This window comes from Elephas maximus, chromosome 27 (genome assembly GCF_024166365.1).
Source record: "Elephas maximus indicus isolate mEleMax1 chromosome 27, mEleMax1 primary haplotype, whole genome shotgun sequence".
Lineage (NCBI taxonomy): Eukaryota > Metazoa > Chordata > Mammalia > Proboscidea > Elephantidae > Elephas > Elephas maximus.
The window spans coordinates 23,915,950-23,988,038 of NC_064845.1; the positions used below are offsets into that span (position 1 = coordinate 23,915,950).

The 72,089-nt window shown below is 42.5% G+C and overlaps 2 protein-coding genes across 3 annotated transcripts; one reads left to right on the forward strand and one right to left on the reverse strand.

Moving 5' to 3' along the window:
- Positions 1-265: 265 nt before the first annotated feature.
- Positions 266-42,000, reverse strand: OXNAD1 (oxidoreductase NAD binding domain containing 1). Its single transcript, XM_049870695.1, has 9 exons — positions 41,930-42,000; positions 41,628-41,851; positions 33,380-33,506; positions 33,026-33,089; positions 19,862-19,968; positions 7,817-7,958; positions 2,606-2,848; positions 1,713-1,821; positions 266-829 (listed from the first exon to the last, which is right to left on the reverse strand). The coding sequence occupies exons 1-9, from the start codon at positions 41,998-42,000 to the stop codon at positions 675-677; spliced, it is 1,242 nt and encodes a 413-aa protein (XP_049726652.1). The 3' UTR covers positions 266-674.
- Positions 42,001-42,057: 57 nt separating this feature from the next.
- Positions 42,058-57,401, forward strand: DPH3 (diphthamide biosynthesis 3). 2 transcript variants are annotated; one of them, XM_049870776.1, is made up of 3 exons: positions 42,069-42,399; positions 42,854-42,928; positions 54,874-57,400. In XM_049870776.1, exons 1-3 carry the CDS (start codon positions 42,292-42,294, stop codon positions 54,937-54,939), a joined length of 249 nt encoding a protein of 82 aa, XP_049726733.1. In that variant the 5' UTR covers positions 42,069-42,291; the 3' UTR covers positions 54,940-57,400. The 2 variants fall into 2 exon arrangements, with proteins under 2 accessions (XP_049726734.1, XP_049726733.1); XM_049870777.1 differs by lacking the exon at positions 42,854-42,928 and having other exon boundaries at positions 42,058-42,399; positions 54,874-57,401.
- Positions 57,402-72,089: the final 14,688 nt, after the last annotated feature.

Consider the following 72,089-nt stretch of genomic DNA (forward strand, 5'->3'; position numbering starts at 1 on the left):
CAGGAACCCGTCTCCTATAGCGTTAAGGCAGGCAGCCACGACACAGGAAGGGTTTCCTTTGAGAAGAAATTATTCGGAATACATACCAACGATATTCATTATTAAGAAAGCAAATATGGTGGCTATTCAATTCCCGAAACCAGTTTTCCTAATTTTCCATTTTGAAGCCTAACTTGGACGGTCCAAAGGAGTAAGGCTACAAGCCATGCTAAGGTAAACTAAGACATTGAATTATAAAGAATTTTCAAAGTAAAACTATTGAGAATGTGTTTAAAAGATTTTATTGAACATAAGATATACAAGTTGCTGTCAAATAATTTAAAGAGAGCCTATATTTCACATACAAACCACATTTTCACATGATTTTTCCCCCTCAGGGCAAGAAAAATCTATATTGACCAATTCATGGTATATCATGAGATAATGGAAGTTATTAATAAAAGAAAGTGAATACAGTAAAAAATAGTTTAATCAATTCAGTCTTTATAAAAGGTTGATCTTTCAAGTCTGTCGGCTAACTTTTTCTTTTATTCTTCATTTGGTCACTTGGTTCACAGCCTTAAAAAATAAGACAACTCAAATACAGGTAAATTTTTCTTGCCCCAAATAGTTTAATATCTGTTACTGTCCTAAGTAGATCACACATCTTTCTCTTTTCTGCCTCTTCCCATTCGCTACCACCACTTCTCAAAGCAGATGTGTTCTTTGGGAACATGGCTGTTTTCTAGTTGCCTGGAGAAACAGTCCGTCATTGGAGGTGGGCCACATATATAGAACAAAGTCTCTTTTGAAATATGATCTCTTATCTCCTTCTCCATTATTCTTCCTTCTACCAAAAAACAGAATAAACACCAAATTAAGCCAGACATGTTTGTATTCTGACAGGAGGGAGAACTAACCACAACTCAGCAACAGTATATATTTTTATAAGTAACTCAAACTGAGTGAGTCTAGTTTTGAACCGTTCACAGGATGGCTCCTGTTGGCACCCGTGTTAGCGCACGGAGCCAAGACCCAGGTGGAGAGTTCATTCCCAGGTTTCCTAAACCTACGGCAAGAAAGTGGGAAGCTAATCCCAATATACTCTTCAGAAGGCCAGAGAGCATGCTGATCTTTGGTGGAGATTCAAAACTGCCTTCAACAAAGTAAACAAACAGTTTTGTAAAATTGGAAGCAGGGGAAACCACGAGCAATTTAAATTATCATCAATGGTAAATGGAATCGATTCAGCTAAGGTGAAACCACACATTCTCTGTACACACACTACAGTGATGACACAACCAGCCAAAACCCAAACCCAGTGTCGTCGAGTCAATTCTGACTCATAGCGACCCTATAGGACAGAGTAGAACTGCCCCATAGAGTTTCCAAGGAGCACCTGGCAGATTCGAACTGCCAGCCCTTTGGTTAGCAGCCGTAGGATTTAACCACTATGCCACCAGGGTTTCCGTGATGACACAAAGGCCCCTTAAAAAATGAGAAAAATAAAATCTTAATATAAGCAGAGAAAATGTGTATATAATAAGTAAATCCCACTAAACCTCTATTTTTCCATGATGAATCATCTCTCAATTTCCCAGGTAGTAACATTCCCAGCCAGCAACTCCCAACAATAAAAAAAATAAAATAAAATAAACCATCTAAACTCAACCAACTGGCATGTCCACCAAATAACTGCATGGAGATGGATAAAGTATCTGTAGGGGACTCACCCGTGATGTATGGCTGGAGTTCTGCGCTGATTTGTGTAGTCTGTTTCGTAACATGCAAACTGCATGCGATCTTCTCAGGAAATTCATTTACTAAATCGAGAATATTTTTCTGGAATGTCAAACATATTTGGTCACACTACAATTTAAAAGAATCAAAACAGATGTGCACAACCACTGACGCCGAACCTCAACTCCCATTCAGCATCCGTCTGCCACTCTTGCTCTCTACTTAGAGACCGTCTGCAGCTTCGCAGGCCACAGCATTCAGAGCACTGAGGGCTATTTGGTTTTAATTGAAATCTGAATATGCTAACAAGCATATTACTAACTCTCCGGGAGATTTTTCTTTTTTCCTTTTTCTTAAGCGTTAGCAATTCAGCAGCGGTTTCACTGACCACAGTGGTCTTTTTACTGTTTCTGTTCTTTTGTTCCTGTTCTTGCAGCTGCAAAGCAATCCAGAGTGAAAACCTTCTCCATCAAAAGTACTTAGTTTCAGCAGATGCAGCTGAGGGGGGTTTCATTTACCCAGCTGGGTCCAAACTCTCCACATCTCACCTACTCCTGGGACAAAGGAGCCCACCAGTAGTTGTCCTGAGTCTTCAGGGAATCTCAGGGCCACGGTGAGTTTTCTGTTCCTACACCTCCAGGTTCAAGCCCACCGAGTCCACCCTATCCTGTCACTTGGCTGCAAGCCTCCTCACCACGAGCTCTTTTAATTGTCCTATGTAAGATGTGATGGGTAATTCTTATTTGAACATGATTAAGCACCGTTAAGAGAAACAACGCTTGATTAAAAAGAAAACAGAGCTGACATGAAAAAGTTTTGTGGACAGTTAATACCGTTATACAAGTCTGCTTACAGCAAGCTATGAAACATACATTCCCCTCCTTACCTTAAACAGGAGTTCGCTGGTGTTTCTGGCACTGTAGAATAGTTTTATTGTTCCTATCTCGTATCCACTTCCTTTGTTAGCCCGCTCTCTGAGGAGATCTGCTGCGTGCCGCAGGATGGAAAGCAGGGGGTTAATTCCTACACCTCCTGCAATCAACACGAGGTTTCTAGAAGCATCTGTGGGCTGAGGGTCAAAGAAGAACTCTCCACCCACTCTCAGGGCCACTTCAGAGTCAAGTGCACACTAAGGCAGGAAAGAAAAGATCCCTTAGTCTTTTCTCCACAGTGCATATCATCAACCAAATATGATTCTTTAATAATGGGTCTACCTCCTGCATTTTTATCAGTATTTAGGCTTTAGGGCTGTTTTTACACCCTGCTCCCCATTGTCCCTGGGCCCGGTGAATTGATTCTACTTGTCTACTATACAGGCCATTTGCTTCCCCACCTTCCTGATCCACACTGCACTGCCACCACAGTACTGACAGAAGGAGACGCGCTTCAGTGATTCCGCCGTTCGTTAACTCCTTGGGTAATGAACTGGGTTGCTGAAAGAAGCAACAGACTCTGGCAGGGGACGGCTCTGAAGTATGGCTTTCCTTTATCTGAGTGGTGCTCCTGTGTTCTGATAAAAGCCACGGATGCTGTGGGAGCTGAGAGGCAGCGTGGGCAAGTGTCCTACACTGTGGCTGCCTGGGCTCCTTAAGGCTGAGGAGTGTGAGCACCTGAACCCCTCCTGATCCCCCGCCGCAACCTCACAGCAGACCTGTTCTCAGGCTGAGATAAGCACTACAACGCCGCGAGCCACCCCGGGGCAGCAACAACAGGCCACGGGAGCTCCATGCTAGGGTGCAAGTATTGTGTCTATCTCCCAGGGAAAAAGCATTTACGGTTTTGGTATTTGTTACGTTAACTATGAATTTCATTTCAGGATAGTTCTAAAGAGGAGCACTGGATCTAACAGAGTTAAGAACCCCTAGTTTGGAGGAAAAGGCACTACTAATCCAGGAGCCAAAAGACAATTTTAATCATAGCTCCATTACTAATTATCCCTATGAAATCCAGCAAGTTCCTTAATTTCTCGGAACCTCTGCTGCCACGTCTGTAAAATGAGTAACAGCACCTGTCCTGCTTACCTCAGAGTGCTGTTGCGGGCATCAAATGGCACACTGTGGGGGAGAAGGGGAAGCTCTTGCCAACAGAAAGCTCTATACAACAGAGTATTTTGGTCACTGCAACTGTCATGGAAGAAAAAGCACTGAGGGTGCCTGCTTCCTTCTTCCCTGTCACTAAAAACGGAATCCAGGAATATTAAGGATGTAAGTTTGATTCCATTGTTCCTGACACAAATCAACTCAATAAACTCCTTCCTAGGAAGTTACAATGTATCACAGGCTTTTGTGGGCCAAGGCCTTAACCTCTGCACCTTGGCACCCCACATGACAAGTGAACAGGAAGTACTTTTTGACATGAATTTCATCTGGGGCTCTACAACTTGAAAGAAGAGTTATACTGAGAGAAAATCTAAGAAAGAAAGAAAAGTTACACGAATTCACAAAACAAGCCTCTTTTGTTAAAGAACTGCTAATAAGTAAATGAAAATCCTTTTTCTGAGGGAAAAATACATAGGAGATTTTTACAATGAAGGATGGGTAACTGGTTTTTCATTTTTGACAAAAGAAATTAGCAGCAGGGGCATTCTGTTAGGAATAACTAAAATCTAGGAATTGCTACACTGGCTACCAAAGTGTCTTAAAACGTTCCTTCCTTTCAAGTCTCTGAAATAGAATCTAAGATACAAGAAGCTCTGCCTAACCCTGACAATGGATTTAACCTCCCTGTATCCTCTCCTGCCCTCTCTCGTTTGCCTACACTTCTCCATCTATAAGAATCTAAGAGACTGAGAAATGAGAGAGAAATAATTTTCTCCAGTGGTCATCTCTGGCATGCTCAGGAATGACAACAATGGAGGCCTTAAGGTTATTGTTTTTAGAAACCAGAGTATTTTCAACCCTAAAGTTGGCAAGAAAATGTGCCTCAGGGAAAGATAATACTCAAGAAGCCTGTCGTTTCCTTAGCGACAAAATAATCTTCCGTAGATCTATCTTCAAATTCGCTAGCATCTGGAAAGAATCAAAAGCCACCTTTGTCTTTTGTTGATCAATAAAACTACCAGGGCAGCATGAAGACACAGCTCAAACTACTGCACAGTATAATGTATAAGTGACTAGAAGGACATTACCTCCAATTACACAGCAATGTATCTAATCTGAGTATAGATTTTCTACTTGTGAAACAAACAACCTTTCCACAGTGACTGCAGGCCAGCACACAATAGCTGTCTACAACCCTTTACCCTGGCAGGAGCTTGAGCCAAAGCAGATAAAGTAAAGGAAGAAGTTTATGGCATTTTATTCCGTGAACCAACAGAGCAGCCTGCTGCCACCCGGCTGCTCACGTGTCTCCTTTGTCCACTCTAATAGCTTAATAAGACAAATCCTCAGGAGGAAAATAGCCACCTGAGAATGGTTCCAAGAAAAATCTGACTTCATAAAGGCTGTTGGCAACTCCCACTGGGCAGTGTAGCGCAGGCACTACAATTAGTATGTGCATTCAAGCAACGCCACTTTGAGATTTTCTACAGCTTTTAAGAATAATTCCTTCATTGAAATGCCAATGAGGCATGAAACCAAGCAGGGAGCTGTGGACCAGGACCAGGTCAGGTCATGTGGGAGGCTGAGGGCAGCTGAAGAGGGCTCGTGGCAGTAGAGATGTGATGGCTAGGCTCACTTGAACCTGTGCTGAAGGCTGAGCGCGGGGCATGTGGACACCTCACTGTCCCAGCCCAAACCGCATGTTTTAGAGACTCAGAAAACAGTCTAGAGACAGTAATGGGTAGAAAATCCACATAGAGTCTAAAAAGGAATGAGGCAGCTGAGGTCATACCTAAGGAGAGACTCAGAAGGTTGGAGGGTAAAAATGTGACAGGCTATATTTAAAATGGAGATGCCAAGGTAACCACCCAGGGGTTATCCTGAACAAATACACCTTGACAAGTACAGTACAAGAAGAATTTTTTTTTATATATACTCCTACAGATTTTTAAAATTTTTATTAAAATACAGTAAAATTGACTTTTTTCCTTTGGTGTACAATTTCACTAATTTTTAAAACATACATGGATCCATGTAACTACAGCTGTCTTAGGCTGGGTTAACAGTGTCTTCTGGAGAGCAAAAGTTTTTAACTTTGATGAAGTCCTATGTATCAATTTTTCTTTTATGGCTCTTGCTTCTGGTGTCGTGTATAAGAACTCTTTGTCTAGCCCCAGTTGTGAAGATTTTCTGTCTTCTTTTAAACATTTCTAGTTTCACACTTTACATTTAGATCTGTGGTCCATTTTGAGTTAGTTTTTGTATACAGCATGAGATTTAGGTCTAAGTTCTTTATTTTGCTTTTGGATGTACAATTGTTCCAATATTATCTGTTAAAATGGCTATTTTTTTTCCATTAATTTTCTTTAGCACCTCTGTCAAAAATCAAACTGCCATATTTTTGTTGATTTATTTCTGAACTCTTACTCTGTTCCACTGATCCAGGTGTCTATCCCTTCACCAGTACCACGGTTTTGATTACTGTAGCTTTGTTTTAAGGTCTTAAAATTGAGTAATGTGAGTCCTCCCAATTTTTCAAATTGTTTTAGCTTTTCAGTTCCTTTACCTTTCCACATAAATTTTAGAATCATCTTATCTACATGGTTTTTGTACATGTACAAAGACTACTGCTGAGATTTTGATTAGTGTTATGTTAAATCCATCAATCAACTTGAGGATAACTCACTTCTTTACTATGAGACTTTCAATCTATGAACACAGGCAAGATCCATTTATTTGAGTCTTCTTTCATGAGATTGAGATAAGTTTTGTTTTTTTTTTGGACCAACTATTTGCAAGAAGATTCCATATGAAGGGAGGGGGGCGGGGGCGGGGACGGGTCAGAATAGTGTCCTGAGCTTGCTGGTTTTCGTAACACAAAAGTTCTCTTCAGCCACTATGAAGACATATTGCTTCCCACAAGCACGGCCTGTCTGTGTGATTCTTCGTGGACACTGTCTCCTGAGGGAACCTAACCACGCTGAGGTGGGACATCTGTGGCCACTCATTCAGCCCTGTTTCCACACCCTCTTTTGCGGATCAGCGCTACAGTTTTTGTCCCCCAGCCGCCAGGATGTATTCTCACCTGTGCTGAGATCTGCTACTACTGGGCTTTCTCCCGTACTTATTACCAAGTGGCTCCTACATAAGCACAACTATTCCCTGGAACACTGGCATCTGTTTCCGAGTTCTGCCTAAAATAAAAACTGAAGTTTCTGTTTTCTGTTTTCTTTTGTTGATTTGGTATGATTTCCAGGAAAAGAACAGAAAAATGCTGAGTTCACGAAGCCATATTGGTAATGGTTCATGCCTTCTTGGTAAAGACGATAAGAAATGCCTGGGATGGAGCGGAGGTCACTGGTAGATACAGAAGACATACTCCAGAAGTGAAAGGGATGGCGGTAAAAAGGAAGGAAAGGTCTCCAAGCAGAATGTTCTGAGCCCATTCTTTGTTATTCTAGTTCTGGTGGGTGATGACAGGCTGCCTGTCTACAGTTGTGCTGTGATCTGAGGTGAAGCGTGAGTTATGAGCAGCAGTAAATGCGGATTCCCTCTCAGAATCCCTCACAGAGTGCTCTCCAGGGACTAAAATGGACAGGCAACGACATCACAGATTTAGCAGTGCTTAGCTCCAGGCTCCAGTAGTACTATGGAATCAGAGATACTCCCATGCAAAATAATGACAGAATGGTAATTTAATTCCCTTCACTTAGGATTGCTAGGATGAAATAATCTGATTTATAGATTTACCATTTACATGACCTACAAAGGGCCAATTTTTAAAAACTCGCATATAACATAAAATGCTTTAATTCTATTTAATTCTGGTGATCCAGAAGACAGTTCCAGATCCCACATTACCTATAAGTCATCCTTAATATATCAAAAAGATTCTGCTTCTTTGACTCTTCTGGAATCTGGATGTAGGGAGCGATTTGTGAACACGTAGCCTTTTCACTCAAGCCTAGGTTTCTCAGGTGGATCAAGTGAGCTGAGCACAGATTTTGTGGGACGCAGAGATGGCCAGATCTCCGAGTCTAAGCAGGCAGTTTGCTCACCTGATTGTGAATCCAGAGGGCAGGAGGGTGGTTTGTGTATTTCACTGCCAATTCTATTATTCTCTCTTGTTCTAGCAGTCTGGGGCTAGAGCATATTGAGAACCCACCAACCACAGAGACTCCTGGGATAAAGAAATCAACCCTAAAAGAAAAGGCAAATAAATGATTACTGGTGAAGCAATTTTAAAAACAGGCAACTTGTTAAACAAAATTGACAAACCTTTTTTTTTTTTTTTTTAGTTAGGCTCATCAAGAAAAAAAGACAGACAAATTACTAAAATCAGGAATGAAAGAACAGCCATCACTATCAAATTTAAAAAATAAAAAAGATTTTAAGGGACTTCTATAAACAACTGTATGTCAACACAGTAGATAACTTAGATAAAATGGACACATTCCAAGAAAGACACAAACTAGCAACATTAACTCAAGATGAAAGAGAAAACTTGAATAGACCTATAGGTGGTAAAAGGATTGAATTCATAATTTTAAAACTTCCCATAAAAAAAAGCACAGGCCTAAATGAGTTCACTGGTGAATTCTACCAAATATTTAAGAAATTAATATTAATCCTTCCCAAGCTCTTCCAAAAAACAGAAGAGGAAGTAATGCTTCCTAACTCATTCTATGAGGCAGTATTACCCTGATACCAAAACCAGGCAAAGGCTTCCCAAAAGAGAAGACTACAGACCAATATTCCTTATGGATAGAGACATAAAAGGCTCAGGAACGCCAAGGTCGGCTTCCCATCTGAAAACCAATCCACGTAAACACTGTATTAATTGCATAAAGGCCAAACCACATGATCCTCTCAATAGATGCAAAAAAAGCATTTGACAAAATTCAACACCAGTAAGGAACAGGAACTTCCTCAACCTGATAAAAGGCACCTATGAAAAACCCACTGCTGACATACTTCATGGTAAAAAATCGAATGCTTTCTTCCTATGAACAGGAACAAGACAAGAATGTCTGTTTTTGCCACTTCTATTCGACAATGTACTGGAGGTTCTAGCCATGGCAATTAGGTGAGAAGAAGAAATAAAAGGTATCCACATTGGAAAGGAAGAAGTAAACAATCTGTATATGCAGATCACATAATCTTACACAGCGAAAAATCTAAGGAATATGCTAAAAAACTATTAGAACTAATAAACTAGTTCAGCAAGGTTGCAGGACACAAGATCAATACACAAAATTAATTGCACTTCTACAAACTATCAATGCACAATTCAAAAATGAAATTAAGAAAGCAATTCTACTTCAAATAGCCTAAAAAAAGAATTAAATACTTAGGCATAAATTTGACAAAAGAAGCATAAGACTTATAAACTGAAAACTATGAAACATTGGTGAAAAAAATTACAGGTGATATAAATAAATGGAAAAACATCCCATGTTCCTGGATTGGAAGACAGTATTGGAAGATGGCAATATTTCCCAAAGGGATCTATAGATTCAGTCAATACCTATCAAAATCCCAGTTGCCTTCTTTACAGAAACTGACAAATTGATCCTAAAATTCATATGGAAATTTAAGGGACTCGATGGCACGCGTTTAGAACTGTCAAAATAACCCTGAAGAAGAACAAGCTTAGAGGACTCACGCTTCCTGACTTCAAAACTTACTGAAGAGCTACAGTAATCAAAACACTGTGATACCGGCATAAGGGCAGACACACAGACCAATGGAATAGAACTGAGAGTTCAGAAATAAACCCTGACACATTTATGGTCAATTGATTTTCAACAAAGATGCAAAGTTAATTCAATGAGAGAAGAACAATCTTTTCAACAAACGGTGCTGGGATAACTGAATATCCATGTGCGTAAGAATGAAGATGGACCCGTACCTCATTATCACATAAAAAAGTAACTCAAAGTAGATCATACACTTAAATACAAGAGCTAAAACTACTATAAACTAAGAAAAAAACAGGAGTAAATCTTCCTGACTTTGTGTTATCAATAGTTTCTTAGATATGACACCAAAAGGATAAGTGACACAAAAAAAAAAAATAGAGAAACCAGATTTCATCAATATTAAAAACTTTGTGCTGCAAATGACACCACCAAGAAAGTGAAAAGACACCCACAGAACGGTAAAATATTTGCAAACCATGTATTTGGTGAGGGACTTATACCTACACTATATAAAAAACTCTTTTATCTTCAATAATAAAAAGGCAATGGATGTGAACAGACATTTCTCAAAAGAAGATAGATATATAAATGGCCAATAAGCAGAAGAGATGTTCAACATCATTAATTATTATGGAAATGCAAATCGAAACCACAACAAGCTACTATTTCATACCCACTAGAATGGTAGAAACAACAGCAAGTGTTGGCGAAGATGTGAAGGAATTAAAACCTTCATACACTGCTGGTGGGAACGTAAAATGGTGCAGGCAGTTTGGAAAACAGTTTGGCAATATCTGAGAAGGTTAAAGATAGTTACCAGAACAACTAGATAGTGCCTGGCTACCACCACTGACTGCTCTGATAGGGATCACAATCGAGGGTCCCAGACAGAGCTGGAGAAAAATGTAGAACAAAATTCCAACTCAAAAAGAAAGACCAGACTTGCTGGCCTGACAGATACTGGAGAGACCCTGAGAGTAGGGCTCCCGGACACCCTTTCAGCTCAGTAATGAGGGCACTCTTGAGGTTCACCCTTCAGCCAAAGATTGAACAGTCCCATGGAACAAAACAAGACTAAAGGGGTGCACCTGGACTGGAAGGTAGGAGGGAATAGGATAGCTGGTAATAGGGAACCCAGGGTTGAGAAGGGAGAGTGTTGAAATGTCGTGGGGTTGTTAACCAATGTCATACAATGTGTGTACTGTTTGATGAGAAACTAGTTTGTTCTATAAACCTTCATGTAAAGTTCTATTAAAAAAAAAAAAAACATAGTTACCAGAAATTCCACACCTAGGTATACACTCAAGAAAAATGAAAACCTATGTGTACTCAAAGACGTGTATGCAAATGTTCACAGCAGCATTACTGATATAAGAATCAAAAAGTGGAAGCAGCCTAAATGTCCATCAGCTGAAGAACGGATAAACAAATGAGGTATATACACACAATGGAATGAAATACTGATACATGCTACAACACAGATGAACCTTTAAAACACTGTATTAAGTAAAACAAGCCAGTTGCAAAAAAGGGCACGTATTGTATGATTTCATTTATATGAAATTTCCAGAACAGGCAAATCTATAGAGACATAAAGTAGACTAGTTGCCTAAAGGTGAGGAGGTAAGGAGTTACCGATAATGGGTACAGGGTTTCTTTACAGAATGATGAAAATGCTCCAAAATTTGATTGTACTGAATTGTACACCTTAAATATGTCAATTTTATGATATGTGCATTATATCTTAATCTCATAACCCATTGCCTTCGAGTCATTTCCGACTCATAGCAACCCTTCAGGACAGAGCAGAACTGTTCCATAGGGTTTCCAAGGCTGTAATCTTTATGGAAGCAGACTGCCACATATTTCTCCTGAAGAGTGATCGGTGGGTTAGAACCACCAACCTTTCAGTTAGCAGCTGAGCACTTTAAAACTATTTAAAAGAAAGAAGTGCAAATAAGGGAGTCGGGGGAGAGGAAGGACAACAATACTCTGTCACTGGCAGTCACCAAATTGAACAGGCTGATGTGGCCTTCTAGGTTCCTAAAGTCTCATCCTGTTTCCTTCTTTCTTTTAACCACACTCCTGTAGTGTAGAATGTTTGGTTTCAAAACCAAAAAAAAAAAAAACAGTTGCTATCGAGTTGATTCCAACTCATAACTCATAGCAACCCTATAATTTCAAGTCTTCATCAATCCTTGATGGCGATTCTAGGAATTGCAACAAACCCAGTCACATACCAAGGAAAGAAAAATTATTAGACTCTAGGACCACAAAAAATTCTCATCTTCATATCTAGGAAACTCAAATATCCACTCCAGGTGTGTGTCTGCCATCAAAGCGCAAAAAAGGATCATTTTCTCCAGTTGTTTTCCTACCCACAGTCTTACAGGAAAAGCACAAGATGTTCTCTACTGATTTGAACTATCTAATCTATGGCCTGAAGTAGCCAACCCTTTTTTTAACAGTGTTTAAAAAAAAGGCCAGTTACGGATTGCAGCACTCCAGAAGAGTCCTGTGACAGTTAAGGTTATGTGTCAACTTGGCTACGCCATGAATTCTCAGTGGTTTGGCAGACATTATATAATCATCCTCCATTTTGTGATCTGATGTGAGCAGCCAATCAGTTGAAAGAGGAGTTTCCTTGGGGGTGTGGCCTAATTCAAAATACATGGATGTTCTGGCAAAGCTCGCCCTCTCTGGATCCTGCATCCAACTCGTCATCCTCTGACCTCCGTTCTTGGGATATGAGCCAGCAGTCTGTTGTCCAACCTACCGATTTTGGGTTCGTCAGCCCCTATAACCATGTGAGTCAGAAGAAACCTCCACCCTGATGTTCCACGGATTTGGGACTTGCCAGCCTCTACAAATGTGTGAGCCATTTCCTTGAATAAATCTCTCTCTATATATATACTCACCACTAGTTTTGCTCTTCTATAGAACCCAGCCTAAGACAGGTCCCTAGCCTATTTCTGACTATTTTTCACTTGACACTTTTCCATGAATACTTTAATTGCCCTTTAATTTCAGACAAGATAAAATTTTAAAACAGACTATTAACATTAACACTGTCACTCTCTGATAAAACAGGAGGTACAGAGCACCTCCACTGTTTCCATGTTTAAAAAATAAATCAATCAATGAACTACTATATTTCTGCTTCATCCCCTGAACTCTAGCACCCTCTGCTGATACAATGCCGAGAAAGAACATTCTTTCAGGCAAGCGTACAGATCTTTCCTTTACTAAGTGTAAAGCTACCTTTGGAATAAGGGAATCCCTCACTAAGAGAAACAGCACGATTCAAATAACATAAATACCCTATCTGAATGAATTTAAGAAAATATGCATGATACATATTTAATAAAACAGCTCTCCAAGAAGGAGTTAAGGTTAAACACATACACACACACAACTTTAAAAAGGCCCTTTGCAGCATTAGTGTTCTTGGAGCCCTGAGCTGAGGCACCTACTATACCCCAGATGAAGTGAGAATATGCAGAACTGTGAGTAGGAGCCTAGGTCCATAGTGAAGCAGACACATCCATACAAAACATCTCTGTCCCATCTACAGATGTAGCCCCAGTGCCCCAGCACGTGGCAGACATGCAAACTGAGGTTGAATGATGATGCTATACCATGAGATCCCACATGCTTTAATCCTTGGCTACAGTACTCAGAGTCCCTCAGTCATTCACTTGTGCAAACTCTATACAGAGCACATGCCTACCATGTACAGGCACTGTGGAAGTAGTGAGAGGTACAAAGATGCAAGTGTGTCTTGGTTCCTGCTCTCAATAAGCTCAGTCTAATGCGAGGGAAATTAACAGATAAATACAATTTGACGATCTATATAAAATCTACAACTTCTTGCAGTCTGAAATTGATCAAATGTGCAATCAGGATGTATTGATAAGTACTGGTGACTGGAATGCAAAAGTTGGAAACAAAGAAGGATCGGTAGTTGGAAAATATGGCCTTGGTGATAGAAATGATGCCGGAGATCGCATGACGGAATTGTGCAAGACCAACGACTTCTTCATTGCAAACACCTCTGCAACATAAACAGCGACTATACACGTGGACCTCGCCAGATGGAATACACAGGAATCAAATCAACTACATTTGTACAAAGAGACCATGGAAAACCTCAACATCATCAGTCAGAACAAGGCCAGGGGCCAAGTGTGGAACAGGCCATCAACTGCTCACATGCAAGTCCAAGCTGATGCTGAAGAAAATTAGAACAAGTCCACGAGAGCAAAAGAATGACCTTGAGTATATCCTACCTGAATTTAGAGACCATCTCAAGAATAGATTTGGCACGCTGAACACTAATGACTGAAGACCAGATGAGTTGTGGAATGACATCAAGGGCATCATACATGAAGCAAGCAAGAGGTCATTAAAAAGACAGGAAAGAAAGAAAAATGGATGTCAAAAGAGACTCTGAAACTTACTCTTAAATGTCAAGTAGCTAAAGTAACAGAAGAAATGATGAAGTAAAACATTTGAACAGAAGATTTCAAAGGGGGGGCTCAAGAAGACAAAGGGAAGTATTATCATGATGTGTGCAAAGACCTGGAGTTAGAAAACCAAAAGGGAAGAACACGCTCGGCACTTCTCAAGCCAAAAGAGCTGAAGGAAAATTCAAGCCTTGAGTTGCAATACTGAAAGATCCTACAGTGAAAATATTAAAACGACACAGTTAGCAACAAAAGAAGATGGAAGGAATACACAGAGTCGCTATGCCAAAAAAACTGGCCAATGTTCAACCATTTCAGAAGGCAGCATATGATCAGGAACCCACGGTACTGAAGAAAGAGGCTCTGGTGAAATACAAGGCTCCAGGGAATTGATGCAATGCCAACTGAGATGTGTCAACACACGGGTGCCGCACTGGAAGTACTCACTCGTCTATGCCAAGAAATTCTGAAGACAGCTACCTGGCCAACCAACTAGAAGAGATCCATACTTACTATTTCAAAGAAAGGTGATCCAATAAAAGTGTGAATCATTCAACAATGTCATTAATATCACATGCAAGTAAAATTTTGCTGAAGATCATTCCAAAGCAGCTGCGGCAGTACATCAACAGGGAACTGCCAGGAATTCAGGCCGGATTCAGAAGAGGACGTGGAACCAGGGATATCATTGCTGATGGCAGACGGATCCTGGCTGAAAGCAGAGAATACCAGAAAGATGTCTACCTGTGTTTTATTGGCTATGCAAAGGCAATGTTATGGATAACATCGCAAAGAATGGGAATTCCAGAAAACTTAATTGTGCTCATGGGGAACCTGTACATAGATCCATAGGCAGTTGTTCAAACAGAACAAGGGGATCCTGCAGGGTTTAAAGTCAGGAAAGGTGTGCGTCCGGGTTGTATCTTTTTACCATACTTATTCAATCTGTATGCGGAGCAAATAATCTGAGGATCTGGACTATGTAAAGAAAAACGGGGCATCAGGATTGGAGGAAGACTCAGTAACAACCAGTGTTATGCAAACGACACAACCTTGCTTGCTGAAAATGAGGAAGACTTGAAGCATGTATTGGTGAAGATCAAAGACTACAGCCTGCAGTATGGGCTACATCTCAATATAAACTAAAAAACATCTCAATATAAGGAAAACAAAAATCCTCACAACTGGACCAATAAACAATATCATGATAAATGGAGAAAAGACTGACGTTGTCAAGGATTTCATTTTACTTGGATCCACAATCAACACCCAGGGAAGCAGCAGTCAAGAAATCAAAGGACACACTGCATTGAACAAATCTGCTGCAAAAGACTTCTTTAAAGTGCTGAAAAGCAAAGAAGTCACTTTAAAGACTAAGGTCCACCTGACCCAAGCCATGGTGTTTCCAACTGCCTCATATGCATACAAAAGATGGACAATGAATAAGGAAGACTGATGAAGAATTGATGCCTTTGAACTACAGTGTTGGCAAAAAATACTGAACATACCATGGACTGCCAAAAGAATGAACAAATCTATCTTGGAAGAAGTACAGGCAGAATGCTCCCTAGAAGCAAGGACTTATCTCACATACTTTGGACATGTTATCAGCAGGGATCAGTGCCTGGAGAAGGACATTACGCTTGGTAAAGTAGAGGGTCAGTGGAAAAGAGGAAGACCCTCAAAGAGATGGACTGACACAGTGGCTGCAACAATGGGCTCAGGTATAACGATTGTGAAGATGGCGCAGGACTGGGCAATGTTTCCTTCTGTTGTACACAGGGTCACTATGAGTTAGAACTGACTCAATGGCACCTAACAGCAACAACATGATAAAATCTGCTGAGAGTAGGGAGGGTGGGGCAGGGGAAAAACCAACCGGTTGCTGTCGAGTCGATTCTCATTCATGGGGACTCCATGTGTGTCAGAGTAGAATTGTGCTCCATGGGCTTTTCAGTGACTGATATTTCAGACTTAGGTTACCAGGCCTTTCTTCCGAGGCACCTCTGGGCAGCCTCAAACCTCCAATCTCTTGGTTAGCAGCTGAATACATTAACTGTTTGCACCACCCAGGAACTCCTTCTACCAGAGTTTGAGGAATTGAGAAAGACTTCAGAGGACTTCATACTGCTTAAACTGAGTCTAAAAAGACATATAATACTCCCCAGGTAAGCTGAGGCTGAGGATACAGCCTGAAGAATGACACAAAGGAATTCCAAAGCTTTCTATATTAGTGAGTCAGGGCCACAGCCCCCAGCCCTGTAGGCTATTTACTGCTTACAATGCACCACCCTGCTAGAGGGTATAAACCCAAAAAACCAAACCCAGTGCCGTGGAGTAGATTCTGATTCATAGCGACCCTATAGGACAGAGTAGAACTGTCCCATAGAGTTTCCAAGGAGCACCTGGTGGATCTGAAGTACAGACCCTTTGGTTAGCAGCCGTAGCACTTAACCACTACACCACCAAGGTTTCCGCTAGAGGGTATAAAAAAAAAAAAAAAAAAAAATTTTTTTTTTTTTTTGGTCTTATTTCTCTAATCTTGTTCCTCTATCCAGAAACCCTGGTGGCGTAGTGGTTAACAGCTATGGCTGCTAACCTAAAGGTTGGCAGTTTGAATCTATCAGCTGCTCCTTGGAAACTATGGGGCAGTTCTACTCTGTCCTTTGGGGTTGCTATGAGTTGGAATAGATGCAACGGTTTTTTTTTTTTTTTTTTGGTCCCTCTAACCTGTTTCTTTTCGATGTCCTCCTCTGAGGAGTACAAGCCCGGTAGGTTCCGAAGTCACTTTCTAGCATAAAAGCCTATGTTATCTGGCATACAGTCCTTAAAACCAAGGATTAGAACAAAGGATTCCTTTTCTCTGCAAAAAATGCTTTGGCCTTGCTTGCCCTCAGGGCAGCACATGGTGCACAGCCCAAGAGTGGACACGGTACTGACTCCAGCATCAGCAGAGTCATGGTGGAGATGTGTGCTCACCCACTCCTCCGTGGCCCACCTCTCTTTAAACTAACAGCTTACATCACATGGGAACTGGCCAAGGAATGAAAGAGAGGAATCTGTCCATGGGCCTCACCAGCACAGATAACCTAACTGAGTGAAATACCTATTAACAATAACAAAAAACAAAAACTAATGTTAACACTAGGCACTGTGCTAAAATTTTACACATCCCAAGACATACCAATATTACTATTCTCATGTTAAAGGTATGAAAACTGAAGCCCAGAGAAAAAAGGAAATTGCCCACATCAGAGAGCTAGCAAACAGAAAAGCAAGCACCCTGGTGGCGTAGGGGTTAAGTGCTATGGCTGCTAACCAAAAGGTCAGCAGTTCAAATCCACCATGCGTTCCCTGGAAACTCTACGGGCCAGTTCTACTCTGTCCTATATGGTCGCTGTGAGTTAGAATCGACTTGATGGCAACAGGTTTGGTTTTAAAGCCCGGGAAGTCTACCTCCAGAGTGCTGGGCTACAGCCTCTCTCGGGATGGGCTCCCCCAACAGCAGCCGCGGCCATCACGGGAAGTAGGCAGGTGAGTTCCACGCTGACCACTGAATCTGGAAACTCAGGGTGGTCACCTACTGCGTAAAGACTGGTGGTGAAACCTTCCAGGCCTGAGGGGATGCCAATCTTTCCACCCCGAGGGAGGAGGAATTCTGGTTTGGTCCAGAGCAGGACTTACCAAGGAGCCAGGAACGAGGTGTGGACCTACTGGCGAGAGGAGCCCAAGAGGGTTAGACCCGCTCATGTGAGAACTGTTCTTGAAGGGGTCTCCTCTTTTGGCCTTTCTTTCTGGATTGTATTGCTTGATTTCTCGGAAGGAGTTTTCTAGTACAGGAGACAGTTCCCTCTGCAAGCCCACGGAGAACACAGGGTCTATGTGGTCTATGGCAAAGGTGTCTACATGGGGGATCTGTGGCCACAGCTCCAGCTAGTGACAGACAGCATTCATTTATTTATTTGGAGTTGGACCTGGAGCTTCACCCTCAAAGTTCTGCAGATGTCAGAGGGAGCTACTCATCAAGAATTCAGAGACATGGGATCCTGGCCCAATCCCTCAGCCCAAAGATAAGTCCAACAGCAATCCTCACTCCTTTGTCCCTAGCAGCGCTCCACGCCAGCAATCCTACCTAACTGCACACACTGAGCAGCAGCCACTTGCCTTTTTTCCCCAGAGTGCCACAAGGAGGTCACCACCAAGCTGATGATCTGAGATAGCCTAGAACTCAAGCCATCCTAGCCAACAGCACCGAAGGAGTGACACTTCCAACCTAAGAAAAACGGCCATTCTGTAACCATAAGATCATATCCAAAGGAACTCACAACCCCATACGATAAGCCAAGGGGAGGGCCGTGGTGCCAGGGCTGAGTGCTGACCAGCATCTGACAGGGACAGTTTAAGACTAACCGCCTAGTGACTCCCCAACCTCCACCCCGAGTCTGCCCTCTGAAGCAGGAGTCTGTGAGGCTCATACGAAAACCAGGCCTAATATCAGTGAAATTACCAAATCCATTTTCTGTTATGGGAATCGTAATACCAACTCTGTTTAATTTTGCCTTCAGAATCACAGTGGGACCTTGTTTCTATATAATAACATTTTTCTATCAGATAATCGCAGATACACCACGGCAGCAGTGCTATAATCAATGCACAGGCTTTTTCTAATCAGGAAAGCAGGATCAGAGTCTTGGCACAATTATCAGTTAAAGACACAGAGACAATAATGTGTGCAGGACATAAACACTTCCACAGAAGGGAAATATGGAGAAACAGATCATTACAATTAAAGTTTCCATTTTTAAGTGTAAAAACTGCTCAACATTTTTGAAGGGTAACTATAATGCCAACCCCCTAAGGTCCCCCTAGCCAACATGCATTTAATATGTATCACCGCACATGTGCAAAGATTGCAGTAAATTGCTCCAGAAACACAAATTATTGCAATCAGCATCTTCTTTTCTAGTTCTAAATTCAAAGGCAAACTATTAACACAAGACTGCTAACTCTTGCTATTATCACACATCCTCCTTCTAACAAAACCACATTTCCAGATGGACTGCCAAAATTAGGCAAGTGACTCCTAAGAAATACTATTGAGATTGACATGCCAGAAATTCATTTAGAAATGAATGCTTTATTTACATAAGGGACACGCACACCCAAACACACCTTTCCTAAGGAAACACAAGTTGCTTTGTTTACAATTCAACTTGAATTGCAGCTCAGCGAGGCCCTTGGGAGGAACAGTGGGACAGCTGGGCTGTTATCCTGTCAGCATACTGATTAGTTCTCAGACTCTTGGATGGGACAGGCTTATGATTCATGTGTGTGTTCTGGGCCTGGTTAGGGCATCTTAATAACAAATTAAGCAAAATATTTAAACTCAGCCCAGACAGGGTATGGGGATGCAGGGAAGCTAGAAATTATGGTAAATGAAACGGGAATTCAGTCGAAAGCATGGTCAGCTCTGTAAGGACACAACTGGTCATTCTCTGCAGACTGCTTTGTTTGCTGTTTGACATAAAGAAGGCTAACTTTCAAAAACGTATGAATCTGCAGCAACACATAACTCTTACGTTTATCACATTCTATTAGCAACCATCCCTGCAGAATCTAATTATTAGAGCTGTCAGCTCCATGGACCAGAATTCGCTGCTTTGTTTGAATCTGAAAAACTCAAGGCAGCAATTTTCATATCTGACTGAGAGGACCAAGGGCTCAAACCCAAGGTGAGGTGGGCTCTGAGGCCAGGGAAGGAACTGTAGTCTCCATGGCAAGAGAGGCTCACCCTGAATGGAAATGGACTGGAATTCCTACACCTCAGTACCAACAGCTGGCCACAGAAGTCCTTTCCAGAAGAAAAAAATAGTCCCTTCTATCTGATGACACCTTCTTTGATCAGACATACTTGGGAAACAGAAAAGCCACTTACCACTGGCCAGCTTTAAAGGAAAAATCCTTTTCAGCAACAAGCAGGCGGAGCCTCTTCACTGAGGGTGACTCATGGGCAGCTCCACACACCTTAGCTGTCGACACAACCTGAAGTCAAAAAAAAAAAGTTGCAAAACAAGGTAAACTTGCCTACCACCAGGTGAAAAAAAATTTTTAATTTTCTTATTTTTGAGAGACTTGCTATCATACTAAAAAAAAAAAAGTTTCACTTTATTCTGCAAAGAAAAAAAAAATCATCTCTTAAAGGGACTGCGTAAAGTGTTTATTTGTTGAGTGTCTATTATGTGCCATGCCCTGGGCTGGGTACTCTGGGAAGAGCTCAGGGAACTTGCAGTCCTGTACTTCAAAGTGAGGTCCACTGTCTGTTCCAAGTCTATGACAAGTCCACAAGGAGGCTAAGTACAAAACTTGGAAGTAAGCACTTTTTTCTAGCAATTTCACAGAGCAATTGCGTGCCTATGAAAATTAATAATAAAAAACCAACTGGGTTTGTGTTTTTTATATGTTTTTAGGATCTACTTTTTCTAGTAATTCATTTTTTGCTAGATTTTACAAAATTATCGCAGTCCGCAACATTAAAACAGTAACCAGAGCCCTTCCCTACAGATAGTTTGAGAAGCACTATTCATAATGACATATCTGATTTCTGGGAAGTCCTAAATATGGACACATAGACTTTCCTCAATTAAGCGCCACCTACTATCCCTCAGCACCTCTCAAATTCAAAACGTGTCTGCTTCCTTCATTCTCTCTTCCACCTTTAGGTTTCTCTTCCTTTCCTAAGCCTGGGACATCTTCAAAAGAGGAAAAAAAGACAAAATGACTGCTCTTTCAACTTCCTACTTCATTCTGGTAGCAATTCAAATCAGTAGCAGCTGACCGAAGTATAGCCACTCCCCTTGGAGGGTGTAACCTTCAAGGCTCCACCAAAGGGTGCCCTGGGAATCTGTCAAGGTCAATACCTCCCACTCTAATGCCAACTCATTCAGGCCCTTTTCTCTGATAGGGCTAGGTCAAATCAAACTATCAGTGGAAGATATTTAAAAAAAAAAAAAAAAACCCACTGGAAAATTCTCATCATGGATGGCAGTCTCCCTCCTTCAAAATATTTCCTAAAATTTTCTGCCTCTCTCTCCTGCAAAATTCTGTCTCTCTCTTCTGTATTTCTGCCAATCCTCTCTTCCTCATCTGCTGAGAGCAAGTGGGGTTATTTTCCAATACTGACTCTCTACTGGCACTCTTGGTCCCATTCCTAGCCACCCTCTCTGAAACGCTGCTCTGCCAGCTCTCACCAGCCCTTTTTTTCATGTTCAACTGTCCCCTCTCTAGTACCTCCTGTTTCATCAGGCGTGATACTGAATGACATTTGCTCGTCCTTATGTAATTCAGAAGCAAAATAAATGGAAGCGGTGTAGTGTAGCTGTTAATAGCACATGCTCTGTTGCCAAACTGTGTTTCATCCTGGCTCCACCACTTACCAGCTGGCTGTGTGACTCTGGGCAAGTTACCTAGCCTCCTTCAGCTATAAAATGAGACTAACACCTACGCTTCACAGGTTGTTGGGAAGATTGAGATAATATACGCAAAACACTTATAACAGTGTTGGTTCATAATACTCATTAAGTGTCGTTATAATTGATTTTATTTTATTAATTATAGTTGGTATTTATTACATGTCACACCTTATTCACTGATTACTACACGTGCTACTGCACCAGCGCTGCTGCTGCACCAGGGACTGTTCATGGGATTATAAAATGGAACTATGCAGTGGCGGTCTTCTACTACATGTACATCCTATCAATTATTTTGCTAGTACAAACTCTAAAACGATACTATTTTTTAAGATATTTCAGAAATGCCGCTCTTCCTCAGTTGAGGCATTTAGCTCTGCCTTATCCTACAGAATCTTCCCTTTTTCCTTTGATGCTCTCCTTAACCACAGGTAACACAGCTTTCGGCTCTACTGGAACTTCTGCCAGGGTCAGTCAGTGTCTTCCTGAACAACCAAACTCAATGTCCAGTCTTAGTCCTCACCCTCTCTAACCTCCCTGCATTTGATCCTTTTTACTTCCTTTTCTACCCTGAAGCATTCTCCTTTCCTGGGATAGCCAGCATCGATCAGAGGGTCCTCTCCTGCCTCTCCAACCTGGCCTCTCTTCTCCTTTACCATTTCCACCTTCCTCGTCTCACTTCCTTACTGAGAGCTTTCCCTAAACTGCCTCACTCCCTACTTCCTTCCTAGCCTCTCCACTCCTAGGCTGAGGATCTCAAGCACTCCCAAGGCTAGGCTATCACCCCCCATGCTGACGACTCATCATTACTCTTCTGCCAATCACAGGCTCACATCTACATGCCACGGCAGCCGATGTCTGAAGAGCAGTTACTTCAGATATATACTGGGTGCTGTGATAAACATTTTCTGTGCATTAATTCATTCAGCTGATGTAATAGCCATATCACCGCCCAAGAGAGAGCGTTATTATCCTTCCTTTTGCAGATGAGGATCATCCAGCTAGTGATGGCTGCATTAGGATTCAAACCCAGGTCAGGGGGCCCTTAACCTCCTCACAGTGCTTCATGGTGACTGCTGTCAGTTGTAAGTTGCCATCGAGTCAGCTCTGACTCATGGTGAACCTCCGTATAACAGAACAAAACGTTGCCCAGTCCTGCGCCATCTTCCCGATTGTTGGTATGCTGGGGTCCGTTTTTGCGATTGTGTCAATCCATCTCATTGAGGGTTTCCCTCGTTGTTCTTGGCCCTCTACTTTATCAAACAGTATGTCCTTTCATAGCGATTTGTCTTTCCTGATGACATGTCCAAAGTAGGCAAGTCCAAGTCTCTCCATCTTGCTTCTAAGGAACATTCTGGTTGTATTTCTTCTAAGACAGACTTGTTCATTCTTTTGGCAGTCCATGGTTATGTTCGATATTCTTCACCAACACCACAGTTCTAACCTATCAATTAATTCTTTTTCTGTCTTTCTTTTTCATTATCCAACTTTCACACACATATAAAACAACTGAAAAGATCATGGCTTGGGTCAGACACATCTTAGTTATCAAAGTGCATCTTTGCTTTTTAAAACGTTAAAGAGGTCTTTTGCAGTAGATCTGCCCAATGCAATATGTCATTTGATTACTTAACTGCTGTCTCCATGGACCTTGATTGTTGACCCAAGTAGAATCAAATTACTGGCAACTTTAATTTCTTCTCCATTTATCATGTTGTTGTTTACCAGTCCAGTTGTGAGGATCTTTGTTTTCTTCACATTCAGATGTAATCAGTATTGAAGGCTGTAGTTCTGACCTTCACCAGTACATGCTCCAACTAAATCCACTACGTTCATTCCTTCCCCAAACATTTCTTGAGCACGGTGCCTGGCACTGGGGACACAAGATGGACAAGGCGGCCCTGCCTCACAGAGCTCTGCAAAAGCAGCTTCTTTCCATCAACGGGACTTCAATTATGGATCATTGAGGGGTCAATAAAGTCAAATCTGCTTTCAGTTAATACACACACACAATCTTTGACTTCTAGGCATTTGTTCCTAACACAGCCAAGTCCCAGAAATTAGTTCCTGTCTTTTCCTTTCCTTGCCCACCCTACTGTCCTGGTGACTTCTTTCTTCTCACTTGGACTGTTGCCTCAGCCTCCTTCTTGTTTCTCTCAAAGCAGCCAGCAGATGACTATTCCTAACATCCCAGCCTCACTGAGTTACTTCCCCGCTCAAACACCTTCAAGGGCTCTCCACTACTCAGTGAAAATATAATGCTAAAAGGCAGTTTAAGCTCCTAGTAGACCTTGCGCTAGTAGTTTTCAAGCCAACTGGACAAGCTGCTAGTCCTTGAAGGCGCCTGATCCCTGCTCAACTCCCACCTCTGTGTAGGTCATTCTGCACAAACTGCATTCCCTCTGCTGTCCATCAACCTCCCATTCACCCCTCCAGGCCCTGCTCATGTACCACCTCCTCCCTGAGGTCTTCCTCTTTTCTCTTTCCTCTCACCTCTACCCATAAAATGTTTTTCTGCCTTTCTCATCATACTTATCATGTATTAGTGTGAATTACAAATACTCGTGAACATGTCTTTGCCACCACACAGACCATATGCCTCTAGAGGTCAGGCATTAGGAGGAATTTGTATCTATATCAGCTCCTAGATGAAGCACAAGGCCCAACATACACAAAGGCTCAGTAAATATTCGCAGAATGAATGAAAATTCTTAAAGTCACTTAAAATTGGTTTCCAGAATAAAGATTAATAGAAGTTCGAGAGCCTTTTGTTGTTTAAAAAGAGAAGGGGGGGAACACTCAAGAAAATCTAGATTTCTGCTCAAAAATGTCGGAGAGATCAGTGAGAGCAGAGCCCTCCTCAGTAGGACAGGTATCTTCCTCTGTGTGCCACTCATCCTATTTTAGATATCTAATTACAAAGGCAGGTAATGAGACTCATCAGGACTCTCTTCTATATTATTACTCCCATTTTTTCATGTTTCCAAAAAAGAAAGGCTTATTTTATAAACCTTATTTTCTTTCAGTATAATAATCTGTAAAAACATAGCCAAGAGCTAGATTATTTCATTTATAGCAGCTTAACCTGCATCTGTCAGATTCCTTAATAAAATCAGATTACGTATAAGTCTTAAGCACATCCAGAAAAGTTGCCTGGTAGCAGGGAAATCAACATTTATAATCACTGTTGAGGGAACAGAATTTTAGCTCAAACACATGCAAATACTTCACAGTCAAATGCTAGACTCTGTGAAAAGAAATGACTCACTGTTAGCCAAATCCCAACATAAAATTCAATGAAGAAGAAAACAAGATACACTTTCTATTAAGAAAGCCATATTTGCATTTAGATAGTGTCTACAACAACAATAACAAAAATATTCGCAGCGTGCCTTATGCCTACCGGTATTAATACAAACAGTATTATCCCTATTGCTATTAAACAAAAAAAACCCACTGCCACCAAGTCGATTCCGACTCATAGCGACCCTATAGGACAGAGCAGAATTGCCCCATAGAGTTTCCAAGGAGCGCCTGGTGGATTTGAACTGCCGACCTCTTGGTTAGCAGCTGTAGCACTTAAACACTACGCCATCAGGGTTTCCCTATTGCTATTAGCCCTAGTAATCTGGGCAAAACTGCTATAACTGGAAACATATAATACCTTCTGTAATTCTGGCAACATAAAACACCTTGCATAATTTTTAAAACATATCGCCCTTTTTACTACTTAACATTGCTTAGTTGATATAAATACTGCATTCTATAGAAAGACTTCTAGCAGTGTAAGTTAGAAACATTAAGCACATCTTTTTGAAGGCCACATCGTTATTTTACTCTGAAGCTAGCTTCACGTAATGAGGACATGGAATCGTGACCCTTGTTATATGCCATTCTTTCCTGACTTTTATTGAATAAGCAAAACATGACGGGAGAAACTATATGTTTGAACATTTGTACTTAACTCTCATACTTAGTGGATCAAAAGCTTTTGCAACTGAAACCTCAACTAGCCATGTTCTAAGTTAAAACACATGGCAGGAAATGAAGCTTTCCATAAAATAACATTTAGACCCTTCTACTGTTCAATAAAATAACAGTCCATTTGCCAGCTTTTACTAGTGCACATTTTTAAGGCTTTGACAGAATCAGCATCTAAAAGGAAATGCCATCGTATTGATTTAAAAAGCTGGTTTTACGTAGGGATAATTTGATGTTCCTGCCAATGCAGACGTCTCTGCACAGGAAATAGATACTTGGGAAACCTGGCTGGCTTCCCCTGCTCATTCCCATTCATTCATTTTCTGGCTGAAAAGTTTAGGCAAAGCCAGGATTAGAGATGACCTGAAACAAAAATGTAGTTAGGACACTAACAATTTCAAAGTTGAAGGAAATTTTTGTCATTGTCAAGAACAATATGTCACTTTACACATAAGGACACAAAGGCCTGGAGATGTTATATAAATTGTGGCAAATACCAATCTGCCCAGTAGGAGTCAGATGAAAAGAAACTGATTTTATGAAGTGATCTAATGACAAGAGAAGACCACAAAATCCCGTGAACTATACAATTGTACTTAAGTGGCTTACACCATCAACACTATGTCCTGGCATGAATGAACCTACCTTGCTCCTACCAAGGCCAACCCACCCACCTGGGCTGGGTCTCCTCTCAGCCTTCATTCCAGTAAGTATCCTCTCACCTGCCTGCCTCCCTCTTCCCCTCCATCAGAGCACATGTGACTTCTAGGGTCTCCCACCTCAAATAATGACGACAGCAACAGCAAATGCCTACGTAAGGCTGACCATGTACCAGGCACCCTGCACATACTAATTCATTCAATCTTCATGACGACCCTACAAGACCCATTGAAATAGCCCATTGTCCTCAAGTTGATTCTGACTCATAGCGACCCTATAGGATGGAGCAGAACTGCCCCATAGGGTTTCCAAGGAGTGGCTGGTGGGTTCAAATTGCCAACATTTTGGTTAGCATCTGACCTCTTCAACCACTGTACCACATGGCTTAAAATTTTTATATCCCACTGTAAACTCCACACTCACATAGCCAACTGCCTATTGGAATCTGAACGAACTTGTGAGCATTTTAAACTTAACATATCCAACACAGAACTTTTTTTCCTCACAAATTTCTTTCTTTTTTATTATGGAAAATTTCAAATATATACAAAAGAAGAGAAAATAGTATAATGAATCCCCATGTACCCACCACTCAGATTCAACAGTTATCAACTCATAGCCAATCTTGTTTCAACTGTAACGCCACTCACCTCCCCCATCTCAGATTATTCAAAAATCAAGCTCTTTATTTTCCTTCTTCCAAACCAGCTCTTCTCCACCTTAGCCATATATGCCGCCCTGTGAGCTACCTGAATACTCAAATCCCAAACCTAAAAATCACTTTTGCTTCTTCTCCTTTCCTCACTAGTCCCCCCAGCCCACCATCCGTGCCGTCAGTGAATTCCACCAGCCCTACCTCAACCCCAGATCCACCACTGCTCTCTGTCTCCACCACTACCACCCTGCTCTAAGCCTCCACCTGGGACGACGTCAACAGCGTCCAATCTGGTGCCAAAGCGCAACGCCATTCTTTACCAAGCTAATAGGCAACTCGCTCAAAATGTAAACCACATGTCATTTCCCTGCTTAAAACCTTCCACCACTGCCATGGATTGAATTGTGTCCCCCAAAAATACGTGTATCAATTTGGCTAGGCCATGATTCCCAGTATTGTGTGACTGTCCACCATTTTGTCATCTGACGTGATCTTCCTGTGTGCTATAAATCCTATCTCTGGGATGCTGATGAGAGGGGGTTAGTGGCAGTTATGTTAATAAGGCAGGACTTAATATACAAGATTGGATTGTGTCTTGAGCCAATCTCTTTTGAGATATAAATAACTAGCAGAGAGACAGGGGGACCTCATACCACCAAGAAGAAACTGGGAGCACAGCACGTCCTTAGGACCCAGGGTTGCTGAGCGGAGAAGCTCCTCGACCAGGGAAGACTGATGACAAGGACCTTCCCGCAGAACCGACAGAGGAAAGAAAACCTTCCCCTGGAGCTGACGCCCTGAACTTGGACTTGTTGCATACTAGACTGTGAGAGAATAAATTTTTCTTTGTTGAAGCCATCCACTTGTGGTATTTCTGTTACAGCAGCATTAGATGACTAAGACGACCACCCTTCAAATCCCAACTCCTTATCCAAGCTGACCGTTTATACAATCTGGCCTTTGCCTATCTCCCATCCTATCACTCTCCCCTGAACATGCCAAGCTCATTCCTGCCTCAAAGCCTTCGAGCTTGCCAGGAATACTGTGCACATGGCTGACTCTCTTCCCTACTCAAGCTTCAGCTCAACTGTTACACAACTATGTAAAAGTGCACCTCCCCCAGCCACACTTGTCTCACATTATCCTGTGTGATTTCCTTCATAGTGCACGTCACATCTGACATTCTCTTGTTTATCTCCACCAGAATGAAGCTCCATGTACAGCAGGAACCTCGCCTCATGCCCCCAGCACCTAGAACAGGGTTGGACACACAGCAGGCACTCAATACAAATCAGCTGAATTTAAAATACAATTCATTTCATTGGATTGGGTTCCCAAGGGGGGAAATGGAAAAGAATCTTGAACCTTAGGTTGCTTAATCTATCGAATAAAAGTGTCAGTGAAAAACACTGATGCTATATTTTAGCCGCTAACATTTTAAGTTCTGGGCATAGTTAAGAAATAGTAACACAGGCAACTTTCTCATTTTTCATAGCTTACCTTACTATAGAACTAGGGCGTACACTTGCATCATGACCTCATCTCAAGAGGAACAGTATCACCATTCTTGCTTTACAAAGTGACTCATACAAGGCCGTACAGGTAATCAGCCACAGAGGTGGGATTAACATTTCTGAAATATGCCTTGAGAGCCTATGCAATGTCAGCACTGTGCTAGATACCAGGGCTACAAAGCTGCTAAGCTGTGTCTTCCCTCGAGGGGCCTCCTTCTCCTGGAGACTTCACCGGGCAGGGTGAGTGGTGCCCGCTGAGAAGCCAGGGGCCAGCTGCCAGGACCATCAGGCTATATCTCCTTTGAAATTTCTCCAAGAGGCTGTGGCCTAGCCCCCCATCAAGCCCCTGCAGCTACCTCTTGGCTGTGGGTTCCTGATGTTTCTCCTCACTACCCTCTTACTTTGTCAGAGCTAACAGTGTGGCGAGCCTGGAAGTGCCAGCCCTGCTTGGTCCCAGGCTGGAAAATCTCTAACAAGCTCTCTGACCACCAGCTTCTGATCATCAAAGCAAATTTAGGTGTACAACTGTTGGGAAATAGTCCATGTGAAATATGCCTGCGCCGATCTGCAAGCTGAAGACCACTCCAGCATATAATGTCCCCATAATACGCAGATGATGTCTAGCAGAGAATGATAAGGGTTAAACTCGGGATTGGGTCCAGCTCGCTAGGGGCAGCCCATCCCACTCAAACCCCAGCCTCTGCAAAACCACAAGTCAGGCAGATTATCAGCTCTCAGTAACCTGCACAAGGAATGGTCAGATGCCGAAAGGCTCTGCCTGATATGCCCAGCCTCTGATTTTATTAACTAACTACTTCAGCGGGTAAGAGCTACAGAGTGCTACAGCGGCTAACCAAAAGGTCAGCAGTTCAAATCCATCAGCCACTCACTGGCAACTCTACGGGGCAGTTCTACTCTGTCCTATCGTGTCGCTATGAGTCAGAACCAACCTGGCGGCAATGGGGTTTTTAGGTTTAGGTGTCATCAGTAACCCCCCTTTCTTATACTCTGCAACACCTAAGTGAAGTCTGAATTTCAAACCAACCAAAACCTGTTGCTGTTGAGCGAATTCTGGCTCACAGCAACCCTACAGGACAGAGCAGAGCTGCCCCAAAGGGTTTCCAAGGAGTGGCTGATGGATTCGAACTGGCGACTTTTTGGTTAGCAGCTTCCATTGTGTTACTCAGTTAAATCTTGTCTGTCTAATCAGGTGTTCTGGTGTTTTTTGTTGTTGTAGTGAAAACAGAATTTGAAAATCAAAGATCTGAGTTTTCCACTTACTTGAACACGTCCTTTAAACTTAGTCTGACGATATAATTTACCATCCAAAATGGGACAATTTTGAGAGTGAAAGGAGGTGCTGTTGAAAATTATACAAGGAAACAGGCAAAAACCAAGACTATCCTGGGCGAATCAGGAAGCAGGGTCACCCTATCTAAATCTTTCTCAGTCTGAATTTCCTCATCTTTGAAATGAAAGTAAGGATCCCTTCACCCTCCTCCCTAGGTGGTGGTGAGAATCAGGTACCAACCTACCGTATAATCAAGTGCTTTGTGAAGAGAAAGGCACTTGTAGGATAAGGCACAGGCTTCTAAAAGCAGCACACTAGTACAACTGAAAAAGAATTAGTCGTTTTTCCAGAACCATTTACAAGCATAAAATCAGTTTCTTGTAATCAGAGTTCCACCAGAATTTGAGGGCAGGGACCTCATCAACCATTTTCAATGCTGAATCTCTGGACCTAGCCCAGTGCCTGGCATATTTCCAAATGAATAAATGACTGCATAAGAATTAGTAATTAAAAAAAAATTCTTTCATTACCAAACCCTCTCACTGAAGCGATGAATAGGCTACACCTTGTTCAGTGGGCTAAACCTCTACAAGGGCAATGCATGAAGTCACCCTGTCAATAAAATATTAGTCTCGCCTGAACAATCCTTTCTGCATTACAATACGTCTACCCTTATCTCCTTGACATTTCTAAGGCTACCCAGACTGCTTATTCTTTGGTCCATAAGAAAAAAAAAAAAAAAAAACTTGAACACAGTCAAATGTCACTTAACTGTAGAGGTCAGTTTCCTGTATCAGCATGACCTCAGACTGGCTACATTTATAACCCTAAGGAAAAAGCATTCACACCACAAAATGGTCATTCAGTAAGTTCTCCAGAGGAAACACACTGCCCAACGCTGAAAGGACATCTGTGGGCGAGTGAGCACTCTGTTCTCCGCCCACTCCCAGGAGGACAGAGGGGTCCTCTGGTCTAGGAATCAGACACCTGAGCTGGTGCCTCCCTGGTTCCAGCAGAAGCCACGAGATACCTCCTGGGCTTTGTGTCCTGCTTTGTAAAATGCAGGCTGCATTCTATTTTTAGGCCAGTTCACAGACCTGAACTCGAGAGCAAAGGAGATGTGAGGGTTGTGTAAAGTACACTTGTTATAGGACAGAGTTTCATATTCTCACGGAATCCAGATTTTCTGCACCCATGGAGGTTGGATAAACCCCTGAAATTACTGCCCTGAGATAATCTTTAAACTTTAAACCAAAAATATCCCTTGGGGTCTTCTTAAAATCAAGTAGTAGTTCAGCTCAAGTAGTAAAGAATGTCTGCCTTGAGTACTGAGCTCTTTTAAAATCCATCTATATGGGATCAAGCTGACAACAGCAACTCAAAAAATGAGATAGGAAACTTAGGGGGCAGAGAGCTTATGTTAATGGGGGAGGAACAACTCAGAAAAGGAGGGTGACAACAGTTACACAACTTGAAGAATGTAATAAATGTCACTGAATTGTACATGTAGAAATTGTTAAATTGGAGTATGTTCTGCTGTGTATTTCTCAACAACAAAGACAAAATAAATTATTTTTTTTAAAAAGCATACTCACTACACAAATTAAAGGCAAGCAGGCCAGACTATCAGAAGCTGGTATAGTTCTATAATGGCAAACCCGAGAAGCTGTTCATTTGGACAGTTCAAGGCTGGGCCCCTGTGCTGTGGTCAGGAGTGGCCCTCTGCAGGGGTAGGCGTGAGTCCCTGGGGAGACCTTAAACCACTGACGTGGCAGTCTAGACATCATCTAGCTTTCTCCAGTTCCTCCCATCTCCTCCTCACTCTCATTCTATTTGGGAGAAGAGTGAAAATTAACAACAGAAGCAAAGCTTTACAACTAGAAATTTCTTCCTCCAATGTAATATCATGACTGGAATTCTAACTCTAATTTTCTGACTTCCAGGCACTAAAATTCTCAACCACTAGAGTTTACATTAACTTTTTTTATAGTTTGCAATTGAACTTGGTTCAAATAATCCCCCCACAAGTCCCAATAATTTTGTCCTGTAAAATTCTGAATTGACTATTCTAACTCAGGGACTGGTAAACTACAACCCACAGGCCAGATCTGGGTGTTTGGGGAAATCAACTTTTACTGGAACACAGCCACTGTGATTTTTTTTTACGTATCGTCTACGGCTGCTTTCACACTACAAAGGTAGAATTTGGTAGTTACGACTAAGACCACATGGCCCAAACAGCCTCCAATACTTACTATCCGGCCCTTTACAGAAAGTCTGCCATCCCCTGCTCTAATTCAATCTGCCTCAAAATAAAACAGGAAAGAATGTCACCCAAGCCTGTTAAAGAAACCACTTTTTCTTAACAACTGGCAAAGTCTGTACTTTTTAAAAAGAAAGCCTAACAAGTCTCATATTTATAGAATCAGCATTTTTATATGTCGAACAAACAAAAAGAAAAATCGTATTTTCAGATTTATCATCAATGGGAAAGTGTATTTTCCCACACTCCCCTAAATCTACTGTGCTGAACTAATTCTACACAGACTTCTCACAATAACATTGACTTAAAGCCGAATCAACAAACACGCCACCCTCAGTCCCAAAGCAATATTCTGAAAAGTAGAATTCGCTTGAAAAGTGGGACCTAAAACTGTATGGCTTTCTGTGCAAGTGTATCCTTCTATTAGGACTAAAAATTAAACTCCTGCCAAAATACAACTGCTGCTGCTGTTTGTAGATATGTACAGCCCTTCTTTATATAAAACAGTTTTTTTAATTGTTAATTTAGACAGACTTAAAACACTAAGCTAACTACATCTTAATGTATGAGAAACACTCAAAAAAGCAGAAATCAAATATTCAATTTACCTTTTTAAATAAAAATGGGGTTCCTCGCTGAGATAAAGGGGTAAGGCTCCTTTACTTCCCAGCCCTTGACACCCCTTCAGGGGGCAGATTAGCCTCCAACAGTCTGAATATGGGGGGAAAAAAAATCTGTGCTCGAGAAGGTAACAAGAGCTCATCTACCTTCCCCTCTCAGACGGCAATACTTTCTCCCCTGTTGAAATACGAGATTGTTCTAAAGCAGAGATGAGGACAAAGACTGAGACATGGAATCCAAAAAAAAAAAAAAAAAAAAACCCTTCTAACCCTATAGTATAATCCTAAACATCATTCCGTGAGGATAGCTCCCTGGTTGCTACCACGCTCCATCAGAAATAAATGCACTGAATACTGGTGATGGTCGTAGAGCATGATTAAAGTAATTGGTGCCGCTGAATTGTACACGTAAAAAACGCTGAAACTGGCAAAATAATCCACTGATTCCAAGTTTAAAGGGAAAAATGTGAGTATTTCTCTGTCATCTTTCAAATCAGTTACCGTACATCCTGTTCAGAAAAATAACAAACCTTCCCTAACTGTCCTTCAAAGGGACCAGACTCGTCTAACATCATATCCATAAGCAGCCATACTGTGTGTAAACTGTTCAGACTGGAAAAACCTGCCACAGTCCAAAGATACAAACCTCCCGGCGAACGACATCTGCAGTTCTCTCCATGTGATCAGTTTTCCTTTTGGATTTCATTACGCTTTAACAGAAAGTAAAATTACTAGGTTATTAAGTATTAATCCTCATAAAATAATAAGATTAATTTCCCCAGTAATATCATGGCTATCCAAAATACAATATAACATTATGAAGCCTAGAAAATGGTCAAGGTAAAACGTGCACATCTAAAGTTTGACGAGTTACTGACGGCGTGTACATTTAAGCCAAGACGTTGCTACCTTCAGGAGTTTGATATGCCTCCCACGACCAATAGCAGGTCGAGTCCCTTTAAAAGCCAACTTCAAATGACACTGAAGACTGATGACTCACCTGGTTAGAGTAAGGTGGCGTAATGACCTAGCTGTCAATCTCAACAAAGACGCCTGAGTGCAGATGGTGCCAGCAGAGCCTCGCAACAACCCAGGAATCATGACAGCAGCACAAGCCACGGAGCTTCCTGGACAAACATAAAACTGAAAGTTAGGTTATTTTAGGAAAGAGTGAGGAAATATCAGACTTTTTTATAGATGACAATGAAGAAATGTTTGGATTTCTGTTGCTGCTGTAATGAGCCAACCTAACAGCAAGCCAACCATTGCCCTAACTTCACCCTGAGAAAATTTCTACCACTCTTTCCAGAGCTGATTCAATTGATCTCCACATTACCGACGCATGTAATTATTGGTGCTGTCAGATATTTACGTTCTCTAGTAGTTTCTAAAATCCCTGACCAAGTTCACATGACAGATCTTATGCTATCACAGATGAGAGGAGATTTCTTAACTAGTATTTTTATTATAATTGTATTTCACCCAAAGAATGCTACAAACTCTTTAATATTTGTTGTTATATAAAATACAAGGGCAGACAAATTTCCTGAGGTTCCCAAACATAAAAGGCCTGAGGTTCCCAGACATAAAAAAACCAACGCAGATAACAGTCACACTATTTGTAATAGCTCAAGGTGGAAACTATCCAAGTGGCCATAACAGAGTGGATACACTAACTGTGATATAGTCACACCACAGCTATACAGCCATGAGTGAACGAACTGCAACTACACGCAGTAACATAGATGGATCACATAAATATCACGTTGAATGAAAGAAGGCAGACTCAAAAGGGCACATATTCTATAACTCCATTCATGTAAAGTTGAAAACTGGGAAAATTAATCTATAATGTTAGAAATCAAGTTAGTAGTTACTCCTGGGGAGGGGAAGAATAGAGATAGCGTTGCCTCTAGATCTGGGTATTGAGTACTTCGCAAAAACTCATCACTTTGTAAAAATTCATCAAACTTTCCTCTTAGGATTTGCGTACTTTTCTGTTTTTAGGTTATACTCCAAAAACACACACATATACACAGGAAGGTTCCCCAACATTCCAAATCCTAAAAAGCACTGCCTATTAGGAAGACCACTGATGGGGAGTCGGCTGATATACTTTTTGGTTTCTACTGTTCTGTTTTCCTATGCCAATTTTTTAAAGATTTGTCTAAAACGGCCATTTCTAACATGTTATATTGCCATATCTGTGTCTTCCTATCTTAATTATTTATTGTTTATTAGCTTGAAAATAAACGAAAATGTATGGGAATACTGTTTTCTCTCTGAGCTCTTTGGAAAAAATTAATTATAATAAACTTAATGTTAGAATAATATTAAAGCTAAGTGTGAATATACTATTCATTAAATCATTAATTTAGTCCATATTCATTAATTTAGTCCTTCAATCGACAAACATTTATTAAGAGCCACTATGTGGTAGCCATTGTCCTAGTCACTGGGAATACAGACTTAAAGACCCCCTTGGGAGCTTACATTCTAGTGGGTAGAGACAGAAAATAAATAAAAGTAAATAAATCACATGGTGAGAAAATCTTATGTAATTTATTCAGCTGTAGCTAAATAATATCAAAAAGTCCACCACTTTATAACTTAAGTCTTAAGATCTAATTTTTCCTGCCAGAGTGGATAAATATGCAATTTGCTATTTTTCATTTTCTAGTAAATTAAAAAAATATATAAGGCCTCTTTTACCTCATGCAAGACTAAATGTAGTTTCACTCCTTTAAATGTGCTAAACCAAAACTGGTGCGTTAAATACGGAAAGAAAGAAGGCGAAACTTACTTTAGAAGTCCATGAGATTTTGGGAGTCATTAAGTGTATGGCTGGCTGACTTATGCAATATATTGGTCCTGGTATTATACTGAGACCTTTTGATACACACCAGTTGGAACAGGGGCAGTTTTTCCATATACTGAGATTCTCATAAAGTTCCTGCAATGGCAGAGACAGCATATAAGGAAAATGATAAAAGGCACTACCTCTTAGCTGAAAAAGGCTCCTTCTAATCAGTGGGTGTCACCTCACAGCACACCCACTCTCAATTACCCCCTTTCTGTCAATTCTTCCTCCTGTCTCCACTTTCCTTTTTTCATTGTTTCTCTACTGTTTCCCTTTCTTATCTTCCTTGGCCTGTCTCTAACTCTGCTATTAGGAAATTTACCCCATGAAAACACCAGAACAACGCCTGAATTAATACAGTTATGTGTCACTTAAGGTGAAGTTCCCTAATAAAATTTAACTACTCTATAGATCACAAGGAAACCCTGGTGGCGTAGTGGTTAAGAGCTACGGCTGCTAAACAAAAGGCTGGCAGTTCGAATCCACGAAGCACTCCCTGGAAACTCTATAGAGCAGTTCTACTCTGTCCCACAGGGTCGCTATGAATCAGAATTGACTTGACGGCAATGGGACAATTAACAAAGGAGCCCTGGTGGTACAATGGTTAAGCACTTGGCTGCTAACCAAAAGGTCAGGGGTTCAAATCCACTGGCCGCTCCGCAGAAGCAAACACCTGGCAATCTGCTCCCATATAAATTACAGTCTAGAAAACCCTGTTGGGCAGTTCTACTCTGTCCTATAGGGTCACTGCGAGCGGAACAGATTTGACAGCACAGAACGACAATATAGTTAAATAAACTTTCCTGAGTGGCCCAAATGGCTAAGTGCTTGAATACAAGCCAAAATTTGGCAGTTTGAACTCACCCAGAGGTGCCTCGGGAGACAGGCCTGGCAATGTTGTGGCTTCTGAAAGGTCATGGCCTTGAAAACACTATGGAACAGTTCTACTCTGCACATTTGGGGTCACCATGAGTTGAAATGGACTCAACAGCAACTAACAACATAGTTAAATATGGGGGCAGAGGTAGTTCAGTGGTAGAATTCTCCCCTTCCATGCAGGAGACTTCCATTCATGGCTAATGCACACGTGCAGCCGCCACCTGTCTGTCAGTACAGGCTTGCATGTTGCGTGTTTCAGCGAAGTTTCCAGACTGACAGACTAGGAAGAAAGGCCTGGCAATCTACTTCTAAAAACCAACCAATGAAAACCCTGTGGGTGACATGGTCCAATCTGCAACCAACTGTGGCGATAGCACAGGACTGGGCAGCGTCTCATTTCGTTGTGCATGGGGTCACCACGAGTCAGGGGCCAACTCAATGGCAGCTAACGACATAGTTAAATATGGCAATATTGCTCTGTGCAGTGTTTTATACAACTATTGCTAAAATAAATTGTCCTCACAACAGGATATATCCCTTAGTGATTATGCTGTTTGAATGGTCTACTTCTCCACTGAAGCAGAAAATAAAGAAATGTTAATTTTTAAAAGCTCTTTTTAGAAAATCTGATTTTGTTACCAGTAGTAATCATGATCAAGAGTGCCACCTACTGGTAAATAAAGGGCATTTAATCAAATTGTGTTTGTTTTGAGAAGCCTTCCAAAGCTTTTTGCCAGTCCGTTCTATGAGTCGGAATTGACTCAATGGCAAAGCATTTGGGTTTTTATTTTATTTTATTTTTTTTAGCGAGGTATTAAAAAAAACCATATATTTTTTGAAATATGTCCAGAGATTTAATGTTTAGAGTGAAAGTATTTAATCAACCAGAACAGACCAACATACATTAAATAATTTCTAAAATCCTATAAAAAGTCGTATTTCATCAATGTTTGTATCCTCCCAGGTCTAAACCTGGCTTACTTTCCAAAAAATTTAGTTAACTCTTTCTGAAACATAGAAAATGATCATAAATGCTAATGCTAAATAAAACTTAATAAATATTAAAACATTACTCAAAGAGACAGATTAAAGACTAACCACACTGGTTCCAGTCAAGAATTACTAGGTGCCAGACACTGCTTCAGGCCTTGGAGATACAATTAAGACTCAGATGCAAGGTCCTGAAGCTGTGTCAAGACAGATCATAGTAAACAGATAATTAAAGAGATAATTACAGTTTATGATGAGTGCAATAAAGAAAAGTGTGATGGGGTGGGCAGGAGAATAGGAGGAAAGGCCTCTCTGAGATGACCGCTGAACTGAGTCCTGGAGGAGGAAGAAGCAGCCAAGCAAAGGATGGGGGCAGAGCACTCTAGCAGAGCGATGAGCAGGGACAAAGGCCCAGACACAGAAGCAAGGCTAGCATGTTAGAGGAGCCAAGATCAGTGACTGTGGAGCAGTGAGCTCACTGTAGGGGCTGTGAGATGCGGTCAGGCAGGTAGACATGTGCCAGATCCCAGCAGGCCACGGCAGAGGCAATGGGGAGCAAGTGCAGGGTTTGAATAAACCAGGAGAGCGCCATGATCGATTTACATTTTTAAAGGATCACTGAGGCTGCTGTGTGAAGACTGGATCATAGAGGGGCATGAGTGGAAGCAGGAAATTCAGTTACAAGGCTTCAGCCTAAGATTAAAAAAAAAGACAAGGATAACAGCTACAGAGATGGCGGGAGTCGCTTAACATGGAATAGAATTTGGAATTTGAGCCTTATGACTTGTTGATAGATTGGATGGGGGTGATGAGGCAGTGAGAAAAAGAGGAACCAAATATGCCTCAGAGAGAATTAATGCACTGCAGTAAAGTAAAGTTCTCAGAACAATCATAACCACCAAAAGCAAACTCGCTGCCATCGAGTCGGTTCCCACCCATAGCGACCCTAGAGGACAGAGTAGAACTGCCCCATAGGGTTTCCAAGGAGCGCCTGGTGGATTCGAACTGCTGACCTTTTGGTTAACAGTGTAGTTCTTAACCACTAGGACACAGGGTTTCCAGAATAATCATGGCGCCCCTCAACTTAAAATCCTAGGTGCCCCTGAGGAAGCAAAAGGGCTCCCAGTATTTAATAGGGGATCCCCAGTGGAATACAGGGTGCTGTTACGACACAGAGTATTAACTTAGAATTGGTGGAAATGGGCCCAGGTCTGTCTCCTTCCTGCTTTTTGATCTCAGGTAAGTCATCTCGGACCATTACAAAACGAGAATACCAACACCACCTCATTACACTATTGAGAGGAATAAATGAAATAATGCCTATGGAAGTACCTGGCAAGCAAGAGGGTTACTAAAAATCAACCCAAATACATTAACCTCTCTCCTCCCCGCCAAACAACCAGGAGAGGTAGTGGTTTGATGTTGCCAATATATAACCCCCGGAACTGATATACAACAACAACAAAAAACCAAACCAAACCCACTGCCGCCAAGTCGATTCCGACTCATAGCGACCCTATAGGACAGAGTAGAACTGCCCCACAGAGTTTCCAAGTAGCGCCTGGTGGATTCGAACTGCCAACCTCTTGGTTAGCAGCTGTAGCACTTAACCACCACACCACCAGGGTTTCCTATACAACAACGGGACTCATCAAATACAGTTTCTATTACACAAGCATGACCTAGTCCTAAATTCAATCTTACGCTAAGAATGTCAATCACTGTCATTTTCCAGATCAGCAGCGTTAACATTTTCTGATCAAAACAAAACGAAACAGGCACACTTTTGTGGCCTCAGAGGACCTGGAGCAACCAGTAAATCTGCTTCCGTCATGCTCTCTGGGCACAAAAACGTTTCATTAGAAAATGTTTCCGTTCCCTTTTAGGAACAAATAAGAAGTTCAGTAGTCATTGTAATGCTTTATTCAGAACAATGCTGGGTGGGGTAAAAACTGTATTGCCTGTTTGGCTGTGGTTTAACTTTATTCAACACAGTACAAACTCAAGTTGAGCACAAACCTAAGGGGAAGAACGGCCCCTAGCCAGACAATGGGGAAGCCAACAGAGGGCAGAATGGAAGCAGTATGGAGGGCCAAGGCAGCCTCCAACCTATGCCCCAAGGGAACTAGCACAGCTCTAGCAGGAGATCGCAGCAGTCTGTGGGGCTACGGGGCTGCTTGTTTAAATCCAGCTCCGCGTGAAGCACCGTCACCGCACAAATGGCTTTGTAGTTAATTAAGAGCACTTAGGAACTCTGCCTCCTCAGGCCAGCTCCTCAACCCATCAAACCTCAAGTTTCCCAGTACTAAAATGGGGTTAATGATACCTACACTTCGGTGGGTTGTTTTAAAAATAACAATGACATAATGCACATAAAGCATTTGGTACAGTGCGTAACACACATTGTCAACTATTATTAATTAGTTCACTAGGGTTTTTGTTTCCATTTTTTGGTCATACATACTCAAACTGGAAAATTACAAAGTTACAAAGAAAAACTACCCAAAAGCCTCCAATAACTTTTATGACTATTAACCTCAGAACTTAAGATTCCTCAGTGAGTTGTTTTTGATAGCTTCAAACTGCTTTCTAAAACAACTACCAATTTATACCTTCTTGACCTAAATAGGACAGCATTCATTTCTGGTCATTCCAAAATGCCTCATCTTTAATTTGTAGGTACTTATACTCAGGAAAAAAAAAAAAAAAAATTTTTTTTTTTTTTTTTTTTTAATACTCAGAAGGGAAACCCTGGTGGCGTAGTGGTTAAGTGCTACAGCTGCTAACCAAAGGGTCGGCAGTTCGAATCCTCCAGGCACTCCTTGGAAACTCTATGGGGCAGTTCTACCCTGTCCTATAGGGTCGCTATGAGTCGGAATTGACTTGACGGCACTGGGTTTCGTTTGGTTTTTTGGTATACTGAGAAGGGAAACCCTGGTGGTGTAGTAGTTAAGTGCTACGGCTGCTAACCAAAGGGTCGGCAGTTCGAATCCTCCAGGCGCTCCTTGGAAACTCTGTGGGGCAGTTCTATTCTGTCCTATAGGGTCGCTATGAGTCGGAATTGACTCGACAGCAGTGGGTTTAGTTTTTTTGGATAATCAGAAGCGCTCAAGAACTAAAAATGGTTCCCGACCTCAAAATGATCATCAGGACTACAAAATAGATACCGGAGAATCTCCCTTGCCCTCCCGTGTCCAAGAGGCCACCCAGGCAATATTCATGTCTCGAAGACATGTAGGGAGAAACCACTGAGCTACACTGGCTTTGCTGGGACTTCTCCTTTGCCCGGACAGACCAGGATCATTCCAGCTAACCCTCCACAAGTTTAACAAATGTTTCATACCTGCTGGGTAGATGTTCAATTACACAAAATAGTTTTCTGAGGCCTTTGAAATACTCTCCTACAAACCTTCTTTTAATGTAATTCTCAATTTTCTCCCAAAGGCTCCTTTAATTTTTCAAGCTCCAAAAGGGCCAAACAGGGTGATACATCCCCTCAGGGTACACAAAATTGGTAACTTCATGCAAACATTTGAGTGTGTGTACATATATAAGCATGTATACAACTATGCTTTACATATAGATATTATATAAGTAACTAAACACGATATATATAATTGCAGAACCAAGTAAAGTTCATCATTTCCATTAAACAGAATGTTGGATCTGAAAGAGATCTCGTAAATCATCTCTCAGTCAGGAAAGGAAAAAAAGCCCAGAGAACGTCCGTGACCAGGGCCCAGAGCTAACCCACAGTAGTGAGAGTCTAAGCCCAGGTCTTCTGCTCCTTAACCCAATGCTGTTTCACTACCCCTCCTTCTCCATGAAGATAAGCTTCTTGCTGTTCAGCCGGCTCCCACTCACCACAGCCCTACATATAACAGAGCGGAATGTGGTCCGTCCTGTGCCATTTTCCTCATCACTGGCATGTCTCAGTCCACTGTTGTGGCTACTCTGTCAGTGCATCTCATTGAGGGTTTGTCTTGTTTTGCATCAACACCTAGTAATGGAGAAAAACCCTGTTGTGCTGAAACTGGTACTAGCGCTACTTTCAAAATAAACCACCTTATATTGGCATTTCGCAAGGTACACAGAGGTCTCGGGCCAGTGACTCTGCCTGCTGATGCCATCCCTTTTACAAAGATTAAGTAACTAACCTGCCCCTGGGCTCTGGACACTCATAGGCTCTTCATTTCCTAGGTGCCTGACCTTGGTATCGTTGCCCTATACTCTGTACCTATATCAAGATAATTAAATAAAACAACATTTTTACTCTCAGAGTTGCTGGAAGAATTACACTTAGCACAATATCTGGTACATTAACAAACGCCCAACAATAAACTACGTTATTACTCGTATTACAAGTCGGTTATTAGTAATGCGCTGGGTTTTTTTTTATACGCCTAGCAGACATAGGACTAAAACTCGATCTCTGCCTTGCAAGTCTTGGCCCCTTCAGCAACACAATCCAGGGCATCTGACGATACCCAGGGTGGGGGAAAAAGAGTCGGGGATGTACCTGAGAAGTCGACTGCAACCAGGGACTTTAACAAGCTGGGCGTCGCCCTGAACGCAGGGTCACTCGGTGAATGGAAATCCCAAGGGAATCTTTGGACAGTCACCAGAACGGGAGGTGGAGGAGGCAGAGCTGCTCCCCTTGCCTTCTCAGACGAAGCGAAGCGGTGACCCCTCTCCCGGGGGGCCCCGAGGGCCGGGTCGATGCCACCCAGAGCCTGTCGCAGCCTTTAGCCGCGCTGAAGAGGGGAAACGACCGCGGCCATGAGAGGCTTCGACTCCGCTGCCGAGACCTAGCGTGCGGACCCGGCCCAAATCCCACCTGAGTCGCCGGCGACTCCGAAGTGACGTAGCAGGCCCTCGAGCTGTCCCGACATTCTATTGGTCGCTGCTGTCCAATGGGAGGAGGGGTGCGCGACAACATCGATCAGGTAGTCCCGTCCCTCCAGCGTTTCCGGCCCCGATCTCCGCCGTCTCCCTGGTGACAGCTACCGGTCACCGATTTCGCCTCCAAACCCGGCGATGCGTCATTTTTTGTGCGCCGGAAGCGAGAGTTCCTGGCTGCTTCGTGTGGAGAAGGCCGTGTCGGGCTGGAGCTGGGTGAAGCTGGGCAGCTGGAGGCGGCGTGAGACGACAGGGCGGCACCGCTTTGGCGGACCCCAGAAGTAATGGCGGTGTTTCACGACGAGGTGGAGATCGAGGACTTCCAGTATGACGAGGACTCGGAGTCCTATTTCTACCCCTGCCCGTGTGGCGATAACTTCTGTATCACCAAGGTAACTTCAGAGTCCGCCCGGATGACTCCCCGGAGCAGGCGCGACTTTGGCTCTGCCGTGTCTCTTCAGATTTTCCGTCGCTTTTAAGACTCTGGGTCACCCATGGCCTCTTTATCCTATTTCTGATCCCCACCCCCGAGTTTAATACTCTGAGCTCTCGATGTGTGAAGGCACATTGTTCTGGCCTTCAGGCAGTCCGGGTTGGGGGTGTTGTGGGGGTTCCTTCCTGGGATTCTATTTTGGAGGAGGGGACGCGCTTTTACTTTTCCAAGGGTTTTGAGGCGACCGGGGGCTTCCCCTAAGTGACGCTTCAGGAAAAATGGGGTTGGCGTTTCTTGCCCCTCATACCCCATGGGTTGGAGGCAAGCCAAAAAGGGATTTGCAAATCAGGGTGGGAGAAGATATGGCAGAAGGGAAGATAATGCTGACCACATGGTGTTTGGTTTTGTTGTAGGAGGATCTGGAGAATGGGGAAGACGTGGCAACATGTCCTAGCTGCTCTCTCATTATAAAAGTGATTTATGACAAAGTAAGGACTCTAATGACCAAATGGGGGAGGGGTTTATATAACACATGGCAAGAACCTAAAGCAGCCTTTCTGTGGTATGTAACTGCTGGAGAATCTTTTATATCAGGGTTAGGTAAAGTACTATGTTTTTAAACAAAACATTTTAAAACCATTTAATAAATAGCTGTCTAGTAAATTTAAGTTTAAAAAAGTTCAAATTACCTATTTCATTTTAGCTTTGGAAAGAGTAATGTATTAAAGAGAACTGCATTTTGTCTAATGAAAATTGATTACTTATTAAAGACAAAAAATAAATATGAAGATTATTTAATTGACAGTCTTTATTATTCTTCTAAGGAGCTTTGGTGGCACAATGATTAAGTTCTCATCTGCTAGCAGAAGGGTCGGCAGTTCAAACCCACCGGGAGCTCTGCAGGAGAAAGGACCTGGCGATCTGCTCTCATAAAGATTACAGCCTTGGAAACCCTATGGGGTGGTTCTGCTCTGCCCTATAGGGTCACTATGAGTCAGAATCACTCGATGGCACACAATAACATCTTTCCTGTATTTCATATGTAATTAAAAATGTTCAGAACTCCTAGACTCATTTTGAAGAGAACAACCCTATAGTTTTTCTTGCCTGGTTATTTCATAAAACCACCAGATGCCATCCAGTGTACTCCGACTCATGGTGGCCCCATGTGTGTTAGAGTGGAGCTGTGCTCTGTAGAGTTTTTTGTGGGTGATTTGTGTGTGCATGTGTTTTGTACATGTTGTTAGCTGCCATCGAATCGATTTTAACTCATGGCTATCCTATGTGTGCAGGGTAGATTTGTGCTCCATAGAGTTTTCGTGGTTGTGACCTTTCAGAAGTAGATCACCAGGCCTGTCTTCTGAGATGCCTCTGGATGAGTTTTACCTACCAGCCTTTCAGCTAGTAGTCAGGTGCTTAACTGTTTTCACTGCCCAGGTACTCCCTGGTTTATACATAAAAAAAACTCATTGCCCATGAGTCGATTCTGACTCATAGCAACCCTACAGGACAGGGTAGAACTGCTCCATAGGGTTTCCAAAGAGCAGTTGGGGGCTTTGAACTTCTGCCCTTTTGGTTAGCAGCTGAGTAGTTAACCACTGTGCCACCGGGGCTCTAGTTTATACATAGACCTCTCAATTATCCTTTTTTGAGATATAATTCATAGTTGGTATTTTACAATATCACCTTAGTCTGAATTAATGGCTGCTGAGCATGGAAAAGAAAATAAATGTTATTGTCATCTCCACCCTCAATTTTTGGTCTACTGAAGTAAGGAGCTTACAAGGCTTTTCTAAAGCTTAAGATGCTTAAGGATGAATTCTAAAGTGAGTATGTGGGGAAGGCACAGAACCTCATGGGAGAAGTAGGTTAATTCAAGCCATAATTTAGAAATTGAAGGATTGGTTCTTTTATTCTTTCAATTTCAAACTAATATTTATCAAGCCTGTACTGTGCACCAGCCAGTGTTAAATGAATTTGGTTCAGTGAACCAAACAGATAAAAATCCCTACTCTTATGGGGCTTAGAATCCAGGGGGAGTGGGAGGGAGAGACTATAATAAACAGATGTAATAAGTAAATTATACTGTGTATATAGAAAGTAAAATGTGCATTAGAACAAAAGGAGAACAGGGTAAGGGTGATCATTGGGAGTGCTGGACTAGGAGGAGGCATGGGTGTAGGTTGCAGTTTTAAAGAGGATGGTTATGGTAGGTCTTATTAAGAGGAATACATCTGAGGAAAGATTTGAAGGGGGTGAGGCAGTGAGTGAGTGCATATAGGAAAAAAGAGAAATCCAGCAAAGGGAACATTCACTGAAGAGGCCCTGAGGCAGGAACATGCCTGTTTTTTCAAGGCACAGCAAGGACACCCGTATAACCAGAGTAGAGTAAATGAGGGTGAGAGTAGTCCACAATGAAATTAGTGGAGTGGGGCAGATGACAGAGATGTTTGTGGGCGACTCTAAGGACCTTGGCTTTTACTGTGAATGAAATGGGGAACCACTGAAGGACTTTTGAATAGAGGAGTGCCATAATCTGATTTAAGTTTTAAAAAGATGATTCTGGCAGCTGTGTTGAGAGTAGACTGAGAGAGGAAGGATAGAAGCAAGAAAGCCAGTTAGCAGGTTCTTACACTAATCCAGGCAGGAAATGAGGTGGCTTGGACCAGGCTGCAGCAATGGAGATGGTAAGAAGTAGTTGGATTCTGGATACATTTTTTTTTTTTTTTTTTTTTTATAATAACTTTTATTAAGCTTCAAGTGAACGTTTACAAATCCAATCAGTCTGTCACATATAAGTTTACATACATCTCACTCCCTACTCCCACTTACTCTCCCCGTCTTGAGTCAGCCCTTTCAGTCTCTCCTTTCTTGACAATTTTGCCGGCTTCCCTCTCTCTCTATCCTCCCATCCCCCCTCCAGACAAGAGTTGCCAACACAATCTCAAGTGTACACCTGATATAATTAGCTCACTCTTCATCAGCGTCTCTCTCCCACCCGCTGACCAGTCCCTTTCATGTCTGATGAGTTGTCTTCAGGGATGGTTCCTGTCCTGTGTCAACAGAAGGTCTGGAGAGCATGGCCGCCGGGATTCCTCCAGTCTCAGTCAGACCATTAAGTTTGGTCTTCTTATGAGAATTTGGGGTCTGCATCCCACTGCTCTCCTGCTCCCTCAGGGGTCCTCTGCTGAGCTCCCTGTCAGGGCAGTCATCGATTGTGGCCGGGCACCAACTAGTTCTTCTGGTCTCAGGATGATGTAGGTCTCTTGTTCATGTGGCCCTTTCTGTCTCTTGGGCTCTTAGTTGTCATGTGGGCTTGGTGTTCTTCATTTTCCTTTGCTCCAGGTGGGTTGAGACCAATTGCTGCATCTTAGATGGCTGCTTGTTAGCATTTAAGACCCCAGACGCCACATTTCAAAGTGGGATGCAGAATGATTTCATAATAGAATTATTTTGCCAATTGACTTAGAAGTCCCCGCAAACCATGTTCCCCAGACCCCCGCGCTTGCTCCGCTGAGCTTTGAAGCATTCATTTTATCCCGGAAACTTCTTTGCTTTTGGTCCAGTCCAATTGAGCTGACCTTCCATGTATTGAGTGTTGTCTTTCCCTTCACCTAAAGCAGTTCTTATCTACTGATTAATCAATAAAAAAAACCCTCTCCCACCCTCCCTCCCTCCCCCCCTCGTAACCACAAAAGTATGTGTTCTTCTCAGGTTTACTATTTCTCAAGATCTTATAATAGTGGTCTTATACAGTATTTGTCCTTTTGCCTCTGACTCATTTTGCTCAGCATAATGCCTTCCAGGTTCCTCCATGTTATGAAATGTTTCAGAGATTCGTCACTGTTCTTTATCGATGCGTAGTATTCCATTGTGTGAATATACCACAATTTATTTACCCATTCATCCGTTGATGGACACCTTGGTTGCTTCCAACTTTTTGCTATTGTAAACAGAGCTGCAATAAACATGGGTGTGCATATATCTGTTTGTATGAAGGCTCTTGTATCTCTAGGGTATATTCCGAGGAGTGGGATTTCTGGGTTGTATGGTAGTTCTATTTCTAACTGTTTAAGATAACGCCAGATAGATTTCCAAAGTGGTTGTACCATTTTACATTCCCACCAGCAGTGTATGAGAGTTCCAATCTCTCCGCAGCCTCTCCAACATTTATTATTTTGTGTTTTTTGGATTAATGCCAGCCTTGCTGGTGTGAGATGGAATCTCATCGTAGTTTTAATTTGCATTTCTCTAATGGCTAATGATCGAGAGCATTTTCTCATGTATCTGTTGGCTGCCTGAATATCTTCTTTAGAGAAATGTGTGTTCATATCCTTTGCCCACTTCTTGATTGGGTTGTTTGTCTTTTTGTGGTTGAGTTTTGACAGAATCATGTAGATTTTAGGGATCAGGCGCTGGTCGGAGATGTCATAGCTGCAAATTCTTTCCCAATCTGTAGGTGGTCTTTTTACTCTTTTGGTGAAGTCTTTAGATGAGCATAGGTGTTTGATTTTTAGGAGCTCCCAGTTATCGGGTTTCTCTTCATCATTTTTGGTAATGTTTTGTATTCTGTTTATACCTTGTATTAGGGCTCCTAGGGTTGTCCCAATTTTTTCTTCCATGATCTTTATCGTTTTAGTCTTTATGTTTAGGTCTTTGATCCACTTGGAGTTAGTTTTTGTGCATAGTGTGAGGTATGGGTCCTGTTTCATTTTTTTGCAAATGGATATCCAGTTATGCCAGCACCATTTGTTAAAAAGGCTGTCTTTTCCCCAGTTAATTGACACTGGTCCTTTGTCAAATATCAGCTGCTCATACGTGGATGGATCTATGTCTGGGTTCTCAATTCTGTTCCATTGGTCTATGTGTCTGTTGTTGTACCAATACCAGGCTGTTTTGACTACTGTGGCTGTATAATAGGTTCTGAAGTCAGGTAAGGTGAGGCCTCCCACTTTCTTCTTCTTTTTCAGTAGTGCTTTGCTTATCCGGGGCTTCTTTCCCTTCCATATGAAATTGGTGATTTGTTTCTCTATCCCCTTAAAATATGACATTGGAATTTGGATCGGAAGTGCGTTAAATGTATAGATGGCTTTTGGTAGAATAGACATTTTTACTATGTTAAGTCTTCCTATCCATGAGCAAGGTATGTTTTTCCACTTAAGTATGTCCTTTTGAATTTCTTGTAGTAGAGCTTTGTAGTTTTCTTTGTATAGGTCTTTTACATCCTTGGTAAGATTTATTCCTAAGTATCTTATCTTCTTGGGGGCTACCGTGAATGGTATTGATTTGGTTATTTCCTCTTCGGTGTTCTTTTTGTTGATGTAGAGGAATCCAAGTGATTTTTGTATGTTTATTTTATAACCTGAGACTCTGCCAAACTCTTCTATTAGTTTCAGTAGTTTTCTGGAGGATTCCTTAGGGTTTTCTGTGTATATAATCATGTCATCTGCAAATAGTGATAACTTTACTTCTTCCTTGCCAATCCGGATACCTTTTATTTCTTTGTCTAGCCTGATTGCCCTGGCTAAGACTTCCAACACGATGTTGAATAAGAGCGGTGATAAAGGGCATCCTTGTCTGGTTCCCGTTCTCAAGGGAAATGCTTTCAGGTTCTCTCCATTTAGAGTGATATTGGCTGTTGGCTTTGCATAGATGCCCTTTATTATGTTGAGGAATTTTCCTTCAATTCCTATTTTGGTAAGAGTTTTTATCATAAATGGGTGTTGGACTTTGTCAAATGCCTTTTCTGCATCAATTGATAAGATCATGTGGTTTTTGTCTTTTGTTTTATTTATGTGATGGATTACATTAATGGTTTTTCTGATATTAAACCAGCCTTGCATACCTGGTATAAATCCCACTTGATCAGGGTGAATTATTTTTTTGATGTGTTGTTGGATTCTATTGGCTAGAATTTTGTTGAGGATTTTTGCATCAATGTTCATGAGGGATATAGGTCTATAATTTTCTTTTTTTGTAATGTCTTTACCTGGTTTTGGTATCAGGGAGATGGTGGCTTCATAGAATGAGTTGGGTAGTATTCCGTCATTTTCTATGCTTTGGAATACCTTTAGTAGTAGTGGTGTTAACTCTTCTCTGAAAATTTGGTAGAACTCTGCAGTGAAGCCGTCCGGGCCAGGGTTTTTTTTTGTTGGGAGTTTTTTGATTACCGTTTCAATCTCTTTTTTTGTTATGGGTCTATTTAGTTGTTCTGCTTCTGAATGTGTTAGTTTAGGTAGGTAGTGTTTTTCAAGGAATTCATCCATTTCTTCTAGGTTTTCAAATTTGTTAGAGTACAATTTTTCATAATAATCTGAAATGATTCTTTTAATTTCATTTGGTTCTGTTGTGATGTGGTCCTTCTCATTTCTTATTCGGGTTATTTGTTTCCTTTCCTGTATTTCTTTAGTCAGTCTAGCCAATGGTTTATCAATTTTGTTAATTTTTTCAAAGAACCAGCTTTTGGCTTTGTTAATTCTTTCAATTGTTTTTCTGTTCTCTAATTCATTTAGTTCAGCTCTAATTTTTATTATTTGTTTTCTTCTGGTGCCTGATGGATTCTTTTGTTGCTCACTTTCTATTTGTTCAAGTTGTAGGGACAGTTCTCTGATTTTGGCTCTTTCTTCTTTTTGTATGTGTGCATTTATTGATATAAATTGGCCTCTGAGCACTGCTTTTGCTGTGTCCCAGAGGTTTTGATAGGAAGTATTTTCATTCTCGTTGCTTTCTATGAATTTCCTTATTCCCTCCTTGATGTCTTCTATAACCCAGTCTTTTTTCAGGAGGGTATTGTTCATTTTCCAAGTATTTGATTTCTTTTCCCTCGTTCTTCTGTTATTGATCTCTAGTTTTATTGCCTTGTGGTCTGAGAAGATGCTTTGTAATATTTCGATGTTTTGGACTCTGCAAAGGTTTGTTTTATGACCTAATATGTGGTCTATTCTAGAGAATGTTCCATGTGCGCTAGAAAAAAAAGTATATTTTGCAGCAGTTGGGTGGAGAGTTCTGTATAAGTCAATGAGGTCAAGTTGGTTGATTGTTTTAATTAGATCTTCCGTGTCTCTGTTGAGCTTCTTACTGGATGTCCTGTCCTTCTCCGAAAGGGGTGTGTTGAAGTCTCCTACTATAATTGTGGAGGTATCTATCTCGCTTTTCAGTTCTGTTAAAATTTGATTTATATATCTTGCAGCCCTGTCATTGGGTGCGTAAATATTTAATATGGTTATGTCTTCCTGATCAATTGTCCCTTTTATCATTATATAGTGTCCTTCTTTATCCTTTGTGGTGGATTTAAGTCTAAAGTCTATTTTGTCAGAAATTAATATTGCTACTCCTCTTCTTTTTTGCTTATTGTTTGCTTGATATACTTTTTTCCATCCTTTGAGTTTTAGTTTGTTTGTGTCTCTAAGTCTAAGGTGTGTCTCTTGTAGGCAGCATATAGATGGATCGTGTTTCTTTATCCAGTCTGTGACTCTCTGTCTCTTTATTGGTGCATTTAGTCCATTTACATTCAGGGTAATTATAGATAAATAAGTTTTTAGTGCTGTCATTTTGATGCCTTTTTATGTGTGTTGTTGACAATTTCATTTTTCCACATACTTTTTTGTGCTGAGGCGTTTTTCTTAGTAAATTGTGAGATCCTCACTTTCATAGTGTTTGACTTTATGTTAGTTGAGTCGTTACGTTTTTCTTGGTTTTTGTCGAGTTATAGAGTTGTTATACCTTTTTGTGGTTACCTCATTATATACCCCTATTTTTCTAAGTAAAAACCTAACTTGTATTGTTCTATATCGCCTTGTATCACTCTCCATATGGCAGTTCAATGCCTCCTGTATTTAGTCCCTCTTTTTGATTATTGTGATCTTTTACCTATTGACTTCCATGATTCCCTGTTATGTGTATTTTTTTTTTTAATTAATCTTAATTTGTTTGTTTTTGTGATTTCCCTATTTGAGTTGATATCAGGACGTTCTGTTTTGTGACCTTGTGTTGTGCTGATATCTGATATTATTGGTTCTCTGACCAAACAATATCCTTTAGTATTTCTTGTAGCTTTGGTTTGGTTTTTGCAAATTCTCTAAACTTGTGTTTGTCTGTAAATATCTTAATTTCGCCTTCATATTTCAGAGAGAGTTTTGCTGGATATATGATCCTTGGTTGGCAGTTCTTCTCCTTCAGTGTTCTGTATATGTCGTCCCATTCCCTTCTTGCCTGCATGGTTTCTGCTGAGTAGTCAGAACATATTCTTATTGATTCTCCCTTGAAGGAAACCTTTCTTTTCTCCCTGGCTGCTTTTAAAATTTTCTGTTTATCTTTGGTTTTGGTGAGTTTGATGATAATATGTCTTGGTGTTTTTCTTTTTGGATCAATCTTAAATGGGGTTCGATGAGCATCTTGGATAGATATCCTTTCGTCTTTCATGATGTCAGGGAAGTTTTCTGTCAGAAGTTCTTCAACTATTTTCTCTGTGTTTTCTGTCCCCCCTCCCTGTTCTGGGACTCCAATCACCCGCAGGTTATCCTTCTTGATAGAGTCCCACATAATTCTTAGGGTTTCTTCATTTTTTTTAATTCTTTTATCTGATTTTTTTTCAGCTATGTTGGTGTTGATTCCCTGGTCCTCCAGATGTCCCAGTCTGCATTCTAATTGCTCGAGTCTGCTCCTCTGACTTCCTAGTGTGTTGTCTAATTCTGTTATTTTATTGTTAATCTTTTGGATTTCTACATGTTGTCTCTCTATGGATTCTTGCAACTTATTAATTTTTCCAGTATGTTCTTGAATAATCTTTTTGAGTTCTTCAACAGTTTTATCAGTGTGTTCCTTGGCTTTTTCTGCAGATATCCTAATTTCATTTGTGATATCATTAAGCATTCTGTAAATTAGTTTTTTATATTCTGTATCTGATAATTCCAAAATTGTATCTTCATTTGGGAAAGATTTTGATTCTTTTGTTTGGGGAGTTGGAGAAGCTGTCACGGTCTGCTTCTTTAAGTGGTTTGATATGGATTGTTGTCTCCGAGCCATCACTGGGAAACTAGTTTTTCCAGAAAATCCGCTAAAAAAAAACTGCAGTCAGATCCCTATCAGAGTTCTCCCTCTGGCTCAGGCTATTCAGATGTTAATGAAGCCGCCTGGGGAGGGTGGGGGAGGGAACAGAGAGATAGGAGAGTAGCACCTCAGAATATAGCCAGAGTTGCTTGTCTTGCTTGGAATGACTCTTATATCTGAGATTCCCGCGGGCGCGTCGCCTATGTGTGCTGTCTGTGTGGAGATTGCCCCCGGGGGGTCTGGCCCGCTGGAGTCACGGTCAGATCCTCCGCTTCCAGCCCCACGCCCAGCGTCAAGGCTCCCCTACTGGGACGGTGCACTCTCGACTCCAAAATCAGTCGCTGCCTCCCGGGGACTTCTCGTCCCTCCAGCCGCGTGGCCGTGCCGCCCCCGTGAACCAGGTGGGCCCCCTCCCGGGGTTAGTTCAGATGGGTGGAGTAGCTCCCCGTGCTTGTGCCACGACCGAGTGTCCCGGCTGGAACGCTGTTCTCCCCGCTCCAATACCAGTCGCTGCCTCCCGGGGACTTCTCCTACCGGCTGCGTCCCACGCCGCCCGCGCGACCCGGATGGTCACCTTCCCGGGGTTAGTTCAGGGGGTGGAGCAACTCTCCGTGTTTATGGCGTACCTGCGTGCAGTCCAAATCCCTGTGGGACGGTTCCCCGGCTCGGATGCTACTCTTTCTGCTCCAAGATCAGTCACTGCCTCCCGGGGACTTCTCCTAACGGCTGCGTCCCACGCCGCCCGTGGAACCGGCTGGTCCCCCTCCCGGGGTTAGTTCAGGGGGGTGGAGCAGGTCTCTGTGCTTGTGCCGTACCTGACTGGTATGCTGGCTCCAGGCTCTGGAAACAATCGCTGCTTCCCCGTATTAGTTCGTTCTCCGTCTCTAAATCTGTGTTTGTTGTTCAGGGTTCGTAGATTGTTATGTATGTGATCGATTCACTTGTTTTTCCGTGTCTTTGTTGTAAGAGGGATCCGAGGTAGCGTCTGCCTAGTCCGCCATCTTGGCTCCGCCTCCTGGATACATTTTGAAGACTAAGGTTTTCTAACTGATTGGACATAGGGTATGAGAGGAGTCAAGGAGGATTTCAACATGTGTGCCCTTAGTCTTGTAAGAATGAAGGAAGAGGTAACTACAAAACCGAAGGGGCGGTTACTACACGTTTCAGGTACGGAAAGAGGGGCAACCAAGATTAGGAGTTTGTGTTGGATATTGTAAATTTGAGAGGTCTATTTTTTATCCAAGTGGAGCTGTTGAGTAGGCAGTTGAATATACAATCTGCAGTTCAGGAGAGACCTGGAGAGAGATAAATTTGGAAGTTGTTGGCATATAGATGGTATTTAGAGCCATGAGACTGGATGAGATCACCAGAGCTGTGAATGTAGATAGAGATGGACAAAAGAAAGGACTGAGCCTTGGAGTAACCGAACATTAAGAGGTGAAGGAGGAATCAGCAAAACTGACTGAAAAGGAGCAACCACTGAAGAAGGAGGAAAATCAACAGTGTCATATCCTAGACGCCAAATGAAAAAAGGAGGAAGTGATCAGCCTTGTCAGATGTCTTTGATAGCATGAGAACTGGGAATTAACCATCGGATTTAGCAACATGGAGGTCATTTGTGATGGTGATTAATGGAGTAGTGGGGGCAGATACCTGACTGGAGAAACTGGCTGAAGAGAATGGGAGAAGAGGAATAGGAGGTAGCAAGTATAGACATTTCTTTCCAGGATTTTTTCTGCAAAGGGGAGCAGAGACATGAGGCAGTAACTGGTGGTGATACAGAATCAAGAGAACGTTTAGGTGGTAGACATTCAGCTGCACAGGTGTAGACACAGGAAGTTGGATTTAACCAAGGTTATCATTTTGTCCAGGAGCCCTGGTGGCACAGTGGTTAACTGCTTAGCTGCTAACCAAAAGGTCAGGTTCAAACCCACCAGCTGTTCCGCAGGAGAAGGATGTGGCAGTCTGCTTCCGTAAAGGTTACAGCCTTGGAAACCCTATGGGCCAGCTCTACTCTGTCCTATAGGGTTGCTATAACTGGGAATCAACTTTGATGGTAACGGGTCAAAGGTTAACGGGGAACCTGGTTAAAAATAGAGGGAAAGGGGAAGTTCAGAAAGGAAATGATGGTGTCAGGAATCAGGAATGATGTCCTCTCCCCTAGCCACCCAATCAAGCTCTGTGGTACTAGGACTCAAAGAGAACATGGAGTCACCACTTGAGGGAGATGTGGGGAAGCACTATCCTGAGGGGATGGCTGCATCTTACCCTCAGCACTATTGACATTTGGGGCCTGATAATTCTTTGTTGTAGGGGGCTGTCTTACACATTGTATGATATTTAGCAGCATCCCTGGCTTCTACCCACTAAATGCCAATAGTGACTCCCCTCCCCCCAGTTTTGACAACAAAAACATCCCCAGACCTTGCCAAGTATTCCCAGAAACCAAAACCCACTGCCGTTGAGTCGATTCCGACTCATAGTGACCCTGAAGGACAGAGTTGAACTGCCCCATAGGGTTTCCAAGGCTGTAAATCTTTACGGCGGCAGACTGCCACATCTTTCTCCGCGGAGCAGCTGGTGGGTTTGAGTGCTGACCTTTTGGTTATCAGCCAAGCACTTTAACCACTGCCCCACCAAGTCTTCTCACCAAGTGTTCCTGGGGGGGGGGGGCAAAATCACCCCTGACTGAGAACCACTTTATTAGAGCAAGGAGGCTAAGGGACAGTTTAAGGAAGACGTTTTGCTGACAGTGAATTCCAGAGGCACAGTGGGAAGGTTCCAGGTGCTGTGCAGGAGAGAGGGACGGAATAGGGACTGATCCTTATGTGCATCCGATGGCAGGAGACAAGGGGTGACCTGGGATGTGAAGGTTTTGTGGCAGCTGACATGAACCGGGATAAGGCATCAGAAATTGCACTTCAATTACAAACTAGTTAACATTGCAGATTGTCTGTGGTGGGAAATACATAAAGACCTGTTCCTTTTAATTGGAGGAAGTGTTAACTTTGGAGAGGGCAGGTATTTGACTAAATGTTGAAGTAAAGAAGGTTTAATTTAAGTAGCAATTAATACAGAATTTGAAAAGATGTGACATGCCTTTTAAATGTGACTTCTGAGAAGTGGGTGCTCCTAGTGAAGACAGGACGGTTTGTTTATAAGCCAGGGTGCTTTGTATTAAATATAAATTCAGTATGAAAACTGATACCTTTTCAAGATTCTCATTCTGGTGCTAACATTGACTCTGAACAATGATGAAGCGGCATAGTATAGAAAAGCTAAATTACCGGAACTGTATTGATTCTGTGAGAACATTGAAGTTTAATATTAATGCATTTGTGACATGGAGATTTGATGGTTAATGTCATTTCTCATTCTGTCTTAGGATCAGTTTATGTGTGGAGAAACAGTCCCAGCCCCTTCCACCAACAAAGAATTAGTTAAATGCTGAAGACGGCCTTAGGAATCCAAATCTTGAACAACTGAGAATGAGCCAAGCTGGAAAAATCAAATGGAAAGTTACAAGCCTGTTCACGGGGACAACCGTTTTGTTGCTTGCTGTTCCGTTAGGGTATGGATTCTTTGCTTGGACAGCCACATTCATCCCCAGTTAAAGAAGCTAGCCACAACATGACATGCTTGATTTCCACACTTACAACTTTGAATTGCAAATGTTCCTAATTTTCCACCTGAGTTTTAAAGGGAGATGGTTTCAGACGAGTGTTTTCTTTCCCTTGGGTTCATCAGATCTCAAACCCAATTAGTTCAGTATCTGATAACAGTGTCATCTACCTCAAAGCCATTGGTAGTCCTTTACAAAAAAGGGATTGTACTTTTAGCTTGGTCATTAAGATTATTAAAATTAGCCCTTCCTTTGAAATTTGACATCACCTTTCCTGTTTTAAATTTAAGAATATTAGCTTCCTTGTCAGGACTGCACTTCCAGTTCCTGCACCAAGTTAGCCTCCCCAGCCTTGTCATTATTAAAACGTTCAGGTTCCGTTAAGCATGGCTTATATCTGTTACACTTCATGTGTAGAGGGCTGGGCGTGCTATTACAAAGAAAATATACTGGTTTCCTGATTTCCCCAGAGCTCAAAGTTAGTTGAATAAGAAAGAAAGATCAAAAAATGAAATGATCAAAGAATGTTTTGTTTTCTTGTTGATATTCAGTATGTTCCTTTAAAATCAGGACAAGATAAAAAGACAAAACAGCCAAAGAAAGAATGAGGAGCAAAACGTGCCTCCTTAGCAAGTGAAATGCTTGAGCAATTCTGCCAGATCAGGGCAAGTCATATTTTATGGCTGGATTTTTGTTTCCTTGTTTTTAAAAAAGGCTAATGAAACCTCACTGCACCTGGGGGTTAATGTCAAGTCTTTATGGCTGGCGGCAGTGCTTTCAGCATTCTCACAGTATCAGGTTGCTCCTGAAAGGTGAAGGATCTATAATAACTTCGATTTGCTGAAGATGAGCTTGAAAACAGGAGGCCTTTTTTTAAGTAAATACGCCCATGGAGGGTACAGCTAGTGAACCTATAACCTGCAACCAAACCAGACACACTCTTAGAGAAATACTGCCCTGGAGAAAAACAAATAAAGCCACCAGCCTTCCTTTGCTGCAGTGCTGAGAGTAGCAAAAGTTAGAGTCACATAAGGAAATTTGAAAATTCTCTTTATATATACAACTTTCATGTGTGCATAAAAAGTAAAAAAAAGAAGCACTGTTTGGCAGGATGTTTGGGGAATGGCTCCTGCAACTAGAGAGAAAAATAGCTTGTCAGAAGGTGAACGTTCTGTAACTGATTGATAAATGTGCTGCACACACCAGGGGTTTAAATTAAAACAAGTGAATGGCCTTTTTTGGCTGCCAGCAGCATGGCTGTGTTTAACCGTTAGGCAGTGAGTCACCAGAAGTTGTATGCTGGGATGCTTGGGATGACCAGAAACGTCATATGGCATATTCCTGATGCGATGAGAAACCTCCTTGCTAGGTGAGACGCTGACACCCAGAAGTAATCCACAACTGCTCTGCAGAAGCTGTCGGAACCAGCAAGTGCTCAAATGAACAGCAGAATACTAAGCGTTGACTGACTGGAATGAGCCATAAGGAGAAATGAAATCAAATGTTGACGGCTTGGTAGCTATCAATAACGTGTTGGTTCCTCCTGCTGATGTTCAATTTCAAACAAGAAGAGACGCCGTTAATGTAGATGTATCCTGAGTATAGAACAGGAAGAAAAGTTGCCCAAATCCAAACATCCCAGGAGAAAAGAAGCATAAACAACACTAGCAGTCAGTGTTCAGTGATAAGCTGCAACAATGGGAATGATTTTGTTTCCAAAGCAACCGAGTCATTAAATCTGTGAGCTACAGAAGAACGCATCAGGATTCAATTCTTTGTTAAGCAGAAAGTGAAACCAGGATCTTTTCAGATATGAACTAGAATTTTGTGTGATATTTGTGCCTTATTTAACCCAACATGCTTCTGGAGCACCTCAACTGATTCGTAGTCCAGGTTCTGTCTCTTACTGGCTTTGTAATCTTTGGCAAGGCTAGTGGATCCCTGTTCTGTACAATTAGGAGCCTGGATTAACTCTAAGCTGTTCTATATCATCAGGCTTGGTAGCTTGCAGGAACTGAAATGGCAAATGAAACCTTTTTTAAACTCGAACTGTTTAGATCATGATTTACTGTGAAGACACTCCATTCTTCAATAACTTGTTGCTGCACTTCGGAGTTTGAATATAAAGTCGGCTGGTTCTACATACACTTTGGTGTACACACCCAAAAGCATTTCTCTTGGAAATTGACATTTTTGATAACTATAAATATATTAATTTATTACCAAAATGAATGTATTGGCATGCTTGTAAAGACAATTTAAATCCAGTTGTTTTCGTGTCATTTTTCTGTACCTAAATAACATTTTGAATTAAAAGGTTATAGCGTAAATGTAGTGTAATGTAATTGTACACCAGGTAGAAATCTTAACTGGCTTTGGGGCATTTTAAGTAGGTTTCTGGTATGAACAGAGCTTTTAAATCAAAAAGAGCTTGCCACTGTCTATAGTTTGGCCACCTGGATTTGGATTCTTGGTTTTTATTATTATTTGGAAAAAACAAAAAGCTTTGAGGCAAGTGGCAATAAAGCAAAGATACTCGGCATCCTTAGATGAGTGATTGAGTTTCCTGCTGGGAGAATGACTATATTTAAGGCTGATGACCTATCAGTCCTTACAGTGGTTTGGGAGCTCAGCTGTGGTCCAAGCACAGTGGCTCAGTTCCTCTATGACTTGGAGAAGTTAATTTTTTTTTTTTTTAAAACGTCTGTGATCTATGAAATGTCGACCATAATAGTACCTCTTCCATCAGGCTGCTCATTCGTTGGACAAATATTTGTGGAGTGTCCATCACGTGCTAGGCACTAGATAAAGTGAAGAGGACAGACTAGTTAGGACCCAGGAGAAAATAAACCTAGTGATGAGGTAGAGTAACTGCGGCAGGTGTCTTGAGTTCTGGCACTGTTTCGTTAAAACAAGCACGAGAATGAAACAGCCTTGTGAAAATGGTTAAATGAGCTCCAAAATAACTCGCTGTGGCGTCAGTTGATTCCAGCTCATAGTGACCCGATAGGACAGAGTAGAAGTGCCCATAGTGTTTCCGAGGCTGTAAGGAAGCAGATTGCCACATCTTTCTCCTGAGGAGTAGTGGCTGGGTGGGTTCAAACCACCAACCTTCTGGTTAGCAGCAGAATGCCTAATCACTGCACCACAAGAGCTCCTTGTTAAATGAGCTAATGACTGTAAAACACTTAGCACAATGCCTGTCATATATCAGGTGCAAAAAAAGGTTTACCATACCGGCAGCATTTTAATAAATCTGAGGAGTGTGAGTTATTGGACCTCCCCAACCCCAGCTACTGAACTGTTTGGAGGTGGGGCCCAGCCATCTGCATTTTAATAAGCCTCCAGGTGTAGCTGAAGTTTGAGAATCGGGTCTAGAACTGGTTCTCAAACTTGGCAGCACGTTGAAATCACCTGAGGGGCATTAAAAACTACCAACGCCTGGATGTTAGCCCAGAGAGTGATTTCATGGGTGAGGTGTGCAGTTTGGGCATCAAGAGTTTTAAAAGTCTCCCGGTGGTTGTAATGTGCAGCCATGGCTGAGAACCACTCACTGGGCTAGAAAAGCGGAAGGGAGTTCATAATCACAACGTGAAAAGGAAATGGACCCAATTCTTTAAATGGCACACCTGCTTTGCACGTGGAACAATGAGTGTGGGCTCCTTTGGCCACACACTTTGCGTTCAGGCATGCTGTCGGCTTTAACAAGTGACCGTGGAGCCCAAACCGGGTTAACATACCCAGTAGGGAGAGTCTCAAATCTGAGTGGCCTCTGGGCTGTACCCCTCTTTAACGGACCATCACATGTTTCCAGCACATACTCCGGCTGCTAATGACGCACCTTACAAAGGGACAGCTGCAGGTGTAAGTGATTAGGATTTATTTAACTGACTCCATTGGAGGATGCCAGCCGTTCCCCACTTCCTACAAAACAAATTGCCCGTGATTACATATTCGACCGGGAAACCATTTTACAAATTATTCTTTGTTAGGAGTTTAAAACAAAGAACATGAAAAAGAAACCATAGTTAAAAACTATCCTGTGGCTCCATAAAATGCTTAAAATAGGGAGAAACATCTCCACCTGTATGTACTTGCAGAGACGACCCACTTGCAGCAGAGCCCTGTGTAGACCTCGGGAAAACACAACTCTTAGTGGAGTTCTGCATCCCTGGGTGATGCAAACGGTTAAGTGCTTAACTACGAACCAAAAGATTGGCTGTTCAAACCCCCCCGCCCCCCAGAGGCTTGTCAGAAGACAGGCCTGGGGAAAAAACCTACATAGCGAATTAGGTTCTCATTGAACGATTTCTGTACGTGTTATTCAATGACATCGGTTAGGCTTTTCACAATGTGTTAGCATTCTCATTATTTCCCCCTGGTGGTTCTGTCTCCATTAATCTAGCTTCCTTGCCCTCCTTTACTTTCCCATCTTTGGTCTAGGTTAAATGTTGACCATTAGGTCTCATTTAGATGATTGTTTAGAGGATCACAGTACTTACGGGTGATATTTATTTTATAAGCCACTCTGTCTTTGGGCTGATAGGTGACCTCCGGGAGATACCTGAGTTCCAAGTTTAAAGGGTATCCCAGGGTGATAATCACGGGAGTTCCTTTAGCCTCTACTGGTCCAGCCACCTGGCCTTTTCTAGAAATTTGAATTTTGTTCTACATTTTTCCACATTCTGCCCAGGACCACTGATTGTATCCCTGGTCGGAACGGTCGGTAGTGGTAGCCAGGCACCATCTAGTTCTTCTGGTCTCCGGGTAAGTGAGGCCGTGTTTCGTGTAGACTATTAGTCCTGTAGACTAATTTCTTCTTTGAGTCTTTGGTTTCCTTCTTTTTGCTCCAGACACATAGAGACCAACAGTTGTATCTTAGACGGGCTTTTAAGACCCTAGTTGCTACTCACCAAACTAGGATGTAGAATATTATCTTTAAGAGCTATGCCAATTGACTGAGTTGCCCCCAGAGACTATGGTCCTAAGCCCTCAAACTCAGTAACCCAGTCCCACGAGGTGTTCGGTTATGTCTAGGAAGTATCCATAAATGTGCTTCCTCTGTGCTTTATATATGAATATATATGCACCACCCACAAACATGTATATACATTTGCCTACAGAAACACCTATACATACGTTAGTATATTCGTATGTGCTTTCCTATACATGCAAAAGCATACATACCTGCCTATGTAACCACACACATCTTTTAGTTGTTATTACTGTTGTTGCAAGAAGCCCTACTCTATTTAATCTTTGTATAACTAGGGAAAAGTCCTGGCCTTGTCACACACTTACTTCCTGGGATAGGACAAATGCTGGACAACTCACCTGGCTACCAATGCAGACTGCAGAGGCACAGGAGGACCCAGTAGGCTGTACCCAAGGGATGCAACCACCTCAGTCCTGATCCAGCAAATGAGAGATAGTGAATGAGGGAAGGGTTCAGTATGAAGTGGCTCCCCAATAGGGGTAAATGTCTAGTCAGAGGTGGGGCACCCCAACAAGTGGCACAGAACCACAGGTCTAGCTTCAGTCCAGGAGGGCCAACACTTGGGACTGAGGCAGACAAGCAGTCACCCTGTGAAACCTGACCATGGTAAAATGACCCAGCCCCTAGGCAAAGATTTGGGACCAGACTTCATCCTTAGAGAGTGTCTTAGTTATCTAGGGCTGCAATAACGGAAATACTACAAGTAGATGGCTTTAACAAAGAGAAATTTATTCTCTCAGTCCAGGAGGTTAGAAGCCCAAATTCAGGGTGCGAGCTCCAGGGGAAGGCTTTCTCCTTTCAACTCTAGGGGAAAGTCCTTGTCATCAATCTTCCCCTGGTCTAGGAGCTTCAGCACAGAGACCCCGAGTCCAAAGGACGAATTTCCCTACTGGTTCTTCATTCTTAGTAGTATGAGGTCGCATGTCTCTCTGCCTGCTTCTCTCTTTTATATCTCAAAAGAAATTGACTTTAAGACACAACCTAATCTTGTAGATTGAATCCTGCCTCATTAACATAACTGCCTCCAAAATTGCCTCATATCGTAGAAGTAGGAATTAGAACACACAGGAAAATCACATCAGATCACAAAATGGTAGACAACCACACAATACTGAGAATCATGGCCTAGCCAAGTTGCCACATTTTGCGGGGACACAATCCAATTCATAATATAGAATAACTGAGTTCTTGAATAGAGTCACAGGTGGTACTTTTGGGCAAAGATTAATGTCACAGCTGAGGATGGGGAAACAACCCCTTAAGGACACGACTTGTGTAACAGGCTCTTTACATGAAGGCAGCACAGGCCACCCAGAGTCATCCCAGAGGGCATTGCATCCCAGCCTGCAGTCCCAAGTGTCGGTGAGAACGTGGAGCATTACTGCAGCTAGCAGGAATCTCTGAACTACCAATTGGTGATGATGATGAGTGAACCAGACTGTATGAGAGTCTTGGGACCATTTAATGTTAGCATAGTGTTTGCACACAGTCAGGGCTCAATAAATGGTAGTTTAATCTTACATACTTCTTGATCCATGAGAAAAAGCTCAAAACTATGTTTTCAGGTAACTGAATGAACTTAACAGGTTAAGACTACAATGGACTCTACCATAATGTGTCAGTTAGGGTTCAACCCAGAGAACCGGAAGCACCATGAGTGAAAGAGAATGAGGAATTTGTTATAGGATTAGACTATACATGATTGTGGGAGATAGTGGCGGTGTCAAGGCAAGACTGTTATTTCTGCATCTGATGTTTAGCCTAAAGCAGTCGGCCAAACTGGTAGAAAACTGGGTGTGAACAAGAGCAAATACAAATTAGAACCTACATTTGTCTCTCACCACCTGCAACTTCAATGCCAGGGATGACTTGCAGGGGAAGCTGGTGCCCTTTACCACGGAATTACATAAGCACTTGACCCAGGACTCAGGCCAAGAAGCCAAGCTAGCAGATAAACAACAATGTGTGTGAGCTGCCACTGTGCTTGGTGCCCTGCTTCAACCTTCAGAGTATTAAAAACTATGTATACTGCTTTACTTCTGGCTTCCAAATCTTGCACAAAATGTCTCTCGTGGCCAATGTGCACCCAGGACTATTCGGGGAAGGGAATTCTGAGAAATGTAGTTCCATCTTAGTAAATTCACCATATAGAATGTAGGGGAAGCCAAGCCAGGAGCAGGGCACTCTGGTCTTCATTAGGTACAGTGACAATGGCGTTACATCATGGTGTAGATATTGTCATTCCCATGTTAACTGAAACTGAGGCTCTGCCAATTCATCAGTTGTATTTCTGCATAACAAACCACCTCAAAACTTAAAACGATAATCATTTATTCTCAGCTGGGGAGCGGCTAATGCTGGTTTGACTTGGCTGGGTGGCTGTAAGCTGCAGGTTGGGTCTGGGTTTGGTCTCATGTCTGTCTTCCTTCTTGGACCAAAGGATTCCCTGGGACAGAGGTTCAAGAGCTTAATCCCCACCACCCAAGCACAGTTCAAGTCTTTGCATCATGTCTGCTAACACTGCATTGGGTAAAACAAATCACGTAGCCAAGCCCAAAGTCAAGGGGTGGGGAAATACAATCCTCCCGTGGAGACGGTGGAGACAGGAGTGAATATTTTTGAAAATTGATCTATCACAGCCATCAAACAGCAGGCTTGGCATTTCAGCCCACTTTACTTTTGACTTTTTTTTTTCTTCCTTCTGTAGCAGTTTTGGATACTTGAAAACTTACCATGTGATAAAATGGCAGCAGCTTGAAGCATTAAAACGAGCCAGCCACTCTCATCTTGCTGGCCAGCCACTGGCCAAAAATCCCATGGGATTAATTTTTTCTTCATTTGTGTTTTGAGATGAGCAGGGCTTTGGTAGTGTTTTCCACATTCAAATTCAGGCTCTACCTTCAGCAATGGAACTCTGGTAAATACTAGGTTAATATTTTTAAAACGTAAAGTTTGCCATGAATATCCACTTGAAGATATTTATCAGCTGTAATTATAGAGAAAAATGGGATCATATGCTCACATAGTATCATTAAAAGTGATATATAATACCCAGGGGAACCTAGATTACTCACCTTCCTGACTTATATATTTTCTGCTTGCTGGAACTTTGGGGTGATTTATTTTGAGTGTTTTTATTGCAACTAATTCCCTGGTGCATTTCAGGGGTGTCCATCCACTCCCAATGTATAACACTCCAATAGTTTATTATCCAGACTGTTTCAAATCATGATAGCTGTTCCCACTTCACATCTGATGTGATTTGCTTGGCTATATCTGAAGCAATGAACTTTTGCAACCAAATGTTCTCCTTCCCCACCCAGTGTGCCCCCAGAGATCCAGCACACACAGGACAAATGGCCTGAACCCCACTCCCTGCTCCCTCCCTTACAGCTCAGAGCTTGGTGGCCCTTCCTCTTACTTTGGTTCAGGTTAGAGAGGCTCCTCTTGGAGTCACTGTCCTCTTTGCAGGCTTCTCACCCCCTCGCCCTCCTCTCTGTGGGAACATTCTGTCCTTGCCAAGCTGGGGTCACCTCAGATACCTGGGAGGGGGAGCCATCTGATGGGGCCTTTCCCTCCCTCCCCAGGGTCTGCTCCTGCATCCCCAACCAATCCCAGGAAGCTGGCTGTCAACTGGGGCCCAAGTGGCATATGGGGTAACCCTGGACACTGCCAGATATAGTTTATATATTCCTAGCAAAGCATGACCTATTAATGATTTGTCCATCTGACTTGGTGTGATGCTACCAAAAGGGTGAGGTGGGCAAGCCCCACCTTTATCACTTCCTCACTGCCAGCCACTTTCATGGCACTTTATCTCTTTGACCCTAGCCAACAAAAGTTAGGGCAGACCTCAACCCTGGCCCGTGGCCAGGACATTTTATACTAGGCTCAGGAGCCTGTACAACTCCCTGCACTTCAGAGCAGCCAGCCCCTTTCCCTTCCCCTCTCTAGCCCCCAGGGCCAGGTCACAAGCTGGAAGGACTCTGTTCTTCACTGACTGCCTGTGAAACCTTTCGCTGACCACCAGCCACCCAGAGCTATATCTTCACAAGTTAAGACTCTGTCCTGCCAGCTCCTGCTGCTCACACACCCTGTGGGTTTGTTTGTTCTCTGTAATGGCTCACAAAATTCAAGGAGAATATTACCTATACTTGGAAACCCTGGTGGCATGGTGGTTAAGAGTTCAGCTGCTAACCAAACTGTGGGCAGTTCAAATCCACCAGGCGCTCCTCGGAAACCTTATGGGGCAGTTCTACTCTGTCCTATAGGGTCGCTATGAGTTGGAATTGACTAGACAGCAGCAGGTTTGATTTTGGTTGGTTTTATTACCTATACTTGGGAGCCCTGGTGGCGCAGTGGTTCAGAACTATGGCTGCTAACCAAAAGCTGAGCAGTTCGAATCCACCAGCTGCTCCTTGGAAACCCTATGGAGCAGTCCTATTCTGTCCTATAGGGTCGCTGTGAGTCAGAATCAACTCTACAGTAAACAGTTTTTTGGCACAGTGGTTGGAAACCCTGTGGGGCAGTCCTACTCTGTCCTGTCTGGTCACTATGAGTCAGAATTGACCCAATGGCAATGGGTTTGTTTTCTTTTCTTTTTTTGGATACTTAGAGTTACCCATTTATTATAGCCAGAAAGTATACGAGGGAAGAGACTTATCAGGCAAGGGCTAGAAGAGGGCCCAGCAGCATGAGGCTTTCATTGTCCCCAGGGACATGCTGGACACTCCCACATGTATGAATGTTCTCACCAACTCGGGAGGCCCCAGAGAGGAAGCTCCAAGGTCCAGGGTCCCTTAGTCATTGGAGCCTCAATGAATATGCATGATGAGGCCTTAATGCATAGCTATGATTGATCTGATCAATGAATATGCATGATTCATCAAGTCCCCCTTCTTCCTGAAGTTAGTTCTCCAAGTGGGGGGCCTGTGTAGTGCCTACTTGCCTGACTATTTTGGAAAACAAAGGCATTTGGTGGTTGTTGTTGTTGTTAGGTGTCATAGAGTCGGTTCCGGCTCATAGCGATCCTATGCACAACAGAATGAAACTCTGCCCGGTCCTGAGCCATCCTTACAATCGTTGTTATGCTTGAGCTCACCTGGAGTACAGGCAAATTCCAAGAGCTGTTTTCAGAAATCGGAGACAAAAAGCCAAACCAAGCTCTTTGTCCCACCCTTGGCTAAGCACTCCATACCATGCTGAGTTGTTAGAGGGAAAGAAAGAAAAAAAAAAAAAAAAACACAGAACCAGTAGTTAGACGTGAAGAAGAACGTTCTATTTGGAAAAGTGACATTTATAGTAGATACTCAACCCCCCCCCATGGATGAACAGTGTCATTCAATCAATAAATATTCTTCAAGTATATTTTGTGTATAAGATCTGGGCCTAATCTCTGTGTAAGAAGGAATTTAAAAAAAGAGAATCGTATTCCAGAAAGAACAGGGTAGAAAAGTTCTCCAAAACAGTAAGTGACCCAAACATATATGTTGATGGTTAAATGGTAGGACACTTGGTTCTCTTTTGAAACGATACCTTACTCATCATCAATCTTAAGGAATTACTGTGTAGCCATAAGGATCCACAAGAGAGAAGGAATGCCTGACCTAGACCAGATGGTTTCCGTTTTTCTCTCTTGCACACGTGTTTCTGACCCATCTGTGTACTCAGTGGATCAGTGCCCTGAGTAAAGAGGCCAAGGACAATACTGGTCACTGTTCTAGGCCTGGGTTTCTCAACTGTTAAAGGGGGCCGGAGTGGGGTGGGTTGGGTTGGAAGAAGTGATTTCTAAAGTCCCTGTCAGCTCTATTCTGATGTGACTTGGACCAAATGAATGACTATTTCTATTCTTGGGTGAGGCTGTCCTAGCTTGTCTGAAGGGGCAACCTTGAGATGACCACTGTGTTTCTGGGCTGCAGGAAGGGGAGGAGGGGTTAAAGCCTTTCCAGGATGATTGTGAATCTACAGTGGCCAGGGCCTGTGGGGGAGCCAGAGCCCCACTGGACACTAATGTTGGCAGACTCAAGCCCAGGCCAGCTTGCGGTAGGGCCCATACAGCCAAGAACTCCCTGGGCCCACCTGTTCCCTTCGCCAAGGGGCAGCCTACTTATTGTGAGTATCTGAGGCAATTGATACTTGTGGGACCTTCACTCCAAGGTCTGAGGCAAACACGGCTGCTAGTTACTGCCTCGGCAGAGCTTTTGTGTTCTAGACTTGTACCATCCAACATGGTAGCCACTGTCTATGTGTGACTTTTTAAATTTAAATTAATTAAGATTTAATAAAATTGAAAAGTCATTTCTTCAGTCACACTACCATACTGAGCAGCACAGATAACATTTCCATCATCGTGGAAAGTTTTATTGGACAACTCTGTCCTAGAATGTGGCATGGTGCTCACATTGAATGCTCACATATAACATAGGTTATTATACTGTAGCACATTGTATGAGGAAATACAAAATGTCTCTCCTGACTTTATCTTCTTCTTATATTACCCTTCTTTGTTTGTGTTAGAATGTCTTAGCAAGATATTCTTGGAGGGTAAAAAGGGCAAGGCATTTGATATCAAGGCCTGGGCTCAAGTCTCAGCTCCCCAACATCAAGCTTAGGCAAATTACTTAAAGGGTTGCAGGAGTTGGACCCTTTACACACAGACATGTATGTATGGTGCTACCCAGGGGCAGATTGCATGGTGTTAGGGATGGACTATAAATAAGACAGGGCTAGAGCCATTTTTTTAGAGCCATAGAGCCATTTTTCTTAGCCTCAAGACAGGCCCTCACCCAGGCCATCTCCTAGAGTTCTTTCCTTTTCTCCTCAGAACCTCCTTAAAGAGAAACAGCTGCCTGCTAGCAGGAATCAGTGGACACAGGTCCTGCCCTCCATCCCAGCATTCCAGACGACCTTTAGCTCATTAACTGCTTCATGCTTGGTAAATTCTCTGCCCCTGGGTGGAGAGCTGACATACTAAGTCAGCTGAATTACTAAGTTCCTCCTGAGCGAGGGATCAAACCCAGGTCTTAGAAAATACTTACCATTCTAAAACGCTCCTCAACCGCACACACGCCATTTTGTATTTTGAAACTGATCCTGCCTATATAAACCAGCCTCGACAAGCTGCCTGCGAGGCAGTATTGGATGGCTCGTTGCCCCTTTTATCACCCTGCTTAGTCAACAAATAAAGTTGCCTTTCATTCTCCCCAACTGAACCTTGTCTTTTTGGCCCTGATGGAGTTATCTTGAGCAGAACCCAAAGTTCCCAAGAACATAAGGACTAAGGACTGAGAGACAGACAAGAAATCACTCTTTCCAGCAAACCCAAGGTCTAAACAATTGGGCCCCCCAAAAAAAGTCAGTTGACACTGCCAAACAAAAATTTGATCAGAATCAATATCTACATATACAATCTAGTCAATATTCTTTCAAGTATTAATGATTTTGTCACATGATGCAACATTTGACAACTGTTTAGCCTATTTACACACTGTTGGCTAACTTTCACATTTTTCCATTATTTCCTGTTCCATTTTTAATTCATTCTCAGCCAGTATCCCTGCTTCCGTGTTGTTTATAATTACAAAACGCAGGAAGGACATAAATGTTGAACAATAGGGCATTAGCTGGTATAAAGTAAATGTTCACCAATAAAATTTTATTGTTTTGCTTTATTATATAAGCAATGTATCCTCATTATAAAGAAATCCAAAACATAGACAAACAAAAGAAGAAAATAAAGAACAAGAACTCCTAAAATAATCCTACCTTTACTGAGAACTCAGCTAATACCTCGTAATAACTTGTATGTCCTTCCAATTCCTTCTGTCTCTACACACACGCACACACACACGCACACACACACATGCACATGCACACTCACACACTCGTGCGTATTTTTTTCTACAAAAGTAAAATTCTTACATACATGTTTAATTATAACTTACCTTACTAGTTGTACGGTTACCATCGAGTCCCCACGTGTGTCAGAGTAGAACTGTGCTCCATAGGGTTTTCAATAGCTGATTTTTCTGAAGTAGATGGTCAGGCCTTTATTCTGAGGTGCTTCTGGATGGACTCAAACAGCCAGCCTTTTGGTTAGTGTTTTGGATTGAATTGTGTCCCCCCAAAATATGTGTTAACTTGGCTAGGCCATGATTCCCAGTATTGTGTGATTGTCCACCATTTTGTCACCTGACGTGATTTTCCTATGTGTTGTAAATCCTACCTCTATGATGTTAATGAGGCAGGATTAAAGGTAGTTATGTGAATGAGACAGGACTCAATCTACAATATTGAGTATCTTGAGTCAATCTCTTTTGGGATATAAAAGAGAGAACTGAGCAGACAGAGAGATAAGGGGACCTTCTACCATCAAGAAGGCAGAGTCAGGATCAGAGTTTGTCCTTTGGACCCAAGGTCCCTGTGCTGAGGTACTCCTAGACCAGGGAAAGATTGATGACAAAGATCTTCCCCAGGACTGAGAGAGAGAGAAAGCCTTTTCCTGGAGCTGGTGCCCTGAATTCGGGCTTCTAGCCCCCTAAACTGTGAAAGAATAAAATTTGTCTTTGTTAAAGCCATCCACTTGTGGTATTTCAGTTATAGCAGCACTAGATAACTAAGACAGTTAGCATCCAAGATCATTAACTCTCTGTACCACCCAGGGACTTTATAACTTACCAGAGTTTATATAACAATCCGCTAATTCTGGCACATCTTCCAACAACTCTCTTATTATTATAAGTTGAATTGTTCCAGTATTTTGCTATTGTAAACTGAAATAATTGGTGGAAATGAGTTAGAATAAAAAAGCAAGAGAGAAAAAAGTCTTGCAAAATTCTGAAAGGACTAATCTTTGAGTGACTGAGGCTCTCATTTGCCCAGACCCCTTCCGCCTTTGCAACCAATGTTCTCCTTCCCCACCCACTGTGCCCCAGAGATCCAGCATACACAGGACAAAATGGCCTGGATTCACTCCCTGCTCCCTCCCCTAACAGCTCAGAGCTTGGTGGCCCTTTCTCTTACCTTGGTTTAAGTTAGGGAGACTCCTCTTAGAGTCACTGTCCTCTTTGCAGGCCTCTTACCCCCGGCCCTGCTCTCTGAGGGAATACTCTGCCCTTGCCAAGCTGAGGTCACCTCAGATGCCTGGGAGGGGGAGTCATCTGTTGGGGCCTTTTCCTCCCTTCCCAGGGCCTGCCCCTGGACCCTCAACCTATCGCAGGAAGCTGGCTGTCAACTAGGGCCCAACTGGCTTGTAGGGTAACCCTGGAAACTGGAAGGTTGTTTCCTGCCAGGCTAACAAGTCACTTGAGTGGGCAATAAGTCCCTATGTCTATATATGCAGTCAGACTGCCTTGATTCAAATCCTGAGTCAGCTACTTATAAGCTGTGTGGTATTAGGAAATGAATTAACCTCTCTAAGCTTCAGTTGCTTCACCTGTAAAATGGGGATAATGATATTCTTTCACAGGGTTGCTGTGAGGATCAAATGAAATTACAAATACGAGCATTTAGCATAGCACCTCCATCCTCACCTGTCCCTTTCTAGCTTGATTTTGGGCTCTTCAGCCTCTCTCCTTGTGCCACAGTGGTTAAGTGCACAGCTGCTAACCAAAAGATCAGCAGTTCAAACCCACCAGCTGCCATATGGGAGAAAGATATGGCGATCTGCTTTCATAAAGATTACAGCCTTGGAAACCCTATGGGGCAGCTCTAGTCTGTCCTGTGGGGTCACTATGAGTTGGAATTGATGCTACAGCAATGGTTTTGGTATGTGCCAAGTAGGAGCTCTGGTGACACAGTGGTTAAAGCACTTGGCTGCTACCAGAAAGGTCAGCAGTTCAAATTCACCAACCACTTCACAGGAGAAAGACATGGCAGTCTGCTTCCATAAAGATTTACAGCCTTGCAAACCCTATGGGGCAGCTCTACTCTCCTACTGGGTCACTATGAGTCATAATCTACTCAACGGCAATGGCTTTTTTTTCTTTTTTTTTTGGTATGTGCTAAGTACAATGATAGAAGCTGGGAAAATGCATGTTATTAATTAGCCTAGGAGCCCTGGTGGCTCAATGGTGAAGCGCTAGGATGCTAACCCAAAGGTCGGTGCTTCAAACTCACCAGTTGCTCTGTGGAAGAAAGATGTGGCAATCTGCTTGCATAAAGATTAGAGCCTTGGAGACCCTATGGCGTAGTTCTACTCTGCCTGGGGGTTGCTATGAGTCGGAATCGAGTCGATGGCACACAATAATCACAACACTAATTAGTCTACCTTAGGCCTATTTCAAGGTAGCCGGACAGTTCTGCATGCCCTGACACCAACCCTGCACGCACACACCTATGAAGAGCCCTCCCAGTTTTGGGCCCAGCTGGGCCTCCCTTACCTCCAAGGCCTTGTCCCAAGTGGGTGTAGACAGACTCCAAGGACAGTGCCTGGTGTACAGTCGGAGCAATTGTGCTGGAATAGTGGCATCTTTGAGGTGACGAATCTGGCTGTCAGGGAGTGCTCACCCGGGGATGCCTCCCTATAGGTGTGCAGAGGTGACTGGCACTAAACCCATTAGAATTCATCACAACCTGAGGTAAGCAAAACACTTTAAAACTCATGCTTATTTCCAGTAAAAACAGAGAGCTGCTTCATTTTTATGTCTGTGACTTGCACGGTGATTTTATGTTTCCCGTCGTTTTTCTCTGAGGAGTAGGAGGCATCACGGACTTAGCATGGTCAGTGCTCTTCATTGTGCCCAATCCAGGTGCAATTTCCGGAAGGACTCTTGGTGGCCTGGGATCCTCTCCCAGACAACACCAGCTGCTCTGTGCACCTTATTCTCTGGACATTTTTTACTCACTTTATATTTTATTTCAACACCCTTAAATGTAACATTATATATGTTCTTATATCAGGTGTGTGTATGTGTGTGTGTGAGTGATACAGAGACAGAGGGAGGCAGAAAGAAGAGAGACTCTGACTTCTCAGGGGCCAGGATAACAAGGAGAATGTTTCCTTGCCTCTGGCTAATGGGCCTGTAATATTTTCTAAGGCAGGAATAAATTCTTCTGTGTTTTGATGAGGGCGGCAAACAGTAACTTGAACAATAAGTTCTCAGTGAATATTAATAGACTGCCCTTCTTCCAGAAATAAAAAGAGGAAGACCCTCAATGAGATGGATTGACACAGTGGCTGCAACAATGGGCTCAAGCATAACAACGATTATGAGGATGGCACAGGATTCGGCAGTGTTTTGTACTGTTGTGCATAGGGTTGCTAGGAGTCAGAAATGACTGGACGGCACCTAACAACAACTTCTTCAAAAAATAGTATAAACAGAGAGGATGGGACTGCTTCTTCAAGTGGAATGAATCAGCGGGTGAGGTGACACCCGCTCTGCCGTGGTTCCCCCTGCCCCCTCACTTCATTCACCCTTGCAAGCCTCAGTCTCTGACTGCGGTTTGTATCTGGTGCCAGGTCTTTGTGTATGTGTGGGCCAGGATATTGTCACACATGCAGATCAGGAGAATGGTGTCCGTACCTGACCCCAGACCGAGAATTTCTGGAGGCAAAAATATTCTTCAGCACACAGCACCACCCAAGCCCCTTTACAAAGCGAGAGGTCCCACAATAAGGACTTCCTATGAAGAATGACTCACCACCTGGATCTCCAAATTTAGGCATGGGAGAGCTCAAGGTTCAGGGTTTCAGGCACCGGCTCGAGGACATAAAAGGTCCCTGATCCCCTTGTGTGGGGATCTCATGGTCTTTTGGCCACCAGGTCCCACGTTGCTCTTTGTCTGGTAGAGAATAAATTTCCACTTTCTGTTTCCCTTACAATTGGCATCCGTCTTATTTTGACCGGCTAATGGAAAAGGACAAGAACTCGAGGGATTCAGTTATAGGCAGATTGACAACAACTGGGTTGGAGAGCTATAATCACCAGACTAATCCCTGGTGGCTCGGTGGTGAGCTCAAGGCCCCAGCTGTGTGAGCACA

What these genes read in the sequence shown, in the direction of transcription:
- OXNAD1 (XM_049870695.1), bottom strand. Translation starts at nt 42,000, where the DNA reads ATGTCGGGACAGCTCGAGGGCCTGCTACGTCACTTCGGAGTCGCCGGC. An exon ending in CAGATGTCGTTCGCCGGGAG is followed by an intron (nt 19,969 to 33,025) that starts GTTTGTATCTTT and finishes TTTTGACTTCAG; the next exon opens with GTTGTGTCGACAGCTAAGGT. An exon ending in ACTCCAGCCATACATCACGG is followed by an intron (nt 830 to 1,712) that starts GTGAGTCCCCTA and finishes GTTTTTTGGTAG; the next exon opens with AAGGAAGAATAATGGAGAAG.
- DPH3 (XM_049870776.1), top strand. Translation starts at nt 42,292, where the DNA reads ATGGCGGTGTTTCACGACGAGGTGGAGATCGAGGACTTCCAGTATGAC. An exon ending in ATAACTTCTGTATCACCAAG is followed by an intron (nt 42,400 to 42,853) that starts GTAACTTCAGAG and finishes GTTTTGTTGTAG; the next exon opens with GAGGATCTGGAGAATGGGGA. An exon ending in TAAAAGTGATTTATGACAAA is followed by an intron (nt 42,929 to 54,873) that starts GTAAGGACTCTA and finishes ATTCTGTCTTAG; the next exon opens with GATCAGTTTATGTGTGGAGA.